Source organism: Suncus etruscus, chromosome 17 (assembly GCF_024139225.1).
Source record: "Suncus etruscus isolate mSunEtr1 chromosome 17, mSunEtr1.pri.cur, whole genome shotgun sequence".
Classification (NCBI taxonomy): Eukaryota; Metazoa; Chordata; class Mammalia; order Eulipotyphla; family Soricidae; genus Suncus; species Suncus etruscus.
The window spans coordinates 56,596,832-56,668,920 of NC_064864.1; the positions used below are offsets into that span (position 1 = coordinate 56,596,832).

The window sequence follows — 72,089 nt, forward strand, 5'->3', positions numbered from 1 at the left end:
CATGTTAGTAACAAAAAACAATCAATTAATGTACACATTAGTCACTCTGCAAATCCAAGAACTGTGCAATATACCTCGAAGGGCTACCAGTTCAGCCTTTATGAAATCCACGTGAAATAAGACAAAAAGCAGGTGAAAACACACAAGATGACAGAAATCTGTGATTCCTGAGCTCAGAGCCAGTAATAAGCTCTGAGCATCATTGGGTGGGCCTCAAAACAAGACAAAACAGAAAAGGACCTAAAATAATCCAAAAGTGTGAAGCCCTAAAATAACCAAAAGGAATCAAGGCCTCTTTGTGGACACAGGCAGGGAGACCAGTAACTAGCTGGAACAAACACTGGACAAAAGAAGGCCAAACCTGCCTAGGAGAGATGCTCTCGTAGAAACAAAAGGCTGAGATAGAACATCAAGGTAGTAGAACTCAGGCCCTGAAGAGGCTCTTACCTCCTTTGCTCCCCACTGTTCCCACCTAAAATATTCCCTAATATCATTTGAACAGTCATTGTTGTTGTTGTTTGTTTATGGGTCACACTCAGTGGTACTCAGGTTTATTCCTGGCACCATGCTAAGGATCACTCCTGGGAGGCCTGAGGGGAACTTATGGAGTGTAGGGAATCACACTTGAGTTGGCCACATACAGGGCAAGCACTGTACCCACTTTACTATCTGTCTGGCCCCAGGAGTCCTTAATCATCTGATGACTGAAAAGAATAAGATGCTAATGACATCATGTTTCTCAGACCTAGGAAGGAGGAAGTGACAAATGTTCTGAGAACCCTCATGAAGTCCATAAATGACTGACAGCATAACAAAATTATTTTGAACCCCAGAAACCCCAGAAACCTGGGTTTCTGAAATCTCTTAGCTATGTAAAAGCAGAGTATCCTAGGAAAGTTCAAAAAGACTTAATTCCTCTAAGTCCCCACTTTGGAACATTCAGGAAAATAGATCTTTCTCATTGAGGTATAGAGACTCCACAAGACATCTAAAGTCACAAAAATTACTGCCCATTGTGGACCTGTTTATCTTCCCTAAAAGTCATTTATTTATTTTTTCCTTAAGTCCCTGAGTCCCTGTCTTTTGATGTCCTTTTTTTTTTTTTTTTTTTTGAGCAAAGCCCGCTGCCCGGCAGCCTGGGCGCCCCCAGAGGAGAAACTCAAGAGACACGGGAGCCATGACTGAGTAGACACTACCACAGGGCCTGCCCAGCAGGGATGCAAGGAGAGGCAGAAGTGCAGGAGAGGCAGAGTGAGAAGAGGGGTGTAGGAAAGGCAGGGATGCAGAAGAGGCAGGGAGAGGAGGCAAAAGTGAGGAAAGGCAGGGTGCAGGGAAAGTTGATGTCCCTTCTAATGTTATTTTAAACATCCTTCCTCCTCTTTTAAAATAATATGGAGGCTGAAGTGACAGTATTGGGGTTGACACATGGCTGACCCAAGTTTCAATGCCCGGCATTCCATATGGTCCTCCATGCCTGACAGGAGTAATTTCTGAGAGCAGAGCCAGAAGTAACCTGAGGGCTGCTGGTGGTATGATTTCAAAACAAAATAAAACAAAACAAAATAAAAAATGATATGGAACCCCCAGATTCTATTTCCCTATTTGAGTCACAGAGCTCTGTGTCTATCCAAATGTGTGATTGAAATCTGTTTCATGTCTTGCTAACTTCAATTTCAGTTTGATTCAAAGGTCCCCAATTGGGGCCGGGCGGTGGCGCTCGAGGTAAGGTGCCTGCCTTACCTGCGCTAGCCTAGGAGACGGACCGCGGTTCGATCCCCCGGCGTCCCATATGGTCCCCCAAGCCAGGAGCGACTTCTGAGCGCATAGCCAGGAGTAACCCCTGAGCGTCACCGGGTGTGGCCCAAAAACCAAAAAAAAAAAAAAAAGGTCCCCAATTACTTAATCTGAGAGGATAGAGAAGGTTTTGTTCTATTCATGCCCAATATGCTCAGTACTATCTGTTGAATGATAATTATGATGGGTCACTGAAATTTGGGTCAAGTTCCCTCATTTAGCCATTTGCTGTCTTTTCTTGGAGATTTCTTAAATACACAGTTTGTTACAAGCTATTAATAAAATTTATCTTGGGGCTCTGTACAATGGGTAGGGTAGGTTTGCCTTGCATATGGCTGACTGGGATTAAATCCACTACATATGAGTCCCTAAACTCAACAGGAATGATCCCTGCATACAGAGCCTGGAATAAGCCCTAAGCCAGATATGCCCCCAACACACCAGGAAAAATCCCAAACAAGTAGCATTCTGTAGGTAAAATAACAGAGACAGTGAGAGGTTCATCTTCCCCAGGGCACAGACAAGGGGTATGACAAGCACTCCCTCCAAACCCTCAGCCTTGGCGGGCAGTACTCCTTGCCAGGCGGACCTGTCTGCATCTCTGCTGCTCGAAAGGACTGTCTTTGCTTACAGACAAACTGAGATCATGTAATAAAATGTGCTACCAAGTCATGAATTTGGAAAGCTGGAATCCACAGACCTTTCCTCACCGTCTGGGGGTTTAGTCCAACCCTTAGTCAGAGCCTTTCTCATGTCATCCTCAAGAGGTCAGGGAGCCAGTTCACTTTGCTACTTAATAAAAGGAACTGTGACTGCTGTGTGCCTAAATTTCAGATAGTAAAGAGATTCCATTCTTAAAGAGCTTTTATGATCACTGCCTTCCTCCTTCCTGCCACCACCCCCTTCATGTTCTACCAAGTGGAGGTGACATTGAGGGAGAAATATAAAAATACTGAAAGTCAGGCTATGTGTTATTAATGAGGGTGTTCTGTTTTTCTGGGCCACACCCGTTTGATGCTCAGGGGTTACTCCTGGCTAAGTGCTCAGAAATTGCCCCTGGCTTGTGGGGACCATATGGGATGCCGGGGGGGGGGGGGGATCGAACCGCGGTCCTTCTTTGGCTAGTACTTGCAAGGCAGACACCTTACCTCTAGCGCCACCTCACCGGCCCCAATGAGGGTGTTCTGACGTAAAAGGCTGTGATGGTTCTCAATAACTGGACTATTAGCAAGGCTTTTTTTTTTTTTTTGGAAGCGGTGTTATTTGGAAACTTCTGGAACCTCCAGTAAGACAGTATGCCCGTTTGGTGAACAATTCCTCTGTGCCAATTCTGGCCGTGCCAACTACCTCCTGGGAAAAAAATGACCCTTTGTGAGGGCAGAGGGTACTTAAGGGGTCAGCAAAAGCCTTTAAAATAGCAATAGCTGGTGGAGTGGAGAATGCTGAAAGGCTCAGAACACCTGCCTTGCAGAGGTTGCAGTTTTTAACCTGCCCCCATTATCTGCTTCCAGAAAGGATTGTGAACCTGCCTGGCACCTCTGATGTCTGTGGCAGGCAGCTTTTCGTGTTCCTTAGTGCTGGACTAAAATCCAATGCATGTGACCACAACTGAAAGGATGATGTCTGATGAGCATACTTAAAAGATCTGCTGACACCACAGCCAAGGAGGGCGTCCCCTGTCGAGCAGTGAGTGCAGCACCCCACAAGCATCAGCACCTGAGAGGTGTGAACTTTCATAACTAAGGAGCGTCACCCGCTGTGGGCAAGCGCCAAGGCCAAGTGTGTGCCATGTACCCTGCAGATAACAAAGGCGAGGGGAGGGGAAGAAAAACATTGGCTATAGATGGGGACATAAGCCACAAGTTTCGTTATTTATATTTTGCTTTTGGGGGGTGGGGCACAGCAGCCGTGCTCTGCACTCAAAGATCTGGAGAAGCATATGGGGTTCTGAGGATCAAACCCGGGTCAGCCGCCAACACTGCAAGCTCTACTCCTCTTCCAGCCCCTCTAAAATGCTTGGGGCTGGATAGGATTTTACCTGGTCTTCAGATAGGAATTAGTCAACCCCCAAACTAGCCCGGGGTAGAACCGTCCCTCCACCCGTACCCCGGGCAGCTGTGGGAACTGAGAACCAAGCCACTTGAGCTCTACTGGAAAAGCTGGCCACACCCCGAGATCTTTTATTTTGTTTTATCATTTAGGTTTTTACTTATTTATTATTTTATTTACTTATTTATTTAGGTTTTCGGGCCACACCGGCAATGCTCCGGAACTACTCCTAGCTAGCGTTGCGCGAAGTGGACGGGGCTGCCCAGGACGCAACCCGGGCTCGGCCTAGTGCAGGGCCAGCGCTCTGCCCACTGGACTCTCTCCCCGGCCCCTCCTGGAGGCCAATTTCGGGGCAGAACCGAGCAGCTCAGTCCACGAGGGGCGCGAACACCCCCATTCCTTTACGTATTCGGCTTTTTAAAAAACCTCCTCTCGAGGGGCAGGAGAGATAGCATGCAGGTGGGGCGTTTGCCTTGATGCAGAAGGACGGCGGTTCGAATCCCGGCATCCCATAGGGTCCCCCCCCTTGAGCCTGCTGGGAGCGATTTCTGAGCGTAGAGTCAGGAGGAACCCCTAATTGACCCAAAACCACACCCCCAAGAAAACAAAACTCAAAAAACAAAAAAACCAGAAAAACTCCCCTCCAGACTATGCGCGGCCAATGGTCCAGAGAGAATGAAGTCTTTCGACCGTGGGAGTGAATTGCGATCCCGAACCGGGGGTGGGGTGGGGTGGGGACTTCGGGCCTCAGCGCCTCGGGCTCCTCGAATCACCTCAGGCAGAAGCAGTCAACGGGGCCGCGGGGATTCCGGGTCGGGTCTGAGGAGACCACGTGGCCACGCCGGACGCCCGGCCCGGCCCGGCCCCTCCGCCCCTCGCTCCCTCTCTCCCGCTCCCTCTCCGTCCCACTCCCTCTCAGCTTTGGCGCCGAACCTTTCCCCTTTGGTGGACGCGACCATCGGCGCCGCAGCCTGGGGGGGAGCTGCATAGCCGTAGCGACCCGGCTTTCTCCGCGGGAGGCGAGCCGCTGACCTTGGGGCCGCGGCGGCTTAAGAACTCGACGTCGAACAGAAGCGAGCCGGCAGGGCGGCTCGAGGCGCCTCGCGTTCTGGAAAGAACGAGCCGAGCGTTCTGGGGCCCCCCACGCGGTGAGGGGAGCGCGGCGAATGGTTCGGTCCGCGCGCCGGCCCCGCCTCCCGCGCTCCGCCATCTTGTCGGGCTGCAGGGCGGCGAGCGGTCCGGGGGAGGGTCCGGGCGCGCGGAGCGAACCGAGCCGAGCCGAGCCGAGTCGAGCCGAGCCGACCTGACCGGGCCGCGGCTGCGACTCCCGGGGGCGGCGTGGCCCCGAGCGGAGCCGCGCCACCATGTACATCAAGCAGGTACGGCCGGCCCGTCCCGGTCTTGCCGCCTCCCGGGCCCGCGCGGCTGCTCCCCAGGCCCGAGGGAGCCCCGGCCGCCTCTGCGCCTGGGGTGCTCGTGCGGGCGGGCGCGGCCTGCCCGGGCGCGAGGGGGCCTGGGCGGAGGGGGGAGCCCGGCCCGGGGCCTGGGCGGGCATTCGGGGAGCGGGCCCGGGGACCCCCTCGCGCCTCGGGGTGGCGCCCTCCTGCGCTTCGCCCCTCGCTCCGCCTGTCAAAGGGGCGCCTGCGCCTTTTGCGGAGGCCGCGAGGTGAGGGAGGCGAGGTGTGGGGCGCCGGCTAAGGGCCCACGGAAGCCAAGGGGCGCGTTCGCGTCGGACCCTCCGGGGTTCTCGCCCCCCGGCCTCGCGCCCCGACTGACGTGTCGCCCAGTGCGGCTTTTGGGGTCTTCCCGTCAGACACCCCCACACGCCATCTCCCACACAGAGGAGCCTTTGCGGCCCAGGCCCGCGGAAGCCCGCCCCGCCGGGCGTGGGAAGGGTGGGGAGAAGGGGTGCCCCCCCAAGCCTCCCCGGGCCGCGGTTCACGCCGAGCTGAGCTTGAGCCGGGCTCCCGGGCAGGTGATCATCCAGGGCTTCCGAAGCTACCGGGACCAGACCATCGTGGACCCCTTCAGCTCCAAGCACAACGTCATCGGTGAGTGCAGCGCCTCCGACCCCTTTTCTCCCCTGAACGAGTTGCGTTTTTATTTACGGCTGTGATCGGCCTCACTGATGGGTCAATCGCTCCCAAGACCTCACGGTAGGAAAAGCAGTGGAGAAGGAACAACAGTCCCGCCTCTCAGTCCTAGGAACTGTCAGTCCCGCCTTGGCACTCCTGGCGCCTTGTGAGTGGCCAGTGTTGCCATTCACTTCTAAGCTTCCGTCTGCTGAAGGACCCGCAACAGCATTTAGCGAACTTTTTTCCTGCTACTAGGATGTCACTTGCTAAAAATGACAGCGCTCACTGTTCATTTCAGAGATGCCCCACTCTCTAGTCACTCCTCGCTCCTCCTCCTGCTGCACCAATCTCCCCTTGTGTTTATTTAGTTTTTTGGTTTTGGGGTCACATCCGGCATTGCTCAGGGTTTCCTCCTGGCTTTACACTCAAAAGTCACTCCTGGAAGCTTGGGGGACCGTATATACGGGATGCCGGGATTCGAACCGCCGTTCTTCTGCATGCAAGGCTCCATGCTGTTTCTCTGGCCCCTATCTTCCCTTTTAACGTCTAAGGACAGATTACACAGCTTGATGGGAAGAACTTTGGGGGACAGCAGAATGGGCGTCAGATCCTAGATTTGGCAACTACTTTTTAAAACTTTACCCTCAGAGGGGCTTCAGATTTCTCTCTCCTTTTTTGGAGGGGGGGAGGTGACGCTCTGGGATCGCTCCTGGCTTGGGGACCATATGGGACGTTGGGGGAATTGAACCAAGGTCCATCCTGGGTCAGTCCTGTGCAGAGTAAACTCCCTATCGCTGCGCCACCGCTCCGGCCCCAGATTTCTTATTTTTGTAAAATGGCGAAGAGATGATTGTTTTTCAGGGCTGTTGGGCACCATTAACTGAGTAATGTTGGATCACTCAGTAGCACAATATTCAGTCCATAGACTCTTCAGATCAAAATGTTCATTTTGCTGATAGAGCCAGCAAAAGTATTCTATTTTGGTTTTTTTAATATTTTTTAATTTAAGAAACATGATTATAGTTGGGTTACAATCGCTATTGTTTGCATAGGTCCAGAAAAATATGGGGAAAACAGAAAAAAATCCTTGGCCTGATTACCACAGAAGTTTATTGGCATAAGACCGACTCTGGGTTCCAGGCATACCACTCTGTCCAACCCGAGTCATTCTCCGTGGTCCCGGTGAAACTTTTTCACACTTTAGCTGTTGTTAGTATCAGGTTCTTATATTTAAAGATTCTGGATTCTGTGCATTTCTTTCATCGATGTCAGGCTGATGTGGAGCATCCTCTAGTTTCAACATACCATTAAATGCGGAGCGATCTGCCCTGCAAGCAAGCCAGCAAAAGTATTCTCCAACATTCTGTGGAATTGTTATGTTCTCATTTTCACATACAAGAGGGTAGCTCAGCTCTGCTGCCGAGCTGTAATCCCCAGGCTCTTTATTGGTATTAAAGGTGAGCAGAATGGCTCCAGCATGACCAGACTTTGCAGACCACCATCCCTGTCATGCTCATGTGACAGACTTCTTTGTCCTATATATGTACTAACCTTTTTATGAAGACCCATTCTTGTGATCTTGTCTTATCTATCTAACCCTGATTATTTTTAAAAAGGCCCAATTCCCCAAATAACATATTGGATGGAGTTTAGGCAGCAACATGACTTTGAAGGAAACAATTCTGACTATATTGGAAAAACATACATTTTCTTAAATAAGGAATAAAAATGAGGGCCAGAAAAAATCCTGCCCCGAGTACTCAATTTTCCCCATGAAGAATGAATGAGTTCCTTGAATTGGGTGTGTCATGAGGTAGCTTGGTGGTTCTGGGATTTAATTACAAGTACTTCTGATTTTTATCACCTAGAAAATCCTAGACCAGGAAAAAAATATTAGAAGTTTTTATTTTAGGGCCTGGAGAGATAGTACAGCGGCGTTTGCCTTGCAAGCAGCCAATCCAAGACCAAAGGTGTTGATTTGAATCCCGGTGACCCATATGGTCCACGGTGCCTGCCAGGAGCTATTTCTGAGCAGACAGCCAGGAGTAACCCCTGAGAACCGCCGGGTGTGACCCAAAAAAAACAAAAACAAGAAAAAAAAGTTTTTATTTTAGTTTTTTGGGTGCCCACATACAACTGTGCTTAGGCATTACTCCTAACCCAAAACTCAGGGGTTACTCCTGGAGGGTTCCTGGAACCATATGGGATGGGATGCCAGAAATTTAATACAGGCCAGCCTTATGCTAGGCAAGCACTTTATCTGTTGTGCTATCATTACAGCCTCAAGTTATATGTCTTTAACTTAAATGTGTAGGAGACTGGAGCAGTGTTGAGTGTGCAAGGCCAAGTGTATCACCCAAGTTGGTTTTTAAAAATGACTTAGAGGAAACTTTTTTTTGGGTCACACCCGGCAGCGCTCAAGGGTTACTCCTGGCTCTAAGCTCAGAAATTGCCCCTGGCAGGCACGAGGGAACCATATGGGATGCCGGGATTCGAACCACCGTCTTTTTGCATGGAAGGCAAACACCTTACCTCCATGCTATCTCGCCAGTCCCATAGAGGATTTTTTTTTTAAAGAGGAATTCTGCTTAGACGCTCTATGCTAGGGGAGGCTTCTTACTCTTTCCCCCTCTTTTCTCTTCTTTTATGTAAAATCTTGTCTTATTTCAGAAAAGCAGGGAAGTGACTGAATTGTTTTATACCTCTGTGATTCTATGAGTTTTTGTACATGTATAGAATTGATCATAAAACATTTACTATTTGAATAGTTTGAATTTTGGGGGGGTGGTTTTGGGCCACACCTGGAGGTGCTCCGGGGTTACTCCTGGCTATCTGCTCAGAAATAGCTTCTGGCAGGCACGGTGGACCATATGGGACACCGGAATTCGAACCAACCACCTTAGGTCCTGGATCGGCTGCTTGCAAGGCAAACACCGCTGTGCTATCTCTCTGGGCCCGAATAGTTTGAAATTTTAAATGGTTTATAATTTATAATATAAATGAGTATTTTATTTATAATATAAATAAGTATTTTAGAATTGTATCAGTTTGTAAATCATTAAAATGCTTTATTTTATGCAGTTAAAACTCTTGGGAAATGAATTAGATAGTTTAAAAATAGGTTTGTGAGGTATATAGAACATTGTGTTAATTTGTTGATTATGGCTGTTTACTGTTTCTTTGATACATTGTTTTTATAAATTTTAGAGTACTTATGTGGGAGCAGTTTCTTGGTATTTGCAAAATGTTAGCTTTTAAATGCAAAATAACATGTGCTTTCTAAAATTTTCTAGTGGGCAGAAATGGATCTGGAAAAAGTAATTTTTTTTATGGTAGGTATTTTTTTAAATTCTAAATATATTGCAGTCTCGATAACCTAAGGTATCCTAATAAAAATTGTTTTTCTCAGATTATGTCCTCTTGAAATCTTAGAAATGCTTCCTTATACAGAGTTGTAGTAAAGTGTTAAAGGTTTAGACTAAGTTTTGCTCCATATTTAGTGGTTATGAATCATGTAAGACTGGACAAAATACTTAACCATTCAAATTACTCTTCATTTGAAAATAGAAATATTTGCCCTATATATTTAAGCTTCAGTGGGTATGTTATGTAACATGTAAGGGCTGTAAATGAATTTATATGAATGCAGTGGTATAGTATTGCTTTAGAAAAGGCTGCTTTTGATATAGGATGTTGGGGTGACATTTTGCAGTGCAGTGCTCAAGGTTTTCCTAGTGGAACTTGGGGAACCTTGTAAGGTACTATTATATAGTTGCTCTGGTCCAATAAATTGTATTTTTGTTTCATCTTCTTTTTTTTTATTATTATTATTTTTTTTTAATTTGTTTTTGGGTCACACCTGGCAGTGCTCAGGGGTTACTCCTGGCTCTATGCTCAGAAATTGCTCCTGGCAGGCTCGAGGGATCAGATGGGATGCTGGGATTCGAACCACTGTCCTTCTGCATGCGAGCCAAACGCCTTATCTCCATACTATCTCTCTGGCCCCTTTGCTTCATCATCTTTTTTTTTTTTTTTTTTTTTTTGGGCCACACCCGGTAACGCTCAGGGGTTACTCCTGGCTATGCGCTCAGAAGTCCCTCCTGGCTTGGACCATATGGGACGCCGGGAGTGCTGGTAAGGCAGACACCTTACCTCTAGCGCCACTACGCCGGCCCCTTTGTTTCATCTTCTAAAAATGTTTTATAAGCCTGTCATTTTTGTAAAGACCAAGGGGTATAAAAACTTTATAGACTCATCTGGGAGGTAGTACAGTGGTTAGGGCAAATACTAGGCCTGAGTGCAGTTCCCAAGACCACATGGTTTCCTAAGCATCACTGGATAACTGAAGCCCTAGAGGACCTCAGCACCCCCACCAGCCAGGTTCACCCAGTTACTTGCAGCATCACAGGGCCTGAGTAGCCTCACATCTTCAGACCACTGCACAGAACCACTAGCCCAGTACCAAGAATAGCTATTGGGGTCCCTGGGCCTCCTGACCTCTGCTTGGGTCTTCCATTCTCTATAGACAGTTTCAATTTTGAAATAATCCTTTGAATGAAGATACAATACACTTGAGTAGGAGGTCAGTGCCTCTGTTATCCATTTCTTTAGAATGAAAAGGACATTTTAAGAATATTGAATTGCCCAAGGAGTAGTTTGGCTTTCTCAGAAATTTAAATCTCTTAAAAGTGCTTGAGGCAAAGTGAAATTTAGTTAAGAGCAAATGTTCTGTCCCTTTTTTGTTCACAAGCTTAAAAATGTGCTCTATAACCTGGTAATGATTATAGTTTGGTGATGGTGGGAGAGAATAATTGGATTGGAAGTGAGTGTTTCATATTCTGCACAGGGATGAGTGAGTAGTTTGAATTTATCCCTCAAGTGATTATGCAGACTGCAACTTTTCCTCTGCTGCCACGTAATACTCCTTTTGAACGTCAGGTTTTTTGGTGCTATGGGAACAGAACTATTGCATAAAGAATTCAATTCTGGGGCAGGGTGGTTCATTTCATTGCTGTACAAATTTAGGAATGGTTTGCAGTGTAGTCAGCATAGCACAAGACAGGAATCAAACAAATCTTTTCTTGTTTTTCTTACTGCTTTTTGTTTTGACCAAGTATCCAAATGGATAGTTTTGGATAGTATATTCACATATATTAGTTTGGATAGTTAGTTTTGGATAAGTATCTCCTATTTTGTTAATTATCTTATTTACTGGGTAAAAGCAAATACAGTGTGAATTTGCCGTATTACTGATGAAGAGGTAGGCCTTAGTTCATTTTGTGTTTGTATAATTTAGTGTTTTCTTTCCTTCAGTGCTTCCATTACATTGGGGGGGAGGGCTTATCTAGCAGTGCTCATGTGTATGTGGTGCTCTGATAGAAAACTGCCTCCTGCTCACAAAGTATGCTCTTTAGCTCCTTGAGCTGTCTCTGGTGCCCTCGAAAATGTCTTAGTATTTTCCTTAATGTTATTATTTCCTAGCTGAGTATAGCTGTGTGTAGAACTAGATGGTATCATGTTGAGTGAAGTCAGAAGGACAGGGACAGAAACAGAATGATCTCATCTTTCTCAGATGTGGGATAAGGGATATAAAGAAACAGTAATGGCCAAAGGCGACTTGAGAATTGTTCTGCAAAACTGAGTTTACCTTGGCAGAAGAAGGTGGAGGGAGGCTTGCTGTGGCTGAGAATGGTGGAGGGAAAAGTGGTGTTGAAACATATGCTTGAGACCTCATCATTAACAGTATTGTAAATTGCTCTGCCACAGAAGATTTTAATTAAAAAGTTAGATTAGGGGCCGGAGAGATAGTATGGAGGTATTTACCTTTCATGCAGAAGGTCATTGGTTCGAATTCTGGCATCCCATATGGACCCCCGAGCCTGCCAGGAGCGATTTCTGAGTGTGCAGCCAGGAATAACCCCTGAGTGCTGCTGGGTGTGACCCAAAAACAAAAAAACAAAACAAAACAAAAAAGTTAGGTTACATTTTCTGCTTTTATTTGGTCTGTATGCGATAGGTAATCTGCTTTATTTATTTGATTACCTGGATATATTTAGGAGGCATGGAAAATTAGGAGCAAGATCTAAATCCTGTATTAGATTCCTAATAGTAATGTTTTTTATAATTCTAGCAATTCAGTTTGTTCTCAGTGATGAGTTTAGTCATCTTCGACCAGAACAGAGATTGGCTTTGTTGCACGTGAGTAAGAACCGTCAGTTCAAGTTTTAGATCCTTTGTAAACATGAAATGTCTTATCTCTTATTGTTGTTACCCAGCTATGAATTAGGCCTATTGCTAGATAAAGGCTGAATTTTTAAGACCATAGGATTTTTCCATAGAGAATCTGAATTCCACATAAATTATTAAGCCTCTGATTTGATAATATTCTGGTGGTAGGTTTGCCGAAGGTGTTTGACATTGGGAATTGGAACTTTGAAATTCAGAACCAGAAATCAAAATCGAAAGCATAGCCATTACAAATGAAAGCATATAGAATGTTACTTTTAACCTTTGAAAATCATATTGTAATTGAAAGCATATATTTGTAGTTTTTTATTAAATAAGTCATTTTAGGATAGATTATTAAAGATTATAATAAAATGCAACTTACTCACTGGTTTGAATATGAATTGTAGTTTATTTTAACAACAGCAAGTGACTTTTCTCTGTATTGCAGGGGTGGCGAACAAGTTCGACCAAAGCTAAAATTTTAAACTGTGAGAGTCAGAGAGCCACACCACGCAATGACCTGCCAAAACAGACAAACACTCCCACAAAAGCATATAATTTTAACAATAATCTATTAAACACCTATAGCATTTTGCCATTTTGAGTGAGGGTCAAAATCCTGCAGTGATGGTGAGGGTGTGCTGCGTCCTCCACACTAAGAACTAATGGCCAGATGTGACCCAAAATGTGCCACACGCTGGCCCGTGCAGTTGTTTCCGAGGGATGGGAGACGGGAGGACGCAGCCTGGGGGCGGGACTCCGAGCTCAGAGATCTCTCCTCAGAGGTCCCTCCTCAGAAGCAGCAGAACGAAATCCAAACTTGGCAAAGAGCCACAGTATACAAAATAATGAGAAGAAGCAAAGAGCTGCATTCATTTTGGCCGGGAGCCGTGTGTTCGCCACCCCTGCTGGATTGAAATAGTTTCTCACATTTTTCCTCTTCTAAATTTTAGTTTTTAGCCCTGTAATGATTTCTTATGAAAAATTTTTAGTAATCTCTTTTGATTGTTAATCAGTCATTCTTTATTGTGTTGATTTTCCACATGACATTCTAGAATCTGGAAACTACTTAGACATTCTATATACGTGCAAGGTTTTAAAATGGCTGAAATGTACTGTATATTAATGCACATTTTCATAGATCAAGATTATATAGAACATCTCAACTGTTAAAAGTTTCAATAATTATGATTCCTTTCTTTTTATTAAGTAAAAGCCTCAGTATTTTAGATGTTAATAAATGGAATAATTAGTAGGATCTTGCATTTTAATAAAGGGATTTGCATGCAAAACAAGACTTAAATACATTAAACTGTCATCCCTTGCATGATTTTCAATTTTTATTCAGACTAGAAAGCCATTTTCTTGATAAGTAGCATAGTTATCCTAATTCAAGTGTCTGTTGTTTAGCTAAGAGGAATATATACTACTTGATAGGAATTTTTCTCTCTTATGAATCAGGCTAAACTACAAAGCTTTAAAAAAGAATATAAAAACACCACTGATTTTTCTCATATTTTAGGAGGGTACTGGTCCTCGTGTTATTTCTGCTTTTGTGGAGATTATTTTTGACAATTCGGACAATAGGTTGCCTGTGAGTAACTTTTTCATTGTTAACGTTTAGAATTATATTCATCACAACTGTTTTTTCATGCTTTGAAATGAAATGTTTGTGTAGTTTTACTTAAGCTTTCATAATTTTAGTTTACCTACTTTCCTTTTTGTTCCCCCAATTTTTTTTATTGAAGTATCATTTTCAGTAGTATTAAAGTTTCAGTCTTACGTTGTTACTGCCTCACTTCACCTCCTAGTTCAATATTTCTCCACTGCTGTTTTACTTCCTTCCTTTTTTCCTTCTTCACTCCCTCTTTGCATCAAACTCATATAATCCTTGTCCTACACTCACCCATTGTTTCATCCAGCTTCTTTGTGTTGGCAGTATCTAAATGTTGGTTTTCATTAGCTATCATCTCCTTTGCTTTATTTCTTCTTTTTTTTTTTTGGTTTTTGGTTTTTGGGTCACACCCGGCGGTGCTCAGGGGTTACTCCTGGCTGTCTGCTCAGAAATAGCTCCTGGCAGGCACGGGGGACCATATGGGACACCGGGATTTGAACCAACCACCTTTGGTCCTGGATCGGCTGCTTGCAAGGCAAACGCCGCTGTGCTATCTCTCCAGGCCCTGCTTTATTTCTTTATATTCCACATATGAGTTTGATTGTCCCAATATTTGTCATTCTCATTCTGATTCAGCTTTGCTTAGATGAAAGCTCTAGTTTTATCCATGTTGTAGGGAAATGCAGGATTTCATCTTTTCTTATAGCTGTATACATATTCTCTCTTGAAATAGAACATTCTGCTAAGCAAATAGATTAGTAGGCTACTGTGAAAATGGAATCTTGTTATAAGGATTGAGTATCTGTCTTTCATGGACCATTATCATTTTAAAATAATTTTTAAGTTTGGGACTCTAAAATGACGACTAAAAGATAATTTATTGTTGGGCTGGAGAGATAGCATAGCAGTAGGGCATTTGCCTTGCACATGGCCGACCCAGGACAGATCCGAGTTCCATTCCCAGCATCCCATATGGTCCCCTGATCCTTTCTGGAGTGATTTCTGAGCATAGAGCCAGGAGTAAATGCTGAGTGCTGCCAAGGGTGGCCCAAAACAAACCAACAAACACAAAATACTTTGTTAAATTAACTTCACTTTTCCATTTTTTAGATTGATAAAGAAGAAGTTTCACTTCGAAGAGTTATTGGTGCCAAAAAGGACCAATATTTCTTGGATAAGAAAATGGTCACGTAAGCATTTTCTTTGTATTTTCATTTCTTTACTAAAGAGTATAAATAATTCCATGTTGAAGTATATTTGATTCATTTTCAATAAATCAGTTTGAAAAAAATACAGAATCAAGAAATTGAATATTAGATGGTTCAATAACCATCATGCTACTTAACCCAAGGAGTTAATCTTTTTTTGTTTATAGTTTAATTACTGGATCTAAAGAATTTTTCAATGTTTATCAACAGGAAAAATGATGTGATGAACCTCCTCGAAAGTGCTGGTTTTTCTAGAAGTAATCCTTATTATATTGTTAAACAAGGAAAGGTAAAATTTTATCTTCCTTTTTTTTTGTTTTTGGGCCACATCTGGTGGCACTTAGTCATTAGCTCAGAAATCACTCCTGGCAGACTCTGGGACCATATGGAATGCTGGGGATTGAACCCTGGTTGGCCATGTGCAAGTCAAATGCTCCACTTGTTGTGCTATCACTTTGGTCCCTTATCTTCTTTTTAATAGGGTGTTTTTCTTCCCCTGAGGGTCTTGAGCATTAGATGCTGATGGTGGTTTGATGTGGTACTGAGGGTCTTAGACATTACTTGCCAGAGCACGTTCATCCCATATGAAGGTTGACCATGTCCTCAGTCTTGCAAGGCTGGCCTTTTTAATGTATGTGTTCCTAACATATATTACTGTGCTGGGGGTAGTTTTTGGTTTGTGGACGTTAAGAAAATCATATTGTAGGCATACTTGAATATTATAATGTCTAAGGAAATTGCATTTGAAAAATGGTTTTTGGTGGAGGGTCACCCCCAGAAATGCTCACACTCAAGTCAGCCATGTGCAAAGCAATCACTCTATCCACTGTAATATGACACTGGTCCCTGAAAATAATTTCTAAAATTAATACTTTTTACTTAAGTATTTCACAATTAAAATGTTTACATTATTATCAGAAGAAAGTTTTCATCCACCATGCTACATCCCTTAAATGGTTTATATTTATAGTTGTTAATAGATTGTTATTTCCTCCTTCATAGAACTTAACTTACTAATGTTGGGGGGGGTTCCATCATATTGTGTGTGTGTGTGTGTGTGTGTGTGTGTGTGTGTGTGTCTGCAAGGGGGAAACTTTTAGAATACCCATTTAATTTCACAATATATTTTTTTAGGGTACATGCTGGAAAGTTAGAATTTGGTGACTCAGAAGAATATAGTTTGATTTCTTGGGAGAGGGATCCACACTTAGTGATGATCCATAGGGCTTATTCCTGGTTCTGGACTTTCTTCTGGTTCTGCATTCAGGGGTACAATATGGGGTACATGATTATAAACATATATAAACATAAGTATGTGAAATTCATTCTTATGCTATAAAGTTGCCCAGCACTTAGGTTGTACCAATCTGCATTGTGTATTTTCTGTTTGATTTTGGTAGTTCTGGGAATCAAACCCAGAGCCTAATACATGCAAGTCAGTAAATTCAGGAATTCTCACCTTTGATGTGTATTTCTTATACATTTTAAAATGAGATTTTCGAGGGTTTTGTGTGATTTTTTTTTTTTTTGGCTTATATATTGTATTGGCTAAGAAAGTAGTGGCAGTTATAATTACTTTGATAGTAATTTATAAAGAGTCAGAATCATAAATTAGACTTAATCATAAAATGCCTTGCTATAGTATCACTCTGGCCTCTTGGATTTTTATGTGTTTAAAGTTCAGGTAAGTCAAGAAAATAGGCATGTGGAAAGAATTTTTTTCAATATATAGGTAGAAATTAATAGCATTAGAATAAAAATAAACTTGGAGAATACATTTCATGAATTCATGCTCTGCTAAAAAGCAGTCATATAAATATAGTCTAATGTAAGAATTTTTAAAACCAGACAAATATCTCAAAGGGATGGTAAACATTCCTGGCATGTACCAGGCTGTGGGTTCAATCCCTAGCATGATCCTCTAAGCACCAATTGATAGAGCTACAGAGGTCACCCAAACAGACCACTTAGGGAGGACCCAAGGAAAATAAAGAAAAACCAGAGAGTTATTAAAGAACAATCCTGAGTTGGGGCCAGAGAGATTGTACTGTGGGAAGGGTTCTTGCCATGAACATAGCCAGCCTGGGTTCGATTCCTGGCTTACCATATAGCCCTTCACACACTGTGAGGTATACTTCCTGAGTCCAGAGCCAGGAGGAACTCCTTATTATTGACTGGTGGCTCAAAAAGAAAATTCAGTTTTATGTTAACTTTCTAAAAATTGTAGATCAACCAAATGGCAACAGCACCAGATTCACAGAGACTAAAGCTATTAAGAGAAGTAGCTGGTACTAGAGTATATGATGAGCGAAAAGAAGAGAGCATCTCTTTAATGAAGGAAACAGGTAAGATCATTCTGTATTAATATTTTTGTTGTGAATTAATTTTCATTGTATTATGATAGTTGAAGTTGTATCTGTCAGGAGTACATTGTGTGGCAATTCACGGATGGTAAGAAAAGTAGTTTAAGTTAATTAAGGTTTGGCATCTTCGATAACTGATTTGAATTTTGAAATTTGAAAAGAAGAGCTACTACTGTGAGATAGTAGTACTTTTGTAGGTCAGCTCTTCTGTGCTTGAGTACCCTTCTTATTGCTGGTGAAAATAGCTAATTCTGATGTGTTCCTTAAAATAGTATTTGTTGAAATATCAGTTAACATTGGGTTCTTTGAATTTCTACTAGTATACTTACTATGGAACCCCTACATCATTTTTCACGTATTTTTTTATCGTGAAAAAAATAAATAAAAGCTTCCTCTACATACATCATTTTTCACGTATTTTTTTATCGTGAAAATAAAAGCTTCCTCTACGTCATTTTTCACGTATTTTTTTATCGTGAAAAAAAAATAAAATAAAAGCTTCCTCTTCTGTAAGCTCTTTTTTGATCATAGCTTTTTTTTTATTATTATAGTTGATCAGAGTAGAGGAGCATTCAATATGTTGCAGATGGGATAATAATAAAAATTAAGAATCAGTGCCACCAGGGGGCCGGAGAGATAGCATGGAGGTAAAGCATTTGCCTTGCATGCAGAAGGTTGGTGGTTTGAATCCTGGCATCCCATATGGTCCCCTGAGTCTGTCAGGAACGACTTCTGAGCATAGAGCCAGGAGTAACCCCTGAGCGCTGCCGGATGTGACTCCCCCCAAAAAAATAAAGAATCAGTGCCACCAATATGATTAATAGAGCTTTTATTGTTGTACATTTACTCCAGCTCTGCACATTACTTTTAAAAGAAAGTGAGCAAAAGACCCTAGAACATATGTTAAAATAGTGCAAGGCAAACTCCTGTCCCTTTCTGATCCCCAAAGAAATAATGCTATAGTTCTTTTTTTTGTAGATGTTAATGATAATTTTATGTAAGCACCATGGTTACAAACATGTTCTTAGTTGGGTTTCAGTCATAGAATGTACACCCCCTTTCACAAACAGTGCCATGCGTTAATGTTTTTCTTGTGTCTGTTTCACTTCTAATTTCAGTGCATTATGTTCTGAGAAGGTAGTTCGTACAATTTCTATTTTCTTGATTTTATAGAAGATATGTTTTATGGGTTAGCATGTGTTCTATCCTCGAGAATGACCTGTGTTCATTGCAGAAGAATGTATCTCAGTTTTATGGGGATGGAGAGCCATATATATATATAATCTGTTAAACTGCTCTCTTCCATTTCTTTCTTCAGAGCCAGTATCTTCTTGTTAGTTTTTAGCCTGATTGACTGATTAAGAGGTGGCAAAGTGATGTTGAAGTCTACTATTATTGTGTTGCTATTGATTCTTTCTTCAAATTTGTCAGCAATTGTTTGAAATATGTTTCTGGTCCCTCATTGGGTGCATATATGTTTAGGAGTGTGAGTTCTTCCAGTTGCACATATTCCTTGATTAATAAAAAATGATCATCGCTGTTCCTTATAACCTTTTGTTTTGTTTTGTTTTGGGTCACACCCAGCAGCATTCAGGGGTTTACTTACTCCTGGCTCAGAAATCGTTCCTGGCAGGCTTGGGGGACCATATGGGATGCCAGGATTCGAACCACTGTCCGTCCTGGATTGGCTGCGTGCAAGGCAAAATCCCCACCGCTGTGCTATATCTCTGGCCCCAGGATGTCTTTTGTTTTTGGTTTTTGGGTCACACCCGGCAATACTCAGAGGTTCCTCCTGACTCTATGCTCAGAAATTGCTCCTGACAGGCTTGGGGGACCATATGGGGTGCCGGGATTCGAACCACCTTCCTTCTGCATGCAAGGCAAACGCTCTACCTCCATTCTATCTCTGGCCCCTCCTAATAACCTTTTTAAGTCTAAAGCCTGTGTCATCTGATGTTAGTATGGCCACATCAGGCTTTTTGTTTTGTTTTGTTTTGTTTTTAATTTTGTTTTGTTTTGCGCTCAGAAGTCACTCCTGGCTTGGGGGACCATATGGGATGTCAGGGATCGAACCGCGGACACCTTACCTCTAGCGCCACCAGCTGGCCCTTGTTTTTGATTTTGGACCATGGGTGCCGCTCAGGGGTTACTTCTGGCTATGTGCTCAGAAATCACCCCTGGCTTGGGGGACCATATGGGACACTGGAGGATTGCCTGCAAATCAAACACCTTACTACTTGCACCACCACTCTGGCCCCACACCAGGCTTTTTAAGGGTGTTGCTTGCTTCAGTGATTGTTCTCCAACCTTTGGCTTTGAATCTATATTTGTTCTGACTATTCAGATATGTTTCAGTCCATTGATGTTGAGAAAGATAATTGTCTTGGTATTTAGTGTCATCTTTTTGTAGGAGTTTAGTGTGTCTGTTGGTCTGTCTTGTCTATCAAGTAGACCTTTCAGTTCATCTTTTAAGGTTGGTTTTAAGTCTGTAAAGTTTCTGAAGTGTTGTTTTTCTGTGAAGCTGTATATCAGTGGTCCTCAAACTATGGTCCATGGGCCACATATTGTATTTGTATCTGTTTTGTTTCTTCATTGCAAAATAAGATATATGCAGTGTGCATAAGAATTCGTTCATAAGTTTTGTTTTTACTATAGTCAGACCCTCCAATGGTCTGAGGGACAGTGAACTGGCCCCCTGTTTAAAAAGTTTGAGGACCCCTGCTGTATATCCTTCCTTCAAACCTCAATGAAAATCTGGCTGGATAAAGTACTCTTGGTGAAGCATCCATTTAGTTGAGTTTTGTCACTGCCTTTGTTTTTGTTTTTGCTTTTTTTTTTTTGGGCGGGGGCACACCTGGTGATGCTCAGGGTTTACTCCTGGCTATGCGCTCAGAAATAGCTCCTGGCTTGGGGGACCATATGGGACGCCAGGGGATCTAACCGCAGTTCAGTTCGTCCTAGGCTAGCATGGGCAAGGCAGAAGCCTTACCACTTGCTCCACCGCTTCAGCTCCTTGTCATGCCTTTGGGCCTTGAGGGTTGCTTAAGACAATCTGCTATAAGTCTCTAAGGAATATGCTCCTTTGTATGTACTTTCCTTTTTGATCTTGCTTCCTTCAATATTCTATCTCTGTCTGTGGTATTCATCATTGTGACTTGGATGTGTGTTGGGGTGATTTTCTTTGGATCTCTTTTGGCTGATATTCTTTGGGCATGCAGAATTTGGTTGCATGCACTCTTTAGCTCTGGGAGTTTCTCTGCAATGATGTCCGTGACTGTTGATTTTTCATGGAGATTTTCTTTCTGGGTCTCTGGGACTCCAGTAATTCTCAATGTTTCTGTTGAGTTTATTAAAGACTTCTTTGTTGTCCAGTCACATTCTTTGAGGATTTTTTTCCATTGTCTGATCATTTGTTCTTTCCCAATTTCTTCTGTTATGTGGATTGTTACGCATCTCATCTTCCAGTTCACTGATTCTGTCTTCAACCATTGTTACTCTGTTGGAGAGGCTTTCCAATGAGGTTTTCATTTCGCCTACAAAGCTTTTTAGTTCTGTTATTTTAGTTTGAAGATTTCTCATTTCTACATTCATATCCTCTTGATTCTTATTTGTGGTTGTTTGGTTTGTTCCATGGTTCATTTGAGTTCTTTGAACATTATCTAGATTTCCTCTCTAAAGTCTATTGGAGAGGTTATGTATGTGGTCTGCACTTGCTGGACATACAGAGCTACCATCATCATTCTCTAAGCCTGTGATGTTCTGTGTTGTTTTCACATTGTGTCCTTTGCAGTATAGTGTTTTCTATGTGTTGTGCTAGGGTTCATTAACTCAGAAATAATGCTATAGTTCTTAAGTTCAACTCTTAGGTATTTTAGAAGTGATTTTATGATATGAAAATTGTATTTAGCTCCCTCCTTTTCTTTTTTTTCTTAAAGAGGGCAAACGGGAAAAAATTAATGAGTTATTAAAATATATTGAAGAGCGATTACATACTTTAGAGGAAGAAAAGGAAGAACTAGCTCAATATCAAAAGTGGGATAAAATGAGACGAGCTCTTGAATATACCATTTACAATCAGGAACTTAATGAGACTCGTGCTAAACTTGATGAGGTAAAATAATTGACTTTTGTTACTTAAAATCTTATTTTTCATTTGTGAATGTTAAAATCATGCTGCATTTATATTTTGAATAATTTTCAATGCTTTTAAAAAATGAAATCTAAATTTTAAAGATCTTAATAAATTAGAAATTTTCTTTTGATTACTTAAAAATATTGCCCGGATTCGTGTGCTTCTATAGATGTGTCTGAAATATAAATAGGTGATGTGGTGCCAGCCTGACCAAGATGAGATGAAAGGCACTGATAAGTTTCCTATTTTATCGTTAATATTGCTAAACATTTTGTATAAAATTTTGTTTTTAATATTGCATAAAACTAAAGACTTAATGTAAACCATGAAACTTTTGTAAGAACTTAAATGACATAGCAGACATTAAAAAACCTTCCCTAAATGTTTTGGATATTAAATACAAATTGTGTTAGGAATCATAGTTTGTTTCTCTTTTCAGCTGTCAGCTAAGCGAGAGACTAGTGGAGAAAAATCCAGACAATTAAGAGATGCCCAGCAGGATGCAAGAGATAAAATGGAGGTAATGTTACAAAGTCTAGGTTTAGGCTGATACTTTTTTTTAACCACAGTAAACTCTTTTGTAACAGAATTATGCAATGGTCACTCCAACAAGGTGCCACTGTAATTGAGTATTAAAAAGAGAGCAGTATTGAAATTGTAAATGAAGGACAGACAACATTAATAGCCTCAGAACTCTCCTCTTGTACTTAAAACTGCTTGACTAATTTCTTTGTTATTTCTTGAAAATAGGATATTGAACGCCAAGTCAGAGAACTGAAAACAAAAATTTCCGCTATGAAAGAAGAGAAAGAGCAGCTCAGTGCTGAAAGACAAGAACAAATTAAGCAGAGGACTAAGCTAGAGCTAAAAGCCAAGGATTTACAGGATGAATTGGCAGGCAATAGTGAACAAAGGGTAAGTTTAAACTGCTGAAAAATAACAGTACAAGTGAGAAGAAACTACAAAAAGATAGTTCTATTACTAGGATGCATGCTTGAATTTGGAGTGTTTAGGAAGGGTTCTCTCCACCGATACTGAGGCCCATCAAGGCTATATCCATCGGTGCTTAGGCCATGTGGTTTCAAGGATTAAACTGGGGCCTGTCCAGGCCTGCCATATAGTCCAGTATGTTGAGCTGCTGTCCAGAAATTTTTTGTAATTTGATACTTCAAAATAATTTACTCTCAGTATGCCCAGAGGCAGTAGAGGGGGTAAGGTGCTTGCCTTGCATTCCTGCAACTCTGATTCTGATCCCCCAGTATTGTTCATATGTTCCCATGACGACAGTTGTAGGTTGACCAAAAGGACTCTTCCCAAATAATAATTTGCAGTCAAGGAATAATTCTTCGTTTTCTGTTTTGCATTACAGATTTATTTATTTATTTTTGGTTTTTGGGTCACACCCAGCAGCACTCAGGGGCTACTCCTGGCTCTGTGCTCAGAAATCACCACCAGCAGGCTTGGGGGACCATATGGGATGCTGGGGTTCGAACCACCGTCCTTCTGTATGCAAGGCAAACACTTTATCTCCATGCTATCTCTCCAGCCCCATTACAGATTTATTTTTCCATTAACGATTTTATGCTGTTTTTGTCAACTAAAGCAAAAATTACACGTTGTATTTTACATGCTTTATTTTATTTATTTATTTATTGTTATATTTACAGAAACGTCTATTAAAAGAGAGGCAAAAACTGCTTGAAAAAATAGAAGAAAAGCAGAAAGAACTGGCAGAAACAGAACCTAAATTCAACAGTGTGAAAGAAAAAGAAGAGCGAGGAATTGCTAGGTTTGAAAATTTTCCACAAGAATTTCACTTTCAAATTTATACATTGTTTCTATATAGCAGCATTTTTCAACTGTATGATCCCCAGTGGGCCCCTAGGATAGTCCAAGAGAGCCACAGGTGAAAATCATTTATGTAAATGGGGGACAATCATAAAGACAGAAAGAGGTCCAGAAAAGATTGAGAAGGCATATTGAGAGTATAGCGATGTATCATCTGTATGGTCCCAAGCACTGCCTTCAGTGACCCTGTTAGCCCCAAATGCCACAAGGTAGTAGTACATCATCTCCCAAAGTCTCCTATCTTTCCCCCAACTCTTGGGTATAGCCCCTGTGAAAAAGAAAGTTAAAAGAGAGCTAGTATAGGGGTAAAAGTGTTTGTCTTACAGGGCTCCAGTCTTTAAGACATTTAATCTCCATCACCAATATGGTCTCTTAACACTTCTAGGTATAGTCCCTGAATACCACTAGATGTGCCCCCCCAAAACCAAATTTAATAATTTTTAAATGAGTTAACAAGGCACAATAAGTTCTGAGATTTAAATACTCATTTCAAAGTAAAAACCAATAATTTTAAGCAGCTACTATTGTCTAGGTATAATTATATACATTTTGCTTTTATTTTTATCTACTCAATAAATAACTTATGGAGAGCCGTATTCTTCCCATTTAAATTTGACACATTTGATTTTGTACTAGGTAAAAAAAAAAAAAAAAAAAAACCTTGGTAATATAATAGGTAGATGCTATAGGACAGTGATGACTAACCTTTTTGAGCCCGTGTGCCGCACAAAACCAAAGAATTTCCTTAAAAGTGCCAGCATGTCACTTAAACCTTCATAACAAGATTGTAATGTCTAAAAACTACGTGGCATGTGCCGCATATCTTAATTGCAGACCTTCCCGCATGCCAGCTGCAAGGCTTTCTCGTGCCACCGCTGGCTGCGTGTCATAGGTTCGCCACTGCAGCTATAGGACTTTGTAAACCTTGTATATTTGGTATTTTTTAATTCAATGCCACTTCAACATGTACACATTTTAGTATCTGTACATTAGAATTTGCCAGCATTTGACAATTTTCTGAGACAATATGTTATGTTTTATGTCATGAATCATCATTTACTCATTTATTTTTTTGGGTTTTTTTGGCCTCACTAAGTGGCGCTCATGGATTACTCCTGGTTCTGCACTCAGAATTTGCTCCTGGCTCGGAGGGGACCATATGAAATGCTGGGAACTGAACCTGGGTCTGTCTCAGGTTGGCCTCATGCAACACACACTCCCTGCCAGTGTGCTGTCACTCTGGCCCCATCATTTGCTCATTTAAAAGATTTTTTTTTTTTTGTATTATGGAATCATTTATGAATTCTGGGTTTTAATATTGATAGTATATATTGTAAATATTTTATTTCTTTTGCCTTCTAGTGTTTATAGTATATTATAAGGATTTTAACGTGTGTAGGTAAAGGTAATTGGAATATTTTTGAGAATTTAAATTGGTTACTAGAACTATCTTGATTTACAGACAATTTGAGCTCTGTAGTGAACATGTGTGCCTAAAATCCTTAGGTATGGGCTGATTCACTTGACTTGAACTCTCATTATAAGGTTAGTTAGAACAGTTATGCAGGGGTCCTCAAACTTTTTAAACAGGGGCCAGTTCACTGTCCTTCAGACTGTTGGAGGGCCAGATTATAGTAAAAACAAAGATTATGAACAAATTTCTATGCACACTGCATATATCTTATTTAGAAGTGAAGAAACAAAATGGGAATAAATACAATATGTGGCCCACGGGCCATAGTTTGAAGACCCCTGGAAAAGTGGGTAGGGTGCTTGTCTTGCACTTGGCCCACCCAGTTTCAATCCCAGGATCCAATATGGTCCCTGACCTTGCTGCCGGGAGGAGTGATTCCTGAGAGCAGAACCAGGAGTAACCCCTGAATATCATTAGTGTGGTTCAACCCTACCCCCTTTAAAAAAATTTACAAATTTAAGTGAATATTACAATAAACCAATTCAAGGTACTCTGCAGTTAAAAGAGTTCTGTTTTTGTTTTTTATTTTACAGAATTTTGTTGTATCTATTCTTCATTGTGTCTATTCTTGATGCATTGATTATAGTAATCGTGATTATTTACTATTCATTTCAATATGCTGTTTGGTGTAGATTGGCTCAAGCTACCCAAGAAAGAACAGACCTTTATGCCAAACAAGGTCGTGGAAGCCAGTTTACTTCAAAAGAAGAAAGGGATAAGTGGATTAAAAAGGAACTGAAGTCTTTAGATCAGGCTATTAATGACAAGAAAAGACAGATTGCTGCTATACATAAGGATTTGGAAGACACTGAAGCAAATAAAGAAAAAAATCTGGAACAGTACAATGTAAGACCTTTAGTTTATTTGAGATTGAACTACACCCAGCAGTACTCAGTTTCCTCCTATCTCTGTGCTCAGGTGTTGCTCTTAGGGGTGCTCTGGGCGCCATAGCATGCAGTAGTGAGCACTGAACCAAGGTCAGCTGCGTACAGTGCAGGCTCCTTATCCCCTGTGACATACCCCCAATTACTTTTTTTTTTGGTTTTTGGGTAACACCCGGCAGTGCTCAGGGGTTACTCCTGGCTCTATGCTCAGAAATCTCCTGGCAGGCTCGGGGGACCATATGGGATGTCGGAATTTGAACCACCGTCTTTCTGCATGCAAGGCAAATGCCCTACCTCCATGCTATCTCTCCAGCCTCCTCAATTACTTTTTTACATAAGAACTTTTCTATAGCTGCTTTGTTTAAATCTCAAAAATTGTTAACATAGTTTGTTGATGTGTGAAGTTTTATTTTTAGCCAGTTTACATGCCACTCTTAAAATACGAAAGGTGAGAACTTATTTAGAAAGGCCTATTACAACATAATATTGTATGATAGTTCTTCCTCTTTACGGGTATTTTTATATTCTGGAAAATGTAGTTAAAATTTTTTTAAGTATTTTTATGAATTGGTAGTATGCATGTGAACTATTTGTTAATCTTTGGGGTTTTGGGCCATAACTGGCATATTCTTGACAGGACTTGGGGATTGAGCCAGGGTTGGCCACATTCCAGGCAGTGCCTAACCTCCTCCTGTACTATATTCCTGGCCTCAACCCTTAATGTTAGTATGGTACATCATATGTATGTATGATGGTACTACATCATAGTAGAACATAATTTTATAAATATTTTTTCTTCCTTGTATTTAACATTTTGTCTGTATCATTGCAAATATAACTTATTACTTGAAACAAGTGACATGTGAAGGCCAGGGAGATAGCTCAAAGGACTAGAACATTTTTCAGATGAATTAAACATTATTCTTATACATGTCTAAGCTGTATTTTGTTTGTTTTTTTGGCCACACCCAGTGGCACTGTGATTACTCCTGGCAGGTTTGGGGGACCATATGGGATGCTGGGGATCTCACCTGGGTCAGCTTCATGCAAGGCTAACTCCTTACCCACTGTACTGCCCCTAAGCTGTATTTCTTTAAAAATTCACAAATAATTGTGTTTACTCATTCTGGGGGTGCCTCACCCGAGATGGTGCCTGTTCTCCATCTTGGGAATTTGCTGCTCTACTTGAAATGTGTATATGGTGAGTTCTCTGCCTGGAGGAGCTCAAACTCTTGAATGCAGAACTTATTTTCACTCATTTTCCAAATAAACTTTTTTTTTTGGAGGCTGTGCCCAGAGTACTCAAGGTTTACTCCTGATTCTGTGCTCAGGAATAACTTCTGGTAGGCCTTTGGATCATATAGGGTACTGGGGATCAAACCCAGATTGGTTGTTTACAAGGCAATCTCCCTGTCTGCTGTACTGAAGCTGAGGCTTTACCTTTGGCATCAAAATGGGTTCTGAAGGTGAAACTGCTTCTTTAGAGTCAAAAGAGATTTTATAATTCTAATTGTATTATGCAAAAAATTATACTTCTTTGTGTATCCTGAATGCCTTATATACATGTCTGTAGGAAATATGAAAATTATTCACTACAATTTTTTGAAGATTTATAAATATTTTCTTTTATAGAAATACTAAGATTTTGATCATTTTGAGTAAGCTTGATTTTTGGGGTTTTTCCTGGCTCCATGCTCAGAAATTGCTCCTGGCAGGCACGGGGGACCATATGGGACTCAGGGATTCGAACCAATGACCTGTGCTCAGGAATAATGAAAGGTAAACGCCTTACCTCCATGCTATCTCTCCGGCCCGGGAGCTTGATTTTTATCAGCGGTTCAAAAGCACTGAAATTTTTTGAGTTAGCTTTTTTTTTTTTTTAACTTTAATTTTTGTAGTAACCAGGGATTAAGCACTTTTATGTAATAGTCACATACACCAGGGAAATTGCATGTTTGGATTAGTGTCAGGGATTATAGTGGCAGGACTTCTAGTATTACTTAGCATGTGGGGTAGTGCCAGGAATTGGCACCACATGGCAGTTCAGCACTGAGACACATCTTCTGGCTCCCAAGAGTAACTCAGCAGAATTGAGATAGGCCTGCGGGACTGTGGCCGGCCTTCAAATATCGCAGTATTTGTGATTATTCGCTTACTGAATAATCGCAATAAAAATTGCATTAGTAAGAAAAAAATAACATTAAACATTCGCATACCCCCAGCAGTTTCGTTTCCGGTATGCAAATGTTTAATGCAATTTTTTTCTTACTAATGCAATTTTTTATTGCAAATATCCAGTAAGCGAATAATCGTGAATACTTTGCGCCTAGCACAGACGTCATTTCCACTGCTCCTGCCCACTGTCCCTTGCATTATCGGAGGCCTAAGGGAGAGAAGGGAGAGAAGTTTGTTACAGAATTAGATTTCGTTATACCTTCATCATGACTTCATCAAAGCCTACAGTGAAGAGAAAGATTGATGACCAGCACAGACAATTTCAGGAAAAGTGGGAGACGCAGTATTTCTTTGTTGAGCACAGGGGCATCCCCACATGTCTTATTTGCTCAGAGAAAGTTGCAGTGCACAAGGAATACAACTTGAAACGCCATTATTCAACTAAATATGCTGAGGAATGTGCAAAATATCAAGGAAATGAGAGAGCCAAGCGGGTTGCCAGTCTTAAAGCATGTTTAATGAGGCAACAAGATTTCTTCAAGAAAGCAACCAAAGAGAATGTTGCATCAGTCGAAGCTAGTTACATGGTTAGTGAGATGATTGCTGAGGCAGGGAAACTATTCACAGAAGGAGAGTTTGTTAAAAAATACATGTTACAGGCTGCAAGTATTATCTGTCCGGAAAAGAAAGGTCAGTTTAGCAAAATCAGCCTTTCTGCCAACACTGGCAGAGCGCATTTCTGACATGTCAGGTGACATTTATTATCAGTTGTATGAGAAAGCCAAATGTTTTGATGCATACTCAGTTGCTCTTGACGAGGGCACAGATATAACACACTGTGCAGCTCACAATTGATGTCTGTGGTGTTGATTGCAATTTTGAATTGCCAGAGGAGCTGCTCACAATAATTCCAATGCATGGTCAGACCACCGCTAATGAGATATTTCGGCATCTGTGTGATGCCATTGAGAATGCAGGTTTGCCATGGAAGAGGTTTGTTGGAATAATAACCGACGGAACGCCATAGATTAGGGAGGAAAAATGGACCGGTGGCACTTGTTCAAAAAAAAACTTGAAGAGGAGGGTGAAGAGAAGGCCATTGCTCTTCACTGCATTATTCATCAGCAGGCCCTTTGCAGTAAATACCTGCCGTGTGACAATGTGATGTCTGTTGTTGTGAAATGCATCAACTAAATCAGATTCAGGGGCTTAAAGCACAGAAGGTTCCATGCTTTTTTAGAGGAAATGGAGCCTGACTATGGAGATGTGCTCTATTTCACCGAAGTACATTGGCTCATCAGGGGAAATGTCCTGAAAAGATTTTTTGAGTTGAGAGAAGTGAAAGCCTTCATGGAGAAGGATGGGAATGCTGTTTCTGAGTTGAGTGATCCCAAATGGCTCATGGACTTAGCTTTTCTTGTTGACATCACAAATTAGCTGAATGTACTAAAAAGATGTTACAAGGCCCGGGGTAGCTTATCAGTGCTGCCTATGACAACGTGAACACATTCTCCACAAAACTTGTGTTATGGAAATTCTAGCTCTCTCAGACAAACCTTTGCCATTTCCTAACGTGCAAGGAACTTGTGGATGCAGGCATACCATTCAGTGGTGAGAAATATGTTGATGCTATTTTTAAACTAGAGAAGGAATTTGATCACAGATTTGCAGATTTCAAAAAGCACAGAGCCACTTTCCAAATTTTTGTGGACACCTTTTCCTTTGATGTGCAAGATGCCCCTCCTGTGCTTCAAATGGAGCTCATTGACCTGCAATGCAACTCTGATCTCAAAGCCAAGTTCAGGGAGATTAGTGGAAAAGCAGACATGCATGGACAATTTTTGAGAGAATTGCCCCCCAGCTTCCCTGAGCTTTCCCGAATGTTCAAGCACACCTTGTGCCTTTTTGGGAGCACATATTTGTGTGAAAAGTTACTCTTCACATTGAACTTTAATAAGTCAAAGTACAGGTCTAGACTTAATGATGATCATCTTTAAGCCATACTGAGATTCTCAACTGCTTCCTCTCTAAAGCCAAATGTGGTTCAGATTTGTGAGAAGAAGCGCTGTCAAGTCTCTGGCAGCAAGGAATAGGCAAAAGATGTCATGTTCAGAAGAACTGTTCATGATCTTCACTCAATGTTCTATTCATGTTCAGAAGAAATAATTAAAACTGTTAATGACGTTTGACGACTTATTTTTTTGTGAAATCCCGTATGCTGCCCTGCCTCACCCCGACTTTGCCTCCTGCGGCCCCCAGGTAAATTGAGTTTGAGACCTCTGAGATAGACCCTGAGTTTGGTTCTGACATAGCATGTTCCCATCCTCAGCATCAGTGATAGTGGTTCAGTCCTGAGTACCCCAGATCAGGTCACAGGCCAAACTTCCTGGATATGAAAGTAACTTGTTTTATGGTGTTTTCTAATGATTTACTTTGAGATTACAGCTTTATTATTTTTAACTGAATTTGAATGCTTTTGTTTTTGCTTTTTGGGTTACACCCGGTGATGCTCGGGTTACTTCTGGTTATGCGCTCAGAAATTGCCCCTGGCTTGGGTGGGTGGACCATATGGGATGCTGGGGAATTCAACCGTGGTCTGACCTAGGTTAGCACATGCAAGGCAAATGCCCTATCACTTGTGACACTGCTTCTGTCCCAGAATTTGAATGTTTTAATAGCAGCATTGAGATATAATTGACATACATGAAATAATACTTAAAAGCTATCATTTGACATGTGTACATGTACAGCAAGACCATCACCAAAAGCCTAATGTTCCCATACCTTTTGGCAATTTCTACCCTTTTGTCCCCATTTCCCATCCTAAGGTAATAGCTACTCTGCTTCTTCCTGTTACTATGGATTTGTTTGCATGAAACTTGGATTTCTTCATTTGAATTACTTTGCTTTTTATAGAAATTGGATCAGGATCTTAATGAAGTCAAAGCTCGAGTAGAGGAACTGGACAGAAAATACTATGAAGTAAAAAACAAGAAAGATGAATTACAGAGTGAAAGGAAGTTAGTAAAGTTTAAATTAATCTCTTTCTTTTTTATCTCTTCTTTTTTAAGTAATATTTTTATTTAAGCACCATGATTACAAACATAATTGTAGTTGATTTCAGTCATATTTATCTTTTTTAGATTAAAATAATCTTTATCTTTTAAAATTAATACTTAGCACCAGCTACTAAATGATGTGTTCAAATTAGTTTTTTTATTGTCATTTTCTTTTATTTTTTATTTTTTTAATATATTTTTTTATTTTAAGAATTTATTCAAGACAAAATTGATTAACATAATGTAGTTTTTAAGTTTTTTGTTTGTTTTGGAGCCATCCTGGCGGTTGTCAGGGCTGACTCCTGGCTCTGCTTACAGAGATTGTTCCTAGTGGGCTTGGGGAACCTTAAGAGGTGCCAAGGATCAACCGTGGGTCAGCCACACGCAAGGCAAATGCCCTAACCCAGTGATGGGCAACCTTTTTTTCCAACTGAGCCAAATCTCGCCAAAACCACGATTGAAATTTATTTTGAGAGACACATTTTTAAAACCGAAAATACATAGGATGGTACACTGTCGGGAGAAAAGTCACACAGAAAGTCATGCCCCCCCCCCCCCCCCATACCACATGACTCCACTGGAGCTGTGTGGAGCCAGCCGCTGGCACTGCACACAAGGCATGCACTGACAGAGGCTAGGAGCAGAGTCCTGATTCCTGGAGCAGCCACCCAGCACACAGAAGAGCCGCATGTGGCTCTCGAGCCGCTTGTCAACCACTGCTAACCCACTCACTGTACTATCATTATGGCTTCTATTTTAAGTTTTTCTACTCTGCTAATGCATTATCTTACTGCTTTAAAAATTAAAATACTGTAATTTTCATTGATTAGCTACTTGTGGAGGGAAGAAAACGCAGAACAGCAGGCCCTTGCTGCTAAAAGAGAAGACCTGGAAAAGAAACAGCAACTTCTTAGAGCAGCCACTGGAAAGGTAGGCTTAACTTTTCTTCACATCGTTTTACAAGTAGTCAACTATTACTACACCAGAATTTATTTGCTTTTAAGCACTAGGTGATAAATCAGTTGTGCTATAAATATGACATGAGTGGTGTTAAGAAGCCTTGCTACCATCTATGTTATTAATAATAGCACTTTATTTATTTATTTTGTTTTTTTATCGCCATACCAAGTGACACCCAGTCGTTACTCCTGGCCATTTGCTCAGACATCCCCTAGCACGGGGGACCATATGGGATGGGGGAGGGGAGGTTTCGAACCAAGGTCTGTCCTAGGTCAGGTGCTTACAAGGCAAAGGCCTTACTGCTACACCACCCTCAGGCCCCAATTAGCACTATTGATTCTTAGATAAGAATGTTAGTTTTGGGGCCGGGCGGTGGCGCTAATGGTAAGGTGCCTGCCTTGCCTGCTCTAGCCTCGGACGGACCGCGGTTCGATCCCCCGGCGTCCCATATGGTCCCCCAAGCCAGGAGCGACTTCTGAGCGCATAGCCAGGAGTAACCCCTGAGCATCACCGGGTGTGGCCCAAAAACCAAAAAAAAAAAAAAAAAAAAAAAGAATGTTAGTTTTAAAGTTATTCAGTATATAGTGTATAATATTAACTTGTATAAAGTTGGTGTGTTTTAAGGGTTTAACTTTTTGGAAGGAAATTTCATTTATGGTATATATTTTTAATAATATAGAGTCTTTGAGCAGTTGCCAGTGTGAGCACAATTGGTGATGGTATCTTTAACTACTTTTTTTTTTTGGTTTTTGGGTCATATCTGGCAGCGCTCAAGGGTTACTCCTGGCTCTTCGCTCAGAAATCACTCCTGGCAGGCTTGGGGGACCACATGGGGTGCTGGGATTCAAACCACCATCCTTCTGCATGCAAGGCAAATGCCCTACCTCCATACTATCTCTCCGGTCCCATCTTAACTTTTTTATTTTTTTTTTTGGTTTTTGGGCCACACCCGGCGGTGCTCAGGGGTTACTCCTGGCTGTGTGCTCAGAAATAGCTCCTGGCAGGCACGGGGGACCATATGGGACACCGGGATTCGAACCAACCACCTTTGGTCCTGGATCGGCTGCTTGCAAGGCAAACGCCACTGTGCTATCTCTCCGGGCCCCCATCTTAACTATTTTTTAACGCTTAACAATTTACTAGGCCATTTTGAATGGAATTGACAGCATAAACAAGGTATTAGACCACTTTCGTCGAAAAGGAATAAATCAGCATGTTCAAAATGGCTATCATGGCATTGTGATGAACAACTTCGAATGCGAGCCTGCTTTCTACACGTGTGTGGAGGTCACTGCTGGGAACAGGTGAGTTTCATTTGCTTTATAGTTTGAGAGAGAGCATGTGTGTAGAGTTTTATTTGCTTTATAGTCTTTTTTTTTTTTTTCCTTAGGGAGAGCAGGGGGCACTTTTGGGCCACACTTGCTGGGGCTGAGGAGTTACTCCTGGCAAGCTTGAAACTGTTTGCAATCTTGGGCTGTGTGCAAGGCAAGCACCCTGCCTGCTGTGCTATGACTTTGGCCCCTTAATTTTCTTTTTTTTTTTTTAATTAGAATCATTAATATGGGGGGGTCTCTCCCAAGCATGGGGTTGAGGGAGCCCTGGGGCCACTTTTTACATATTAGTTGTGGGATACAGATAACTCATTGCACAGGCCTACTTATACCTAATGGTTTTAGATCCAGAGGTGTTGTGAGCCACCAGTAAAGAATGCTCAGGACTCTAAACAGTGCTCCCCAGGCCCTATGTATCTTTTGAACGCAACACCTTGAGCATGTCAATTATGCCCTCTAGCCTTGGAGCCCATTTCCTAGCTCTCTTTACTGTTGTTTAAATAAAGCTGAGATGCTAATTATTTTTGCTAATTACAGATGCTAGAACTTTTTTCCTTTCGGACCTTTCCCACAGTGTTAAAATGTCCTAGGTAGTTGTGGCTGGAGCAATCTGGGCACTTGGCTTGCATGCAGCCAACCCAAGTTTGGTCCCTGGCATTCTATATGGACCCCTGAGCCCACCAGAATTGATACCTGAGTGCAGAGCCCTGAGCACCTGGGTGTGGCCCAGAATTAAAAAAAAATTCATAGATTGTCATCTCATCCCCCAATGCAAATAGGTTTTCATAGGAAAATTTGATTTATTTTGCTTAAACATTTATATCACGAAATTTTTTGAATAGATTTCAAAATACAGCAATAAAGATGTTTTTTTAAAACTTTATTGATTGATTGTTTTTTGGGCCACACCCAGCTGTGTTTAGGTGTCACTCCTGGCTCTGCACTCAGAAATCGCCCCTGGCAGGCTGGGGGACCATATGAGATGCTAGGAATTGAACTGGGTCCCTCCCAGGTTGACCGCATGCAAGGCAAACACCCTGCTGCTGTGCTATTTCTCTGGCCCTTAAAGATATGTTTTATTCTGTTTCTCTGTAGGTTATTTTATCATATTGTTGATTCAGATGAAGTCAGTACGAAGATTTTGATGGAGTTTAATAAAATGAATCTTCCTGGAGAGGTCACATTTTTGCCTCTTAACAAGTTAGATGTCAGGGATACAGCCTATCCTGAAACCAATGTGAGTTTAAGGTTAAAGCCTATGATTTCCTTTATTGGGTTAATTGTTCTATTGTTCCACACACCACACACCCCTCACTAGTTCACAGACACACAGTTAGGATTCATAGGTTTGTGAGATTATGCCTTTGTTTTGAAACAAATTATTGCAAATGTACTTACTAGGAAATAACAGAATACTTAGAGAAGGTAAGAAATAAGGTTAGGAGGGAAGAATTTGGAAGAACTAGTTTAAGTCTTAGAAAGTGTTTTTAATTTACTTTTTAAAACTGAGCCTCTGAAAGTATAATGGTTTGATATTTGTCTGAATATAATTTTCAAATAACAAAATATCTAGCAAAGTAATAGACTGAAAGCATATGTTACTTTTGTTACTAATAGTATTTCTAGTATTTACGTTAGTGTTTTTATTTCGTAGTTTAGGTGACTTGTTCTTGATATTTGGGTCCTGCTCTGCGGTGTCAGGGCTTACTCCCAACTCTGCTCAAGGATCTCTGCTGGCAGGTCTTGGAAACCTATATTGGGTACTGAGGATTGCTGCTAAGTTATCTGAGGTAGAGCAGGCTCTTCTCTGCTGTACCATTGCTCCAGCTACTGTTTCTGAGTATTTTTGTTTGTTTGTTTGTTTTTGGTTTATGGGTCACACCCGGCAATGCTCAGGGTTTCCTCCTGGCTCTACGCTCAGAAATCACCCCTGGTAGGCACGGGGGACCATATGGGATGCCGGGATTCGAACCACCGTCCTTCTGCATGCAAGGCAAACCACCTTACCTCCAATGCTATCTCACCGGTCTCATGTTTCTGAGTATTTTTTAATGGCTAAGGGTATTTGGCATATATTACCATGTCATCTGCAAACTGTAATAATAGCTTGGCTTCTTTTCCAATTTGGATGCCTGGCTTTACTTTATCTTTCCTGTTTGCTATCATGAGGATTTCCATATTGATAATAGAGAAAGTCAGCATCCCTGCCTTGTACCTGATCTCAGGAGTAGGATTAAAATTATTTCTCAGGACTGGAGCAGTAGACAGGTTTGGATACTGGCCTTGATGCAACAGATCCAAGTTTGATCCCCAGCACTCCATGTGATCATCTGGAGTGGTCCATCCCTAATGGCAGAGCATAAGAGTTTTGAACAGTGCCAATATGATACACAAACATTAACACAAAAAATATTCCTTAGAGACTCTTCTCAAAAAATGTAATTGCTTTGAGGTATTTGCCTTTGGGATACTAATGATAGTAGCAAACTCTTTTACTGTCCCTATATGATTGAAGTGGAAATCCTTTGAGAGTGATCAACTATATTTATTAATCTTAAAAGCCTTTTCTTTTTTTTTTTCCCTCAAGTGTCACTGCTTAGGACACCATATGGTAAGGGATTGAGTCCAAGCCTTTTGCATACAATCCAGCACATGTACTCATACCTGGTTTAACTCTTTAATTGCACTCTCCACTTTTTAAGTCTATTTTATTTTTGTTTTTTTTTGTTTGTTTGTTTTTTGTTTTTTGGCCCACTCCCGGCGGTGCTCAGGGGTTACTCCTGGCTGTCTGCTCAGAAATAGCTCCTGGCAGGCACGGGGGACCATATGGGACACTGGGATTTGAACCAACCACCTTTGGTCCTGGATCGGCTGCTTGCAAGGCAAACGCCGCTGTGCTATCTCTCCGGGCCCATACTCTCTACTTTTTAAAAATCTACAAATTACCTTGGAAAAAAGTCTCACAGATGAAGCTAGACCTAAGTGAATGCACATTGTATGATTTATTTTTTATATACTTAGAACTAGAAAGAAATGTATAATAGAATAACCCTTGAACACAGCTGGACCTGGGTTTGATCCCCTGTACCACATAGCCATTCCAAGCTTTCCAGGAGTTGATCTTTAAGTGCAGAGCCAGGAATAAGCCCTGAGCACTGCTGGGTGTGACCCCAAAACAACAACAAAAGTAACCTTCTGCAGGGGATTAAGAAAGGGATACACATGGCTTGTGGGGTCCAGCAATGTTCTGGTATTTTTTTTTTTTTTTTTTTTGGTTTTTGGGCCACACCCGGCGGTGCTCAGGGGTTACTCCTGGCTGTGTGCTCAGAAATAGCTCCTGGTAGGCACGGGGGACCATATGGGACACCGGGATTCAAACCAACCACCTTTGGTCCTGGATCGGCTGCTTGCAAGGCAAATGCCGCTGTGCTATCTCTCCGGGCCCCGCCATCGTAATTTTTTTATGTATTCACTCATCTAGTCTTTTTTTGGTTTCTGGACCACATCTAGTATCGCTCAGGGGCTATTCCTGGCTCTGACAGGCTCTGGGGCACCATATAGGATGCTCTACCCACTGTACTATCACTTTGACCCCACAGTCATCTAGTCTTAATTTTATCAGGAAGATACCATTAATACAGTATGTGTAGGAAGAAACTATTGAAAAGTTAAACATCTTCTCCCAGGGGCTGGAGAGATAGCATGGAGGTAAGGCGTTTGCTAATTCATATTTGACTTATGGTCTCTTTGCTGACTAAATTTTGTTATTTTTTTTTTTTAAGGATGCTATTCCTATGATAAGTAAATTGAGGTACAATCCCAGATTTGACAAAGCTTTCAAACATGTGTTTGGAAAAACACTTATTTGCCGTAGCATGGAAGTTTCAACCCAGCTGGCTCGTGCTTTCACTATGGACTGCATTACTCTGGAAGGTTTGTGGTGATAATTTTTAGCTTTAGTAAGCAGTTTCCAAATTAGTTTTATAGTATTTGAAAAACTCACTTTCAATTTTTTTTTTTTTTTTTGTTCAGTTTAGAGTCCTTTCATGGAGCCACATTTTATCTTGATAGCCAGTTTGGTTTTCTAGTGATTCATAATTATTTTTGCATCATGAACTCCTTTGCCTCCCTTGAAACTAGTAAACCCTTTCTTAAAATGTTTTTAAATGCCTGAAGTACTTTGGATCACAAAATAAACCAATTATATTGACATGTTTATTATAATACAAAGTAGTTTTTATATTTTGTTTTGTTTTTGTCCACCTCAACAGTGTTTAGGGCTTATTCCTGAACAACTTTCCCATCCTTAGGTTCAGGTTTAACAAACAATCTTGCCATAAATGAGAACTTGGGGCAAGGAGGTATGCGTACATGCGCCGTGCTCAGGGCCTACTCCTGACTCATTGCTCCACGTGCCTTGCAGTACCTAGAAATTAACACTGGGCTTTTTTGTGTGCAAAGCATACATTCCAGTCCTTTCATCTGCTTCCTCAGCCTTCTGTGGGTTTTTGTTGTTATTTAATTGTGTCACAATATAAAATATAACCCACTGTTTGTTGTGTTGCTTTAACTGCTATCAAATCTCTGTTGTAAAGGTGGTACCCTTTGTTTTTTAAGTTAAAGCATTTTATGTGGAGGTACTGAGGATGAGGAGGGAGATGATAAGAAAGGGAGAGGTGTAGTGTATTCAAAGGAGAATGCAGGCTTCTCCAAAGGCACAGAGAGCTCTGTACACATCTCAAAAGGGATATGCAGGCAACATGTATTCAGGCCCCGTATACCCAGGCAACACATGTGCACACCCTGTATGTGGTATTCTGTAAGAATGCTTGAATAGCAGGTTTTCTACAGCTTCTTTTTGATAGAAAATTTCAATTGTTTTTAGTTTATAGTTACATTTTGGGGAGGCTATTCCTGGCTCATTACTCAGCAAAACAAAAGTGGTGCTGGAAATTGAAGTAGGATCAACCATCGTGGTCTTTTGCACAACAGGTGCCTTACTTCCTGTGTTATCTCTCTGGTCCTCCCAACAACTTTTTAGACAATGGTTAGCACCTTTGACACACTTAATTGGCTTGGTATTATACTGGTTTGTTTGTTTTTATGGTTACCATTGGTCCTATATTATTAGTTGTCACTTCTGATGATGACAAACTTTCACTATTTTCATGGAGTTTTTTATGGAGAGGGTCATTGTGTTACTACATTGGTGTTAGTGTTATATGTTCACATATCCCTAAATGGAGAGTTCAAACTAAGCTCTGTTGGCATGTCCACATTCGTTTTTTTTATCTTTTTATTCCTGATAGTAACTTGGTAGGTTTTAAGATTTAATATTAAAATGAAAAATGGCGGGCCCGGAGAGATAGCACAGCGGCGTTTGCCTTGCAAGCAGCCGATCCAGGACCAAAGGTGGTTGGTTCGAATCCTGGTGTCCCATATGGTCCCCTGTACCTGCCAGGAGCTATTTCTGAGCAGATAGCCAGGAGTAACCCCTGAGCAACGCCGGGTGTGCCCCCCCCCCCAAAAAAAAAAACACAAAAAACGAAAAATGGCTTATATTCTTTTTTGGTTGGTTGTTTGGTTTTGTTTTGAGGCCACTCCCTGCAGTGCTCAGGGCTTACTCTAGGTTCAACACTCAACTGTCACTCCTAGCAGATTCAAAGTACCGGATGTTGTGGGTTAGACCTGAGTCTGTCATATGCAAAACAAGCCCCATACCCACTATATATTTTCTCTCTGGACCCAGTGGCTTAGATTCTAACTCTTTGAAATTTTCATTAAATGGGTAAATCCTTTAGGTTACTTTGGTTTTTGTCTGTTTATTATTGAATAAAGTCGTTAACACAGAATTCCTTATATTTTGTTTTAAGGTGATCAAGTCAGTCATCGGGGTGCTCTAACTGGAGGTTATTATGACACAAGGAAATCTAGGCTTGAATTACAAAAAGATGTTAGGAAAGCAGAAGAAGAACTAGGGGAGCTTGAAGCAAAGCTTAATGAAAACCTGCGCAGAAATATTGAAAATATCCTTTTGCCTTGTGTGTTGTTAACTGTTTTGTTGGAGTATGTAATATTTTGCTTAGTGGTTCATAAATACACACTGTGGGGGGATTTACTTTAGTTTATTTAAGCACAGGAACATATATTTTCTATTTGATAACAGAAAGGTTCTTATTTTTGGAGAGGGGGTTTGGCCACAACATGTGACGCTCGGGTTACTCCTGGCTATGTGCTCAGAAATTGCTCCTGGCTTGGGGGACCATATAGGACGCCAGGGCAATGAACCATGGTCTGTCCTAGGTTAGTGCGTGCAAAGCAAACGCCCCACCGCTTGCGCCACCACTCTGGCCCCAACAGAAAGGTTCTTATTAATAGCTATGTATTTACTGAGAAAATTAAAGAAGACTAAAGTTGAAAACTATATAGAGAACTCAGAAGGATTAGTTAGAGAACTTTCTGTTGAAAGAAATGTTGAAAAGTATATAAAGTTGTCTTAGTTTCCGTAAGGGTTTAAGAATTGGTGGTATAGAGGCCGGAGAGATAGCATGGAGGCAGGGTGTTTGCCTTGCGTGCAGAAGGACGATGGTTTGAATCCCAGCATCAGATATGGTCCCCTGAGCCTGCCAGGAGTGATTTCTGAGTGTAGAGCCAGGAGTAACCCCTGAGCGCTGCTGGATGTGACCCAAAAACCAAAAACAATAAAAGAGAGAATTGGTGGTATGAACATATAGTTCTTAGTAAAATGGGCATATTTTGAGAGTGAAATAGCAAGTAAAGTGTTTAAACTGAAGAGAATCTAGAATATAGGAAATATTTACCACTTGAAAAGTATTTTCCTTAGCCTTGTATATGGATTAATAATGAAATTGATCAGTTGATGAACCAAATGCAGCAAATAGAGACACAGCAAAGGAAATTTAAAGCATCTCGAGATAGCATATTGTCAGAAATGAAGATGCTAAAGGAAAAGAGGCAGCAATCTGAGAAAACCTTCATGCCCAAAGTTCGTAAATATGCCTTTTGATGGAGAATTGGTTTTTTTTTTTTTCATTATACAGAACTCTAGAGGTTTGTCTATTTTGCCACATGGCAGGATTTGAGGGATCATATACAGGTGCCGGGAATTGAATTTAGGTCAGCTGCCAGAAAGGCAAGTGCCTTACATTCACTATTATCCCTCCTGGCCCCTAATTAAATAGAATTGGGATAAGTATATTCTATAGGTTTTTTTGAATATGTTCTGGTTTTTATTTAGAACTTTTGACTATACCAGTGGTTCTCAAACTTGTCTACTGCCTCTTTTTAGAAAACAAAACAAACCAAACAAAAATAGATAACTTAGCACACTCTCCTGGAGATCTATTTTTTTGTTTTGTTTTTGTTTTTGTTGTTTGGGTCACACCCAGCGGTGCTCAGGCGTTACTCCTGGCTGTCTGCTCAGAAATAGCTCCTGGCAGGCACGGGGGACCATATGGGACATCGGGATTCAAACCCAACCACCTTTGGTCCTGGATCAGCTGCTTGCAAGGCAAACGCCGCTGTGCTATCTCTCCAGGCCCTGGAGATCTATTTTTAAGTGAACCAGAAAAGGGATAAAGAAAATATTCCCATTGTACCCAAGATTACTTTTGTACCCCCACCATGTTGGTGTAGTGTTAGGGCAACACTACTCATATTACACATCCAAAGGTATTCAAAGGCTCCTTTATAAACCTGCATTCAGCACTTCCAAATTCATTAACGCAATAATTGTTTTGATCTATGTACTAATAGTTTTGATAGTAATTAGATCATACCTTTTTTGTTAGTAAAGCCCTATTTATGAAGGTTTTTTTTTTTTTTTTTACTATTTTATCCAGATTGCTTTTAAAATGTGCTGCTATTATAAGTAATAATACATTTGTTTATCACAAACTAAAGTTTTGGTTAAGAAACTGTTAGAATGACTGAAGTAAAAACAACAGACTTTAATTGTCTAATTATACTCTAATAGTCTAATAACTATCCTTTGTGATCCAAAAACATGCTGAAGATTTGAACATGAAACTTGGTATTTTGTATATATCATAATATCATGTAATAAATTTCTTATTACATAGTTTCTAGTTACATTTAACAATGATTAATATTTTTTTTAAAAATAATTGAATCATCGTGAGATACACAGTTACAAAATTGTTCGTGATTGGGTTTCAGTCATACAATGTACAACTTCCTTCACCAGTACACATTTCCTGCCACCAATGTCCTGTTACCTTCTCTCTCCCCTGCTTGCCTCTGGCAGACATTTTTCGTCTCTGTCTCCCCCCCAATATTTTAACTGATATTACTTAATTCACCTTAATATCAAGATAGAATTTTAATTTGGGGCCACATCCAGCAGTGATCAGAGCTTCTTTCTGTCTCTGAGTTCTGGGATACTCCTGGAAAGCTCGGGAGATCATATGAGGTGTCCAGGATCAAACCAGGTCATTACATGCAAAGCAACCACTCTACCTACTATACTATCTCTCCAGCTCCCAAATTAGATTTTTTAAAATTTGTCACTATTAAAAGTAGTATAGTGACTAGTATGTTTATTAATAAATGCATAATCCATTTTATAGCAACGTAGTTTGCAAAGTTTGGAGGCAAGTTTGCATGCAATGGAGTCTACCAGGGAATCATTGAAAGCAGAACTGGGAACAGATTTACTCTCTCAGCTTAGTCTGGAAGATCAGAAGAGAGTAGATGCACTGAATGATGAAATTCGCCAACTTCAGCAGGTAAGTATAATTGAAACCAAAGTACAGTGCCTGAAAAGCATCTGTCTTGCTAATAAAAGCAAAAAAAATTAAGAAAATATAAAAATGAGCCTTGAGGGAATGAATGTGGGTCAAGTGGTAGAACTCACTTTAAAATATTAGTTTTAATGAAAATTAAGAAGTTTATTTATTTATTTATTTTTTGGTCTTTTGGTTTTTTGGGCCACACCCGGCATTGCTCAGGGGTTACTCCTGGCTGTCTGCTCAGAAATAGCTCCTGGCAGGCACGGGGGACCATATGGGACACTGGGATTCGAACCAACCACCTTAGGTCCTGGATCGGCTGCTTGCAAGGCAAACGCCGCTGTGCTACCTCTCCGGGCCCTCCTCTTTTTATTGTTAATATGTCATGACTATTGGTTGCACACTTTCTTGACTGGTACACATGGGCTTGCACTCCTTAGTTGTACTTGCACATATGCATACTGGGGTGAGTAAACTTGGTTGAAGTGAGCACACCAGTTATGGTTATGGTGCTTGCAAGGGTCACTAGGGTGATTACCAAAAATCACTTCCTGGGATATTGTCTGCACGTATGTTTAGTTCCTCTGATCACGAGATTGCACAGCCCTTGCTGTGTTGCTAAAAATCATGGCATCGGGGCTTGCAGACCAAAGAGCTGCCGGGATCACACTAGATATAAGTAAAACATTGGGTTTTTTTTTTTTTTTTTTTTTTTGTCCCCCAATTCACAATACATACCCGGCAAGGGGCCTGTGTTGAGGTGTATATGGGGTGCCTTTACTGTACCTCCTCTTTCTATACAGCCAGTGTAAAGAACACAGCCTGTGGTAAGATTTGGGAGGCCTGGGCCCGGAGAGATAGCACAGCGGCATTTGCCTTGCAAGCAGCTGATCCAGGACCAAAGGTGGTTGGTTCGAATCCCGGTGTCCCATATGGTCCCCCGTGCCTGCCAGGAGCTATTTCTGAGCAGACAGCCAGGAGTAACCCCTGAGCACCGCCGGGTGTGACCCAAAAACCAAAAACCAAAAACCAAAAAAAAAAAAAAAAAAAAAAAAAAAGATTTGGGAGGCCTTATCTGTTATTTATTGGGGTTATTACATTGGGGTTTTTTAACTCAGTATTATATACTTGGAAAGCAGATACTCTAAACCCTGCACTATTTCTCTGGACTGTAGAACATATATCTTGGAATACTTTGAGATTGATCCTTGCCAATGGGTTAGCAACCTCCAGCACCTCCAAATGATTCTAGCTCACTATAGGGAGAGGCCTCATCTACTTCAGAGGTCACTTCTGGTGATACAGGTTACCATGTGGTGCTGAGAAGTTCATTTGCCCTTTGAGCTGTCTCCCTAACCCAACATTTAATACAGAGATGTGAACAGTGAATACTAAGCCCCAAAAAGTGAAAAGAAAATTTCTCTTAGCTGCATGTGTTAGTAAAAAATAACAGCATATGGGGCCGGCGAGGTGGCGCTAGAGGTAAGGTGTCTGCCTTGCAAGCGCGCTAGCCAAGGAAAGATCGCAACCACGGTTCGATCCCCCGGCGTCCCATATGGTCCCCCCAAGCCAGGGGCAATTTCTGAGTGCTTAGCCAGGAGTAACCCCTGAACATCAAACGGGTGTGGCCTGAAAAACCAAAAAAAAAAAAAAATAACATAAATTCTAAATAGATGAGGGGGAAATGAAAGTACAAGATTTGTAAAGTTCCTTTTCTGTTCACTTGAATTTAAATAATAAAGAGGACAACAGATTAACAGCATTTCTGTTTGAAATGTGCCCACTTATGTGTACATAAAATTTTTTTTCTTCTAGGAAAACAGACAGTTGCTGAATGAAAGAATTAAATTAGAAGGCATTATTACTCGAGTAGAGACGTACCTCAATGAAAATTTGAGAAAACGCTTGGACCAAGTAGAACAGGTATACTTTGACCACAGAATTTCTATATAAAAAAGTTTTATAGTTTATTGAGGGTATGAGTTTTGGAATTAGAATTAATGGTTTGGTCATTTGCTCTGGGTAAAAATTCTGCCTCTCCCCACCCCTCCCAGTTTATGATACTGAGTTGTCATTGGAATATGCCTGAGCTTCAGTTTCCATCTATGTAAAATAAATGTAGTGACAATGCTTGTTTTTATTTGATTTGTCCTGGCGTTTTCTAGGTGTTTCATAAATTTAGTTATTAATATTTTCTCAGCAATAATGGGAGCTGAAAAGGAATCTAGTGGTATCATTTCAGTGATCCCCTTTGATGGTTTTTTAATTAATATAAAAAGTTTTGGTATTCTTATAAGCTTAAATGTAATGTATCAAATGGACAGTCATAACATTTTTTAAGTAACAATATTTATTTTACAGTTAAATGTTCAAAAGTTCCTTTTGTTTTCTAGGAACTTAATGAACTGAGAGAGACAGAAGGAGGTACAGTTCTCACTGCCACAACCTCTGAACTTGAAGCCATTAATAAAAGAGTAAAAGATACTATGGCAAGATCAGAAGGTGAATTTTATTTTGTAAACATTCCTCTTGCACTTAATTTAATTTTAGCACATTTGTTTTATAAAGCTGTTTACTACAAAATAAAAGGTCAAATGGATCAAAGCAAGTGCTAATGATTTTGTTTTCGGTTAAAATAGATTTACAGTGAGTAGAGCTTACTCAGTTGATTATCACCACTGATCTTTGATTTGTTGAAATATTAGTAATTAATAATTTTATGAGCCCTAAAGGATGAACTTTGGAGACAAAATATGAAATTCCTAGACCAGGTTTCTTTTATCTTTTTGATGTTTGGGTCACCACCTATGGTGCGCCAGGGCTACTCCTAGCTAGAACCATATTGTGCTAGACATCAAACAGGCCTCCTGTCTGTGATGCTTTCATTCTGGCCTTGGATTAGGTTTCTTAACACATAATTACTGAGTTGTTTGGGTTTTTTTTTTGGGGGGGGGGATAAGTATTAATGAAACTATATTTACTTGAATGACTCACGTATACTCTTAATTTTTCTGGAATTGCTTTATTAGTTTTCATAGAAATATTTAAAAACATTGAAAATATTGTTTGATAGATGTGAGCATTAAAATAAAATTTTTTGTTAAATAAATACATGCTTAAAAACATCCCCACTTTATTTTAGATTTGGATAACTCCATTGATAAAACAGAAGCTGGTATTAAGGAGCTTCAGAAGAGTATGGAACGCTGGAAAAATATGGAAAAAGAACACATGGATGCTATTAATCATGATACTAAAGAACTAGAGAAGATGACAAACCGGCAAGGCATGCTGCTGAAGAAGAAAGAAGAGTGTATGAAAAAAATTCGAGAACTTGGATCACTTCCTCAAGAAGCTTTTGAGAAATACCAGACACTGAGCCTCAAACAGGTATGTCTGCTGAATTTAATTTTTTTTTTTTTTTTTTTTTGGGTCACATCCGGCTGCGCACAGGGGTTACTCCTGGCTCTGTGCTCAGTAGTTGCTCCTGGCAGGCTCAGGGAACCATATGGGTCGCTGGGATTCGAACCACCAACCTTCTGCATGCAAGGCAAACACTTTACCTCCATGCTGTCTCTCCGGCCCCCTGCTGGATTTAAATTTGAAATGCTATTGCAAAAATTTCTGTACATGAATTTATTTATATATATTTTTTACCTTTATAGTTGTTTAGAAAACTTGAACAGTGCAACACAGAATTGAAGAAATACAGCCATGTTAATAAAAAAGCTTTAGATCAGTTTGTAAACTTCTCTGAGCAGAAGGAAAAATTAATAAAACGGCAAGAAGAGTTGGATAGGGGCTACAAATCCATCATGGAACTGATGAATGTACTTGAACTTCGAAAATATGAAGCTATTCAGTTAACATTTAAACAGGTTTGTTTCTCTTCGTGATTATGGCACTTGGGACAAAAGCTTTAGCTATGAATTCAGTTTATAGTAAAGCTTTTCCTTTCCCCTTACTGGTTCCCCTTACTGTGTCGTAATCTGTATATATATAATATCAAGTATATATACAGATTACGACACATAATAGTTATATTTGGAGTAGGGGAATGGAGTTGATTCACAACTGGCGGTGTTTGGGTCCTATTCCTGGCTCTGTTCAGGAGTGACCTTGGTGGTGCTTGGGGTACTGTAAATAGTGCCAGGGATCAAACCAGATGCATGCAAGACAGCACCTTACCTCTTATTTTCTTCAGCTCAGTAACTAGATTTTTTTTTTTTTTTTTTTTTTTTTTTTGGTTTTTGGTTTTTGGTTTTTGGTTTTTGGTCACACCCGGTGACGCTCAGGGGTTACTCCTCGCTCTTTGCTCAGAAATCACTCCTGGCTTGGGTGACCATATGGGACTCCGAGGATTGAAACCAGATCGTCCTGGGTCAGTCGTCTGCAATGCAAATACCCTACTGCTGTGCTGTTACTCTGGCCCAGTAACTAGAAATTTTTTTCGTTTTGTTGTTTGGCTCATCCTCTTGGCTCTGAACTCAGGAATCACTCTTGGAGAACTATGTGGGATGCTGGCAGAATTGAGCCAGATGGGTTGTGTGCACCCTACCCACTGTACGACCTAACCAGCCCCCAATGACTAGAATATTTTACACCAATGATTTTCAATCCACTCTAACTGGTGGCAGAAAACTGCTATTTCTCACAGTTCAGAGGATATAATGTCTTAACCTAGAGGATATAATCTGTTGATCTTAAAATACTTCTAATTGTTCTAAAATATTCTTTTTTTTCTTTTTTTTTTTGGTTTTTGGGCCACACCCAGTAACACTCAGGGGTTACTCCTGGCTATGTGCTCAGAAGTTGCTCCTGGCTTGGGGGACCATATGGGACACCGGGGGATCGAACCTCGGTCAGTCCAAGGCTAGCGCAGGCAAGGCAGGCACCTTACCTTTAGCGCCACCGCCCGGCCCCTCTAAAATATTCTTAATGATAGCAAAATACATATTAGGATGTGACGTCTACTTTGCTATATTCATTCATTACTTTATTTTAAGGTGTCCAAGAACTTCAGTGAGGTGTTCCAGAAGCTAGTGCCTGGAGGGAAAGCAACTTTAGTGATGAAAAAAGGAGACGTGGAGGGCAGCCAGTCTCAGGATGAAGGAGAAGGAAGTGTCGAAAATGAGAAGGGATCTGGGTCACAGAGCAGCGTCCCATCAGTGGACCAGTTCACTGGAGTTGGAATTAGGGTAAAATACCCATTTTCTTCAGAGCTTTATTACCACAGTAGAATTTGTTACCTATTTTACATACCTAAATTAGTGATGGTGGTTCTTTTACCCCTTTAATATATTAATTTCTGTGTTTCCTTAGGTGTCATTTACAGGAAAACAAGGTGAAATGAGAGAAATGCAACAGCTTTCAGGGGGACAGAAATCCTTGGTAGCTCTTGCTCTGATATTTGCCATTCAGAAATGTGATCCTGCTCCCTTTTACTTGTTTGATGAAATTGACCAAGCTCTGGATGCTCAGCACAGAAAGGCCGTGTCAGGTACCTGGTGGTGGGCATGCCTACCATGACAACTCACTAAAAGTCTTAACATCCTACAGGGATTCTTAGTGTCTGAAATGCAATGGGAATCCCAGTGTCCCATATGGTCCCCCGTGCCTGCCAGGAGCTATTTCTGAGCAGACAGCCAGGAGTAACCCCTGAGCAATGCCGGGTGTGGCCCAAAAACCAAAAATAAAAACCAAACAAATAAAAAATTGTAATGTCATTTACTTTAGTTCTTTGAAAAAAGCAATGCAGTTCTTTGGATCAGTTGAAAACTACTTCAGTGAAGTTTTTGTGCAAAACTTTTCTATTTTGAAACTTGTTTTTCTCAATGTTTAAAGGGCTCATGTCAAATAGTATTGATTTGGTGCTTCAAGGAGCTATCTGATAGTGCAGTGGGTAGGGCATTTGCCTTGCATACAGCTGACCTGGGATTGTTCCTTAGCATCCCATATGATCTCCTGAGCACAGCCAACAGTAAATCCTGAGTGCAGAGTTAGAAGTAACCTTAGCACTGCCTGGTGTGGCTCAAAAACAAAACAAAACAAAAAAGAGCTGTCCTAGGTGGAGGGTAGAGGTCAAAGGTTTGGGATGCTGGGATGTATCAGGCCCTGAGTTTGATCCCAGACACTACATGTGTCTCCCACACCCACCCGAATCCCAGCACCATTGGTTGTGTAGCTATGGTGGCACTTAATCTTTCCCTAAGTATGTAACTGGTAGGTGTGATTAGCTTCCCAGGACCAATGTTATTGGGGGGTAGCCACTGGGTTCCTGACCATGGTTGGGGAGTTGTGAGTCTATTCCCTACCCCCAGAAGAACTTTTTTTTTTTTTTTTTTTTTTTTTGGTTTTTGGGCCACACCCGGTACCGCTCAGGGGTTACTCCTGGCTGTCTGCTCAGAAATAGCTCCTGGCAGGCACGGGGGACCATATGGGACACCGGGATTCGAACCAACCACCTTTGGTCCTGGATCGGCTGCTTGCAAGGCAAACACCACTGTGCTATCTCTCCGGGCCTGGAAGAACTTTTTAATAGGTTCACTCAAAGGGTTTTTGGAAGAGAAGAGGGTAGATGTTTCCTAGAGAAAATTTATTTGCTGTGACATCTCTGTTACTGCTTTTACTCTGTAGTTTTGAAGATAGTGGGGGTTTAAAGATATATCTATTTAAGAAATCAAGTTGGTTGTTTTTCGCTGTATGCACGGAAAATAAGTAATACTGTTTTGAATTTTACATTGCTTTAAAATTTCTCAATTTCTTAATTGTTTTTATTGATGCTTTTATTGAAGTACTTAATTCTTTTACAGATATGATTATGGAACTTGCTGTACATGCTCAGTTTATTACAACTACTTTTAGGCCTGAACTGCTAGAATCAGCGGATAAATTCTATGGTGTAAAGTTCAGAAATAAGGTAATTTTTTAAAACATAATCCATAAGTGTTTAATTCCACATAAACAGTCTTTCTTACGTTTTTTTTTTTACAACTTTATTGATTGGTTTTTGGGCCACACCCAGTGGTTACTCTTGGCTCTATTCTCAGAAATCTCCCCCTGCAGGCTTGGGGGCCATATAGGATGCCGGGAATCGAACCAGGACCCTTCTGGGTCAGCTGCATGCAAGGCAAATGCCCCACCGCTGTGCTATCTCTCTGGTCCCATAAACAATCTTTTATTACTTACATATGTGTGTAAACTCAAATTGAACAATCACAAAGAATTGATTCTTTTCTAGATTCATTTGACTTTCTGTATAAAATTAATATGTGGTTGGCTTTTTATTTAATTTTATATTTTTGTTTTTGTTTTTGGTCCACACCTGGCGGCACTCAGGTGTTCCTCCTGACTCTGTGCTCAGAAATTGCTCCTGGCATGCATGGGGGACCATATTGAATGCCACGGATTGAACCCGGGTCAGCTGTATGCCAAGCAAACACCCTATCACTGTGCTATTGCTACGGCCCCGGCCCCGGCTCCTTATTTTAAATGATCCTCTCTGGTGGGAACAAGGACATAAATATTTTATTAAGATTTAACAGATAGTGCTTTTAACATTTTTGTCCCTCAGGTCAGTCATATTGATGTGATCACTGCAGAGATGGCCAAAGACTTTGTCGAAGATGATACCACTCATGGTTAATTGGAACATACTGCGCACTGGTTTAGAAGATGTAAATAATAAAATAATTATCATACCCAGGAACTGTAAATTTATACTTAGTATCTGGTCATTTTTGTTAGTTGTGAGACTTAGAGCAGGCACAGCCCTTTTGTATTTCTGTCTTATATTTTATAAGATACTCTGTAATGTTACATTTCTACTTCTAGTTAAGAATTTTATTTCTCACAACTTTTTGTAAAGTGTCCTCCTATTTTAAATCTTTGGAAACTTGCTAAATAGTCTTTCCTAATTATTTTGTCAATTTTATTGCCTCTTTTTATAACTACAATTAAATAATCGAATGACGAATTTTTGACTTATTTAATGTATTGATGGGGGTGGGTTCTAAAATATCTTCTTACCTAAGGAAAGCTATTTCTTTATTGAAAATATTTTAAAGTGGGGCCGGAGAGATAGCATGGAGGTAAGGCGTTTGCCTTTCATGCAGGAGGTCATCGGTTCGAATCCCGGCGCCCCATATGGTCCCCTGTGCCTGCCAGGAGCAATTTCTGAGCCTGGAGCCAGGAATAACCCCTGAGCACTGCCAGGTGTGACCCAAAAACCAAAAAAAAAAAGAAAATATTTTAAAGTATGATTTTATATTCTAGTTTTCTCTCCCCTTCCCTTCTCTTTCCTCCCCTCCTCTCCCCCTCTCCCTACCCCTGCCCTCCCTTCTCCCCTCTCCCTTTCCTTCCCCTCCACTCCCCCTTCCTTCCTCTCCCCTCCCCTGTAGACCCCTCTCAACTCCTCTCCTCTCTCCTCCTCTCCTCTCTCTTCTTCTACCCTACCCTCCCTTCACTCCTATTTCCTCCCCTCCTCCCTTTCTCTCTCCTCCCCTTCCCTCCCTCTCCTCACCTCTCCTCTCCGGAAAGCGGTTTGTTTGGGCCACACTAGTAATACTCATGATTTACTCCTGACTCTGAGCTCAGGAGACCATACTTTGGTACTAGAGATCAAAACCGGGTCAGCCACATGCAAGCAAATACTTTTTGACTCCAGTACTGCTTCTATATTCTGGTTTGTTTTGTTGGTTGATTTTTGGGCCACACCCAGCAGTATTTAGGATTACTTCTGGCAGTTTTCAGGACCATATGTGGTGCCAGAGATTGAACTCTGCCTAACTGTATGCAAAGAGGCACCCTACGTACTGTACTACTTCTCTAGACCCTGGGCCTTACTAGACAGTGTTTAGGGCAGTAATGGCTAACCTTTTTGAGCCCAAGTGCCCAAACTGCCGCACAGTGCCTGGTCCTCCCAATGGCCTGTCTGGCCTCGTTGCCAGTGAGCTGCAAAGCAGACACTAGCACACCTCCCGCCGAGCTGCATATCTTGATTGTGGACCCCTTCCTATGTGCCAGCTGCAAGGCCTTTGCGTGCCACTGATTCGCCATCATGGGTTTAGGGTTTATTTATGACTAATATGTAATCACTCCTAGTGCTACTTAAAGGGCCATATACAGTGGGGTAAAATCAAGTTGATCACATGAAAGGCAATTATATAAGCCCCTGTATCTTTCTGGCTCTTGGTTTCTTGTATTCATTTCATCAGAAGTTCCTCTGTTCTATGTACTTAATCTGTGGGAAGATTTTAAAAATCCTAAAGTTTTTCCCTAAGCCAGATGATTTAAAATCATCTTGGTTATTACTGACTCCAAACTTCTTCCAGATAATTATGACTTTCAGGTTTAAAACTCAATTTTGGGGCCATGGAGTTAGCACAGAGGTAAGGTATTTGCCTTGCACGTGGCTGACCAGTACGGAAGACCCGGGTTTGATTCTCGGCATCCCATAGGTGCCCTGAGCCTGCCAGGAGCAATTTCTGAGCGTAGAGCCAGGATCCCTGAACTGCACCACTGGGTGTGGCTCTAAAATGATATAAACAAACATGAAACTCCTAATTTGGAGCCGGAGAGTTAGTACAGTGGGTAAGGCACTTACCTTGTACACAATTGACCTGGGTTCAGTCCCAGGCATCCCATTAAAATGCCTATTACTTTCTAGGTTGTATTTATCTTGTTTCATTATTTGTTTCCATTATGGATATTCTCCATGAATGAGCAGAATCATCTGGTCTTTGACTTTCTGACTCATTTCACTTATCATAATACCCTCTAATTCCATTTAAATTGCAGCAATCTGCAGAATTTCATCTTTTCTCATACTTGGCTGGGGTAGTAGATCATTGTGTATATATGTAATTATCCACTCATCTGTTGTATAGCACTGGACTGTTTTCAGATCTTGGCTGTTGTAAATAGTGCTGTGATGGACATAGGTATACCTATATCAGATTAATGTTTTTGTGTTCTTGGGTAGATTCCAAGAAGTGCGATCACAGGGCCCTGTGGAAGTTCTATTAGTTTGTTTTGAGGTATCAGCCATTTTCCAGAGATCTGACCTCTATCTTATGCAGTAATCCCAGCAGCAGTAAAGGAGAGTTTCTTTTTCACTGCATGCTCCAACACTTTGGTTTCTAGTCTTGTCAGAGACCATTCTCACTGATACCTCCTTGTCATTTTGGTTTGCATTTCCCTGATCATCAGTGATGAACACTCTTTCACATACCTGTTTGCCATCTTTATATATCCTCTTCAAGGAACTATCTCCTCTCCCCCATTTTTTTTTGTTTGTTTGTTTGTTTGGGGTCACACAGGCAGCGCTCAGGGGTTACTCCTGACTCTACGCTCAGAAATCACTCCTGGCAGGACCATATGGGATGCCAGGATTCAAACCACCATCTTCCTGCATGCAAGGCAAACACTGTGCTTCCATGCTATCTCTCCGGCCCCTCTCCTTCGTTTTTAGATGGTTTTGTTTTAATATTGAGATTTGAGAGTGTTTTATTGATTTGGAAAATTAGCCCCTTAGTCTGCTGTGTGGTGTGCAGATGTTTTGTCCATATTAGTGGACCTCTTTTTATCTTTTGCAGTGCAGAAGCTCTTCAGTTTGATGCACTCATTTGTTTCTTTTTATTTTCATTGCCAGTATTTTATTTATTTTATATTTAAGCCTCCAGATTTGAAGGTTTCTGTCTGTTTTTCTTAGTATATTTTATTGAGACAAATTTGATATTTAGGTCTAGAAACTATTTTGAATTGACCTTTTTATAGCATTTCAGTGGGGGAGGGCAATTGAGTGATCAGAATAAGCCACGCCCTTATAATTTGGGAGTTATACTCTACCACTGTGCTATCTTTATTTGCGGGGGGCGGTAGAGGGGAATCCAGCACCTATTAACATTTATTTTATATTGCTCCCCTCATCCCTTGGCAACCACAAATTTACTTGATGATATTGCTTGTTCTGGAAATACATAAATGGAATCATCTGAGACCTGTTTTATTTGTCTATATACATACACAAACACATGTACAAGAGCTTCTTTTACTGTTTATTTTTTCCTCCTGAATATTTTATCCCAGAGTTTATAGTTAAGTATAGGTTGGTTTATTCACATAAGTGGGACCAGGCATCCTAAAAATGTAAAAAATGTAAAATTAAAAAATGTAAAAAAAATGAGGAAATAGCATTGTAACTTGATGGTGCAGAGGAGGTTTTGGGGCCACACCTAGAACATTGCTCAGGAGCTATTCTCATCCCTTAGTCAGGGGACCATGTAATACTAGAGATAGACTTCAAGGCTCTGAGTTTGCTCAGCCTGTTGAGCTCTCCGAATCTTGATTCTTTTTTTTTTTTTTTTTTTTTTTGGTTTTTGGTTTTTGGGTCACACCAATAGCACTCAGGGGTTCCTCCTGGCTCTACACTCAGAAATTACTTCCAGCACACTCGGGGGACTTCTGCATTCAAGGCAAATGCCCTACCTCCATGCTATCTCTCTAGCCCCATACCTTGATTCATTTTTAAACAATTTCTAATAGCTTTCTAGATAAAGAGCATGGTTATTCCACTTCTTGTAATAGTAGTTTACCTAGAGTATATTAAGATTTTACTTCAGGGGCCCAGAGAGATAGCACAGCGGCGTTTGCCTTGCAAGCAGCCGATCCAGGACCAAAGGTGGTTGGTTCGAATCACCGGTGTCCCATATGGTCCCCTGTGCCTGCCAGGAGCAATTTCTGAGCAGACAACCAGGAGTCACCCCTGAGCAACACCGGGTATGGCCCCCCCCCCAAAAAAAGATTTTACTTCAGAGAACTTGATTGACACTGGGGTGCTTAGCACAGAGGTGTACTTGGCACTAAGATTTGTATTTAAATCCAGAGATAAAAAGATTTTAATTATTTTTTTAAACTTGAATGATTGATTGGTTGATTTTTGGGCCTCACTCAACTTCTCTCAAGGGCCACTCCTGGCTCTGCACTCAGAAATCGCTCCTAGCGGGCTGGGGGACCATATGGGATGCCGGGAATCAAACTGGGTCTCTCCGGGGTTGGCTGCATGCAAGGCAAATGCCCTACCTGTGCTATCTCTGGCCATGGAGATAGAGAGATTTTAAAAGGCATTTTAGCCTTTGATGAAGCCAAGTAACTCTAAGGTTAAGAAATTATCACAGGGGCTGGGGAGATAGCACAGCGGTAAAGGCATTTGCCTTGCATGCAGAAGGACGGTGGTTCAAATCCCGGCATCCCATATGGACCCCTGAGGCTGCCGGGGGCGATTTCTGAGCATAGAGCCAGGAGTAACCCCTGAGCGCTGCTGGGTGTGACCCAAAAAACAAACAAAAAAATAAAAATAATTTCTCACAGTAGAAATACTTGATCTATCCTTACGTTTTACTCAGGACTGTCTACTTTTAAAATTTGATCCAGAGTTTATGTATTTATGCTTTTTTAATTGGTTAAGCAGGAGAAGAATAAAACAAGATACATTTATTCAGTTAAAATTGGTGACAGGTATTACCAAGTTGCCTAGGTAATCTCCCTAGGGTTATTATATTATCTGCTTTGGGGACTGAAGATACTGTACAGTTTTTTTTTGTTTGTTTTTTGTTTTTCTTTTTGTTTTTGGGTCACACCTGGCAGCAGTGCTCAGGGGTTACTCCTGTTAGGAATGGGGGACTATCTGGGATGCCGGGATTTGAACTGCCATTCTGCATGCAAGGCAAACTCACCTCCATGCTATCTCTCCGCCCCCCCACCTCGTTTTTGTTTATTTTTTTTGATACTGTACAGTTTCTTAATAATCTTTGCACAGGCTGACTCCAGTTCAATCCCCAGTACCTTTAGGAGTGTCCCTGAGCACAGATCCAAGAGTAAGCCCTGATCACTGCCAGGTGTGGCTCAAGCCCTCCCTGCAACCCTCCAGTATTTTTTTAAACTGATTTAATGTGAATATAGAGAACCCTTGTTCCTTAGGTTTCTCTGAGAAAAAAATAAATTTATGTCAGTCACCCAGAAGTATGTTATGACCTTAATTATCACTTTATATCTTTTTTTTTTTTTTTTTTTTGGTTTTTGGGCCACACCCAGCAGTGCTCAGGGGTTACTCCTGGCTGTGTGCTCAGAAATAGCTCCTGGCAGGCACGGGGGGCCATATGGGACACCGGGACTCGAACCAAACACCTTTGGTCCTGGATCGGCTGCTTGCAAGGCAAACACCTCTGCTATCTCTCCGGGCCCGTCACTTTATATCTTGATAACGTTTCTAGGGAGGAATATTAGTTTGGTAGAAGCTCACTTCATACAGCATTTCCTTTTATTCAGTATAGTTTTTTCTGCCCATTTCTGCAAGCTAAAAATATCAGGAAGATATATTTAGACCCAGAGAACCATGATCTTTTAGTTAAATATTTTGTTAAGCAAATGTGGAACCCAGATGAACACCAGGTAAACAACTAAATGACTGAGGGACTCAGTAACTGAGAGGGTCATAACCAATCATGGTTCTCCTGCTTTGAATCGAGTAGACTTTAAATAATTGGCTCTTTATTCTTGTTAAGTATAAAATAGGGGTGCAGTGGGATGCTGTCATATTTGTTGATTGTGATTGATTTTGTTTTCCTGTGTAACGTTTGGAGGACATGAGTTTCCACCTTTAGTTTCGTCTCCTCCCCCACTCTTTCTCTGTAGACATTACCGTTTATGTACACTGTGGTCACTTGTCTCAGTGTCATAGGGGGACTGGGTTACTTCTGGCTGCCAGTCTTCTGCATGGAAGATGCCAGTGTTGCTCCATAAATCTGCCACCATGTGGCACTCTGTCCTCCCTTCCTAGAGACAGAGTCTCCTGGGTGTAAGAGCCTTTGTGGCAGCCAGTAACTGCACAGGGATCCGAGGCAGCACAGGGATGAGGTTTGCAAGAAGGTGAACCCAAGTATTTCAGCACATTAATGTTTAAATGGGACCTTTTGTGGACCCTGTGGTTCATATCAGTGGCTGGCATCTTGATTATATAGTACCGAAATATTCCATGATACAATATTCCATGATATTCTGCTTGAGAATTGTGGCATGTAGTTATTCAGCTATGGGCCAAAGAGTATAGGGGTTGAAGCACATTCCTTCTCTACTGTCCACCCTGGTGATTCCCCAGCATCACACAGTTCTCCCCAGCACTGCTAGGGGTCAGTCCTGAACATAGAGAATTAGCTCCTGAGTATCTTTAGTTATGATCCTGAAACAACAACAAAAAAGAAGAAAAAAATATCAGCCATCGACAGTAAAGATTCCCAACATGTAATAAAGATGAGTATGGGGAAGAAAATCAAACTTGACAGACATGAGATTAAGACCCAGTCATTTAAGACTAAAATTACAGAGACGTTTAACATACGACTCATGTTCTTGATTTTTCAATTTAGGGCCAAACCCGGGATCACTCCTGGCAGTGCATGAGGTGCCATATTAGATTCCTGGGATTGAACCCAATTTGACCCAAGGCAGTGCCCTACCCGCTTTATTACCTCTCCAGCCCCAGGACTGACACTTCTAATGCTGAAACTTGCTAGGAGGAATTTTTCACACTGAATCTCATTTCATCTCAAACGAGCAAAGGTTGGTAATATGGTTTCTGCCTTATCTGCTGCTTTTTCCCAATATCCTAAATCTTTTATCAAGTAGTTTCACTCACCTCCACTAGGGGGAGCCCTCAGCATGTACCATCAGCTTGCCAGTCTAATTTTCAAGCTAGTTTCCTCTCAATTCCTCATCAGCAGAGATCCAGGAGCAGTGAGAAGGTTGAAGTGTGTCATTCTTTAGACTTTTCTATTACAGGAGTAAAGGTACTAAATAAATTTTATTTTACCCGTTAAGTCATTCCCTGATGGAGATGGAGTCCAAAATAAGGTTACTTGCATTCATTCACAGAATGGTAGGATTTATTTCTTTAGACAGTTTCATTAGAACCGCTGTAGCATTGGGAAAGAACTATCTTCCAAGATCACTTTAGAGGCCCCACTTCTGTCCTGCAAGAATGTAGGAACAGTTGCCCCATTGGTGAGCAGCAGTGTGTAGGGCAGGTGTGGACATGGCATTGGTCAACTTTTTGCTTTGTTTTGGTTTTGGACCATATCCAGTAGCGCTCAGGTGTTACTCCTGGCTTTGCACTCAGAAAGTGCTCCTGGAAGGCTCAGACAATCACATGGTGGGATGCCAGGGATTGAACCCATGTTGGTTCAAACGGTGATCAAGCAAGCATATTCAACTGGCATTTAATGCACAAGTACATAAATGAACAGTATAAGTTTCAGTTAGGGATTAAGAGTTTTTCATCTCAATTATAAGATGAAAGCTCCTAAGAAATCTGAAAAGGAGAAAATCCTGAATCTGGATGCTAGAGGCTTCTGTGACCAACCTGCTCACTGCCCTGGAATGGGCAGAAGGGAAAGAGATCTTGATTTCAGGTGGTTATCTTAGCTCCTGGGGTAGAAGCCATAATAACGAGTCTTTCAGAGATGCTATTTGTGCTCTTTGGTTACCCTGACATTAGTTATTAAGTCCCAGACTTCCTCCCCCCCTTTTAATCTCTTAAAGGAAACTACTGAAGTTAAACCAATCTGCAGAAGAAATTGAATTGCTAAGAGGGTGAAGTAACTTGCTTCCCAATTATTGTTGGCTAGAGTTGGATATTGTAAGGATAAGGTGATAAAGCAACCAGTCCTGGCTTGCTCGGGCTCCTTGTGACCTTCTAAAAATTTAAAATGAATTTGGAGCCAATCGATGTTGAGAACCTCTAGAAGGATTCTGCCCATTTTCGGGGTATTAGACCCTTACCCCAGTTTATTTACTTTCTCTTTTTCAGGCAAAACCACGCAACTTGAACTAGCTAGCCCTGCCCCCACTTACAGGGGGAAATAAGGGAGGCACCAAGACCAAACTGATGCAAGACTACTAAGTAGTAGGTTAGATACAGACGGGACCACATATTCTAGCCGCCCTGAGGGTGAGGGAAGAGGAAATGGGAGGTAGGACAAAAACGGAGGGGTAGGGAGGACAATTTGGGGATGGGAAGCCCCCCTGATTTTATGTAAATATGTACCTAAAATATTATTGTCAACAATATGTAAGCCACTATGATCAAAATAAAAATTATATTAAAAAAATGAATTTGGAGTCAACACCTTCAAGTTAGCCACAACACAGGGTGAGGAAGGGCTTCTGGGGGTCACAGCTGGCAATGCCCAGGGTTCTCCAGGGCTATACCCATTGCTCAGGCCTAAACACTACGTGTTCATCTTTTTTTTTTTTTGGTTTTTGGGTCACACCCGGCAGTGCTCTACGCTCAGAAATTGCTCCTGGCAAGCTCAGGGGACCCTATGGGATGCCGGAATTCGAACCTCCATCCTTCTTCATGCAAGGCAAATGCTATACCTCCATGCTATCTCTCCGGCCCCTAGTCTTCATCTTTAAAGCATGGGGCCTACCCCAGTCCAATCCCTGGTACCACATGGTCTCCCAAGCATTGCTCAATGTATACCCTGAGGCCTCCAGCTGCTGTGTGTGGCTTCAGAGGCCCCAAGTACCAGCTGCGTTGCCCAAGTACTGGGAATCACAGTACCTGAGCAGCACCACGGCCTCAGGTCTCCACTGAACCAATAGTCCAACTAGTGGAGAATCACCGGGAGGGGCCCCCTGTCTCTTAAACATCACTTGATAGAGAGCCCCTCTAGGAGTGATCCCAGAGCATAGAGTCACAAGTAAGCTCTAGGCACTGCCAGGTGTGGGCCCAAAAACAAAATAGAATAGAAATTTGTTTTGTTTGGAGGCCATACCTAGCTGTACACAGGGATTAATTCCTGACTTGGGGGACCATGTGGGATGCTGGGGATCAAACCTGGGTCAGTCTTTCAAGGTAAATGCCCTACTCACTGCCATTGTTTCAGGCAGTAGTAATTTTTTAATTTTTTTTTTTTTTGGTTTTTGGGCCACACCGGGTAACGCTCAGGGGTTACTCCTGGCTATGTGCTCAGAAGTTGCTCCTGGCTTGGGGGACCATATGGGACACCGGGGGATCGAACCGCGGTCCGTCCAAGGTTAGCACAGGCAAGGCAGGCACCTTACCTTTAGCGCCACCGCCCGGCCCTCAGGCAGTAGTAATTTTTAAAATGTTTTATTCTCTCTGTGTTCTTCCTGTCCCTTGATGCGATATTGTTCTGGTTATGGAACATATATTTGTGGTTGTGGTGCCAAGGACCCCAACACAGCTGCCAGCCAGGAATTGGACTCACAGCCTCAGGAGTTCAGTGAGGCTCTACCACTGAACTTGAGCTCCCAACTCTCTTCACACTTCGCAGTGCTCAGGGCTTTTCTCCTGGCTCTGCACTCAGGGGTCACTCCTGGCAGGAGTGACTATATCAGGGACTATATTCAGGGTGCTGTTCATTGAACTGGGTTGGCAAGAGCCCTACCTCTCCAAGATAAATAAGATGGGACAGCCCAGACCAAATCCCCTACTTAGACATTTCTTCCAAGATTTTTTTTTCTTTTTTGGTTTTTGGGTCACACCCAACGGTACTTAGGAGTTACTCCTGGCTCTGTGCTCAGAAATTTCTCCTGGCAGGCTCAAGGACCACATGGGATGATGGGAATCAAACCCAGTTCATCCTAGGTCGTCCACCGTACTGCTGTGCTATCACTCCACCCACCCAAGATTTTTAAGAAATTATTCTTTAGAGGCCAGAGATAGCATAGAGGAAGGGCATTTGCCTTGCATGCAGAAGGACGGTGGTTCGAATCCCGGCATCCCATATGGTCCCTTGAGTCTGCCAAGAGCAATTTCTGAGCGTAGAGCCAGAAGTAACCCCTGACTGCACCCGGGTGTGACCCAAAAACCTAACCCCTCCCTCCAAAAAAGAAATTATTCTTTTGAATGCCACTTCCCTTCTGTTACTTGGTGTGATGACCAGAAAGGTGTCATGGAAACGCTTGCTCTTCTCTAATGTGTTTAGCAGTACTCACAGAGGTGAGCTTTTAGGGTGAGCACCCTTAGGGGAATCACAGCTATGGTATGAGTGTTTGCTGGGGGTCACAGCAGCCCTCTGTCTTCCTGACTGGCACTGAAACACACATCTTTTTAATGATGGTATTTACTAGAGTTTGCACCTATTTTTGGTTTGTTTTAGGGCCACACTTGGCAGTGCTGGGGGCTATGCCTAGTTCTGGGCTCAGCGCTCACTGATGGTGCAGGGGGACCATATGATGGTGCCAGGGTTCAAATTCCACATGTGCACTAGCCTGTTGGAGCTTTCTTCCTAGACTGCACCCTTTTTTGACTGCAATGTAGCTGGAAATCATTGTCTATGTGGACCACAGATAACAGAATGACCAGGATTGTGCATGGGGCATGGGATCTGAACATGTGACCCTCCACTTGCAAGGCTGGTGGTCTTCACCCTGCATGTCTTCTCTGGATCCCTCTCAGGGACTTTGCCTACAAGCTCCTCCTGACTGCAGTTGTCTGAACTAGCTTCTCCAATGAGAATGGGGAAGTGGGTGTCAGAGAGAAGTTGCTTTTTATGAGTCCACTTTGCTTCATCCTCAGGATGAACCCTAGGTGGGGTAAGTTTTTCATCACTGAGCCAGATATCTGACTGGAAATGTATACAGACCCCATATGCACCTCATTCACAAGGATAAAAGAGGACTTTTTTTTTTTTTTTTTTTTTTTTTTACCAATAGCAACATTCCTTGAGCCTTGCCTTGTCATCAGGTTCACTTGTAGTAGCTGATGATGAGTTTCTGGGTGCTTTTCTGCCCCCTCAGTACTGCCAATCCACAGTTTGAGGCCACAGACAATACCTGTTTACTCAGGAAACCTATTAAATGGTGGTCTCACACTAGTTGAAACCTTGAAGCAAAGATGGTCTGTGAACCTGGTTGAAATGTCTTCTGAGGCATTGATGTGAAGGAAAATACAAGACATGCAGTTTTGTTTCTGTTCAAAGAGGAAAGTGATTGTTTTCTTCTGAAACTAACATAAACAGTGGATTGGCGGGAGTGGAATACAGTTGTCAGAATGGTTTAGAAAGCTCCCCACCCCAAGTGAGAGGGCTGGAGTCTAGCAAAAGTAGAGCAGTTATTTCCCTCCATATTTACTTGAGGCTTTCAGCTTGTTCTTTATTTTAAAAAATTTTTTTTAATTTATTTACTTTACTTAAACACCATAGTGTTTTTATAGTAGTTTATTTTTACAGATAAAGTTATTCATGAATATTATTCATTGAATTTCAGTCATACAACATATAATACCCTTCATCAGTACACACTTCACCTATGGTCCCAGTTTCCCTCCTGCCTCCCCCACCCTGCCTTCCCCCTTCTGCCTCTTGGACATTTTTCTACTTTCTTCCTTTCCCATATTTTTTTAATTTTAGACACAGGTTTGCAATATTGTTACTGAAAGGGCATCATGAATATCACTCTATCTTCCAGCATCCAGTTCTTGTCCAGAGTGATCAGTTCTAATTATCATGATCATAGTGGCCCCTGCTCTACCCTACCTGCACTTTTCAGCTATTTGTAGCAAGCTTCCTAGCATGGACTGGTCCTCCTAGCCCTCATCCCTATTGTCTCTGGATATTATTACCATACTATATATCCCATAAATGATCATTCTGTCTCTCCCCTCTGGCTCATTCCACTCAGCATAATACTCCATATCCATTCATGTATATTTCAGCTTGTGCTTAAATATAGGGCAACACAGTTTTGTCTTATTTTTATTTGGATTTTAGGGTTACACTCAGTGGTGCTCACCTAGTTCTGCACTCAGGAGTTACTCCTGGTGAGCTCAGGGGTGCAGGGATCAAGCCTGAGTCTGCCATGTGCAAGGCACACACCCTCCCTTGGACTATGGCCCTGGCCCATGGGTCATTAATGCAGTTTTAGACTGGCCTGCCTTGCTCATAGGACTCTTTCAGAGAATGACCTGAAGACTCGGCTGAGGGTCTCTGCCTGTTGGCAATGCTGCGGGTGGGATGCAGAAAACTGGACCTAGACAGCTGCTCCCTGCTTCCCTGACCCCTTCATTCTGGCTTCTGGGGAGCTTGTATTCAAAGCCCATATAGCCAGGACTCCAGGTGGACTCAGCATCTCAGGGGTTTGCTTCTCTAACTCAGTCATGGGATGAGAGCACCAAGAAAATCCCCCATAGCTGAGAATCCAAGCCTGCAGTTTCCTTTTCTGGCCTTTGGATTCCTACCAGCCTTGTCCATGAGGCAGCCTCAGGCCTCCTGCCTGTTGAGGTTCTCAGGACTCTACAGCCTTTCCTGGGAAAGATATTCCTGGGCCTGAAGAGAAGGCCCTGAGTGTCTTTCATCTTCCTACTTACCCCAAACCTTATAGATAGCTAGGCCTTCTCACCACCACAACAGTCTCAGTCTCTCTCAACACTTGAAGCATTTTATGCCCTTCTCTCAGCCTTCTCTCAGCCTTCTCTCAGCCTTGTTGGCCATGTGTGGAGAGTCCTCATGGGCCTCTGCCAGTTTAGGAGGAGGGACTATGAGTTCTTGGTTCTCTCGATACAGTCCTGTCTCCCCAACTCTCTGTACATGAGCTTAGCTTACCTCCTCACCTCAGATTCACAGTCTGCTCAGGACTCAGCCCCAGACCCCACCATCCATCCAGTTTTTGATGCCTTCTTCCTGCTTTGGCCCACTGAGGTCTTTCCTTTTTCCTGTTGTTTTTGGGTTTGGGGCCACCCTGGCAGTGCTCAGGGCTTACTCCTTATTCTTTCCAGGAATCCTTCTTGGTAGTGTTTGGGAAACCCTACATAGTGAGGATCAAACCAGGGCTGGCCACATGTTAAGGCCTTTGCTGCTATCTCAGTCCCAAAGAGGAATCTCTCCCTTTCAAATCATGAGGGCTTGATGGAAGCATTTTTTTAAAGCTGATAATATGATTCTCATCTTAGTGTAGTAGTACACAAGTGTCAGACATTCATTTATATCTGTAATGAGAAAAAAAAAGCAGGATGGTACAAGTTCTAGAAACCAGTAAATTTAAACCATTATGGTTGGCTTTAGAGTCTATGAGAACGCATCCCAATTTTACCAATCTGTTTCTATGTAAGTTGGTGTCTTGCTTTAGAGTTTGGACCCTCACAGTAGAAAATGGAGGGGCCAACAGAATGACTTTTCTATTGAGTGTGGTGATCCACAGGGCTGCTCAGGTAGGCTGGTCTTGGGCTTTGACCCATCCACATGAGAGAGTTTTCTAAATACTGGAGGTTTCTCTGCCCATTTGCAGCCACCTCAGAAACAACAGTACCACAGGAAAGTAGTTTATGCACTCTTGAGGTTGAACAGGAAGAGCCCAAGAAAGAGCAGTTTGGGTCAAGCACAGCTGAGTAAAGGGAGATATGGTGGTGGGATAGGAAGGGACGTGTGTGGAAAGTGGGGTCAGGGCTTGGGGAAGAGTCACCCAGCAAGCATTCGATGAGGGTCAGGATAGAAAAGCTTATTATTATGATTTAGCTGCTATGGTGAGCCCATCTTAAAGATGAGAGATGGAAGCAGCTAAGATTAGGAAAAGTCTCTGAGTGACTGACAGCAAAGCCCAGGCCTGGTCTTCTGAGCCTTGTGTGGGAGGCCCTAGCTGGGAGGTGGGAGGTGACTTCCTTCAGCAGCAGGTGCTGGGCCAGGCCTGGCACAATATCACACGTCCCAACAAAGCCAACTGCAGGATTCCACACAACCCCACCAGGGGTTCTGTCCCTCTTCAGCAGCCCAAGACCCCAGGGAATGAGCTCAGAGGCGGGAACACAATAACCATGGCAGCTGGCAGGTTCACTGCCCATGTTGGGCCTCTGCTTCATCATTGCATCATTGCATTCTGGAGGATGGTCTCTGCCATCCTGGGCCCTGGGGCTCTGGGGTCTGTAACTAGAGGGCTGCGAGGGTGACAGCTGTCGCAGGGGACTGGGGAAGAGGCTTGGGCAAGTGGAGCAAGCCAGACTGGGACTGGTTCTCATTCATAACAGTGGAGGCAGCTTTCCTGGTGTGTGGGACCCTCCAGTGTCTAGTCCAGAAACCCCAGAGCCATCAGACAGGCTGTGGAGGTGAGCTGCCTCATCTTTGAGGAGGCCCCAAACAAACCCATTCACAGTGTGGGTCGTGCTTGTAGAGACTGGTGGGATGGAGATGGAGGAGAGATGGGGGAAGGCAATTTGGTTTGAATCCCACTCTTGCTGCTGCTAGGGGTGTGGTCTGTGGTGCTCTTGTCTCCATTTCAGAGACATCTTGACATGATCTTATTAACTGGAAGGAGGTTCTGAAAGAACTGAATGTCTTCACATCAGGGTCACTCCCTGATGTGAAATGTTAGTATTTTGTGCCGGTGGACATCCAAATTATCTCTCTGATACTGGGGACAGGATTGGCTTAAAGAAGAAAGAAATTCACATTTATGAAGTCTGAAATTCCTGCCTGAGAAAGTACAGAGCTGCTATCTGCTGTGCTCTCTGGTGTGTTCAAGAAGCGAAGTTGGTGGACGTGACTGTGGACAGGAGCGATTTCTGAGCGTAGAGCCAGGAGTAACCCCTGAGCACTGCTGGGTGTGACCCAAAAACTAAACCAAACCAAGCCAAACCAAAACAAAAAACAAACAAAAAAATCCCACCTCTCTATTCAAGATTTTGTGGGGCAGGAATTGGGGTTGAGCTTCACTAGGCCGGTTGTTCACTACACATGGCAGCAGTCTTCCCTTAAGTGGATTCAGCTGGTAGATGGGCTGACCTGAGCTCTTGTGGGCCTTCACTTTCCAGTCTTATCCAAGATTATCCATTGAAGAAGCAGATCATCATTTTTACATCCGTTTGTCCTAAACTGCCAAGCTCAGCCTAGGTTCAAGGTAAGGGAAGACTAGATTCATTTAAACTACCATGGCGGGTGAGATAGGGAGAAGGCCAGAGCCATAGTAAAACAGGCAAGACACTTGCTTTTCATGCAGCAACCCTATTCCCTCACATCCCATATGGTCCCCTGAGCAAATGAGTAATTTCTGAGTATCACCGTGTAACACCTCCTCAATAAATATACCACAGTTTATCTTCTGATTCTCAATGTCAACCCATTAAAAATTTTTGTAGGAGCTCCCCACCCCTTAGCATCCTGTGGGAGTAGAAAGCTCTCAGCTGCCCACATACTCTTGAGTCTTGCTGCCATCCCTTTAGGTCCTGCCAGCCTCGAAGCCCTTGTTGTTAATGCTGGAAACATCATAGCCATAGGCAGAAGGACTGAGAATCTCTGGGTTTGAGACCTGAGCCCTGACCTGCTTCTGTGGGTGACCTCCGGCAAGTCCTAACTTTCATCAACCCCACTTTCCTGGTTTATAGAATGTAGAGTTCAGACCTGCTGAATCTTTCTCTTAGAGTCCCATCTCTGCCACCACCACCATTACCATCTTGCACAGCCAACCATTTCCCTGGCTTCCTGCACCACTAAGAGGGTCTGTGGTACCTCTCACCTTTGACTCAGTCACTGCTTTCTAGAGCTCAGTAGGGAGGCAATGTTCAGTCTATAAAATCAACAGGAGCCCTGTTACCTGGACAGCTTGTCCAAAGCTCAAACAGAGCTATAAAATTCTAAAAAAAAAACAACAAAAAGGTTGGAGAGAGAGTACAGTGAGTAGAGGTCTTGCCTTCCATGTGGCTGGCTGACCAGAGTTCAAGCCCCAGCTTCTCATATGGTCCCCTGAGTACAGCCAGGAGTAACCCCTAAGTATGGCCAGGTGTGACCTGAAAAACAGCTAAACATTTTTAAATCAAACTGGAATCCTTGTCCCTTCTCAGCAAAGCTCAGGTCTAAGTGTACCCGCCTGTTCTGTGATCCAGTTAGGAGAGATAAGGGGTGTGCAACTTAGAGCCAAGGTGCAAGGGGGAGACCTTGGCTGCTTATTCTGCTTCAAGACTGATCCCACCTAGACAGATTCTCATAGCAGGCAGAGAGAGGGTGTTTCCAAAGACCAAAAGACCACTGGGGCACAGACTTCCATCCTCAACTCCTCAGAACATTCTGGGGCCCCTGTGCTCTCTGGCCTCCCAGGCTGTGGCATCCCCTGGGCCAGGCCAGCTGGGGAGAGCAGTGCTTTGGCCACCATCGGAGGGGGCCAGGGAGGAGTGGGCCAGGGAGGAGTGGGCATGCAGGTCCTGGCCCCAAGCCAGGGTTTGGGATTTACAGTCGTCCTGGGGCCTGTAAATACTTGGGAGCAGCGTTTGTCTTTGGAGGCTGTGTGTAATTGAGCCAACTCTGCTGTATTCCGCAGCTGGCTCTGCCTCCCACTTGGTTAACACACTTAGTGACACTTGTGTGTGGACATGCACACCTTCAGGGAGAAGCACCGTGTATGGAGATTTGTACTGTGCCAGGCACACCATAGGCCAGCATCTTTTCCTACTTCTATGAGTTCTGCCCATTTGCTAAGTGGCACCGCTGTTCCATCATCTTCAGCTTCTCCTTCCTTCCCATTTCTCACATCCAAACAACAATCACAACTGGTGACTTATTTCCCAAATTTTACTAAATTTTTTGGGTTTGAGGCCACACCCAGTCCTGTCTCTTACCCAGGGATTGGTATCTAGAGAAAGGGCTCAGGGGGGACCATATGGGATGCTGGGGGTTGTACTCTGCATGGCAAGCACTGTACTATCTATCTGGTCCCTATTTCCTGATTTTTAGGACCCTTGCCTCATTCCTTGGCTATTTACCATCTCAATTGAAATTACCCTTGACTATAGATTGCCCAGGCTATAATAGTAGCCTCCTAGCCTTTCCTCAAAATTCTTACTAACTGCAAAGGAGGAAAGTGTCTGGACAGCGGAGAAACTTGAAAGATGCCATCTGAATCAAGGGCTCAGAACTGAGCATCATTAGAATGGGGTGGGGGGAACCAATTCAAAAAGATATTTGCATTTTTATGTTCCTGAAAGCATCCTTCAGAGCCAGTAACCTTCCTAAACACCCACTGGTAGATAACTGAGAACAGCTGTGGTCTCTATACTCAATGAAACACTCATCTGCCATTTAAAAGGATGAAATTGTGTCCTTTGCAACAGAATGATTAGAATTTGAGATGGTGACCTTCAATTAAAAAAGTGGAAGACTATTACTGGATGAATTTGCTCACATGGAATAAAAAAAATAACTAAAGCAGAAACATTGCCAAAACCCAACAAACTGGAGCCAAGACATAGTGCAGGAGAAACACGTGCCCTGCAAGTAACTGACCCCAGGAGATTACCTTGAGAGGAAATTAATGCCATCAAAATTCTAAAATACTGTAATGAATGCTGAATCAATGTCTTAAAAAAGAAGATTAAAAAAAGAATTTTTTGTTTTGTTGTTTTTGGGTCACATCGGCAGTACTCAGGGGTTACTCTTCACTCTGCTCTCAGAAGTCACTCCTGGCAGGCACGGGGGACCGTGTGGGATGCTGGGAATGGAACCAGGATCTGTCCTGTGTTGGCTTCGTGATGGCATGCCCTATCGCTGTGCCATTGCTCCGACCCAAAAAAAGGAACATTTTTGATGCATTTAGTCTTGTTTTCAGGCTACACCAGGCAATGCTCAGGGTTTACCTCCTGTGCTATTTCTTGGACCCAGGAGTATCTTTGTTAACAGGATAACTTGAAACCATGTGCCATTTCATGAGACACAGAAAGAAATATGCAATCTTTTTGGTTCAGTTTTTGGGCCACAATCTGGCAGTGCTCAGGACTGATCCCCGAGTTTGTGCTCAGGGGTCACTACTGGCTGGGTTCTGGGGACCATATGAGATATTGAAGGTCAAACCTGGGTTGCAGCATACAAGACAAGTGTTACCCATTGTACTATCACTCTGGTCCCATGAATGGCAGAGACCTTGGACTCTATTTCCCCAGGATGGGAAGGACATAGGTCTTTCTTGGTCCTTTCTGTAAGTTGTCAGAGTTCCAGTAAAGAGCAGCAGCAGGAAGGCTTTTCCTGCAATCGGATTGGTCACTGTGTCTCCAGCAAGAGCACACATCCCAGCCTCTATTTATTCTGCTTACTTCCCCTGAGGATACAGACAAAAATTGGATTAAAGGATAGCTAGTACTTAATGTAAACAGTCCTATGCACATGGAGCCTTTTGTTTTCAAAGTCCGGCCGCCTCCTTTGCACCTGTTGGCAAAACATCAACTTCCCCCTCCTCGGTTCCTGAAGCTGGGAGAGTCCTGCATAGTTTCAATTACAAAGTCAATGACATTTGGGAAGCACTTTGACCTAATCCTCACAAAAACTCTGCAAAGTAGTATTACAAGGCTTTAAAAAAAAAGTGAATCAAATCTCAAAGAAATCCAGAAAACTAAACAAAATCACAAGATCACACAGCAGAGCTAGAATCAATATTGGGACTAAGACCAGAGAGCCTACTCTTCCGACCACACCAGTTCTAGACATGAATGTTAGACCTTAAAGAGCACTCTACACCTATACTTTAAGGTGGCATCGCTGTTCTTAGCACATTATTCTAAGAATAATAGATATTAAAAAAAAACGTCTAAAGGGCCAGAAAACCACATGTTTAAGCAAATAAAAACATCTAATCCTAAAAAGGAAAGCTAATAAAATCAAACAATAAGGAATTAAGACAGCTTAAAATAATAGAATGTGGGGTCAGAGCAATAACACATTTGCCTTTGCCTTGCATGTGGCTGACCCAAGTTTGATCCCCAGCATAGCACGTGGTCCCCTAAGCCTGCCAGGAATGACTTCTGAGTGCAAAGTCACACTGCTATGTGTTGCCCCCAAACAAAACAAAACAAAACAAAAATAATAGTATTGGCTGGAAAACATTTTTCCTTTTATTTGTAGTGCTTGCATTCCATCTCTTTTTGTTCATTTTCCTTAGAAATAGGTTTTTTTTTTCCTTTGAGGTTTAGAGGATTGAATCTAGACTTCACACAAGCAAGGCAATTTTTTCACACATCTTCAACATGGACAAACCTTTATTAGGGGCTTTCACATCTGCAGTGCTCAGGGGCTGCTCCTAGCCCAGTGCTTTAGGGTCACTCTTGGTGGTGCTTAGGAAACTATGTGGTGCCAGGTATCTAACTCAAGCCACCTGCATGCAAAGCACATGCACTAACCCTTTTGCGCTATCAGGTGTGGCCCCCCTAAAATCAACAAAAAACCCACCAAGAACTATGTGAATATTGTAGTAATTTCTTTTCATTTGATTTTTGTGATGCCACACCTGGCAGGGTATAGGACTTACTCCTGGCTCTGCACTAAGGCATCATTTCTGGCAGGGCTTGGAGGCACTATATGGGTGCAGGGGTGGAACTCAGATTGGCTGTGTGCAAAGCAAGCCCCCTAACCACTGTACTATCACTCTGGGCCCTGTTGTAGAAATTCTAATCTAGTTACTTCAGGAGGTATTTGCCTAATATGGAGGCATCCGACATCTAGAAATGAGTTCCAGATTCATAAATAGAAAAACAGTATGGAACGGGCAAACTTGGCTCTAAAAGTAGCTGCCTGGGAGTAAGGTGAAATCTCTGGGATGTGACATGTCTAGAAGGAAGATGGGGCAGGGCCCAGGACAGGGGGTCCACAGGGCTGGCTCTAGGTCTCCATCTAGGGCAGAGAGATGGCAACTGGGGCTAGCAATGGTGACTTCTGGTGTGGTCCTCTCTCTAGGCTTCCTTTGTAAGAAAATTTGTGTTTTGATCTGCTGGAGTGTCACGTACATTATTTGATACCACTAACATAATCAAAAGCTCTGAGGAAAACACTCCTAAAAGGCATAAAAAGAGATTGGAACCAAGAGGGATTCCAGGGTTACTTGAAGGAATGACAGATCATAAAGCTTGAATTTTCCTCAAGCTACTCTATATATAGTTTTAAAGATATGATCCCAATAAAAATGCCATGTTTGCTAGTTGAGATGCCAGAGGTCACTCCTGAGCACAAAGCCAGGAAGCAGACCCTGGGCACTGCCCAGTGTGATCCCAAAACAAAAGGACACAGCCTGACTATCACTAATGTCACTAATGTGACTTCTTTATTTTTCCTTTGTATATTTACAAATATTTCAGCAAACATTGTTTTGAATGCCTTTATCATGGTCAGACAGCCAGAAATGCACATCATGTTTTTTTATCCTGTTCTCAGTATGCTCTTGCCACACTAAACTCTTCAGCAGGTTTGCATAGTTTCTCGTTCAAGACTGATGTTTCATCAGTCTTGGAGCTCAGTTTCCATTCATTCCTGGCATCGGTGTTTCCCTCCCAGGGAGATCCCAGCCTCCCCAATGTCCAAAATGCAGCTTCAGGTGGGGTTAACATCACACCGACACCAGAGGGAAGCATGAGATTCCAGGTCAGCAAATGAGAAGACCAAATTTGCTGATCATAGATGGGCTTTTTTGACCTATCAGAGCCCAGAAAGGCAATGAGTAATTTGTTTGCATTGTGAGAATACTCACTTCTCTGTTAGACCTGAATATGAAAGGATGTGGTCATGGAATTAGTGAAAGAAATTTTGTCACTTTAAAGACTTCAGAACTTCTGTGGTATTGGCTGAGGTCACCACTGAGACATTATCAACACCCAAATTCTCCTTTTTTTCTTTCCTTTTTCCTTCCCTTCTCTTGTAAGCGTATTGCTCCCAGAACTACCCTTAAATCAAACCCACCCTTGCCCCTGCCCTTGCTTCCCTGAACTTAATTAAGCAAGTATATGCCCGAGCCATCTCAAAGAAAAATGCTGAAGACATAACATGTGCCAAGACCTTGTAAACAACCTATGATCTTTACAGGAAAGGAAAATGAGTCTCAAATAATATTACACAGGAATCAGCCTGGAAAATTCCTTGAGCAGGCAAAATCAGTTTACTCACACAAACAGAGTTTACTCTAGCTTATTTTGTGAGGCCCATTTGACCTGGGACATTTCTCATTGGCACCTCTGGAAACCACAAGCACCATCTAAGCTGCTTCCAGTGTGCTATGGGGGTGATCACTGGCATTACTCTGAGCATACATACAGCCTTTCCCCCAACCTGTAATGGACCTGCCTGTAGCTTGCTGCCCTGTGCATGTGCCTAAAGGCAAATTTTCTGAAGAGACTCATCTTCTGGACAGTTCTGAGCTGTCCTCGGTTCACCTCTTTATGATGTCAATGGTAATAAGTTGGCACAAATGTTAAATAATAGATAAAGTCAATATTTGAACTTAGGACTGTTTTTAAAGCCTATCCGCTGGTGATGTTGCAGGAATATCACTAAAATACCATTGCTAGTAATATTGTCAATGACAATATCTCCAGATTTCCAGAACATTCTTCCCCTCCTCCTTCACCATCTCTGCCAACTCCTGAGTTCAGTTCCCAGCACTGCATGACCCCCAAGCATTGTTGAATATGGTCCCAATTAAAATAATATGCTGCAGAGCCCAGAGGTAGTACAGCAAATAAGGTCCACACGTTGCCTTGCACATAGCTGACCTGGGTTCAATCTCTGGCCCCCATATGGTCCCTTCCCTAAACCTTATGAGGAATAATCCCTAAACATAGAGCATGGAGTACGCCCTGAGCATTGCCAGATATGGACAATAATAATAATAACAATAACACTACTGTAGTAATAAAAAATACTCCATCCTTTATCTAATGATCTACATATGATCACAGAATTATGATCCCAAAGGACTTAACTGACCTTCATTCTCCAGCCAAGGGGAATCTATTGGAAAAGGCTCACTCTGGTCCTATCCAGAGCCTTTCCGACTTTTTGGGAAGACCCACTCTCTCTTCAGTTGCTTCATACAATGAATTTATTCACTGTATATAAGCAGATATAGCTGACTATGTTTTGATTGGTCTTTCTTTTTCCTTGTGAAATATACTAAAGGGAGGTTGATAAACTAAGTTATAGACCCCCCAACCTTGAGGCTGACTGTAAATCATAACCAATACCTTGTTTTCTCTCCTTTCCTAAAACCTATTCAAAAACCCACTTCCTGATGGCAAGCACCCTGGTCAGTGTCTGTCTTGGAGGTTCACTTAGAGATCAGGATCTCCCTTATAGCCCAAGGGAGTTAAAA

At 42.1% G+C, this 72,089-nt stretch overlaps 1 protein-coding gene and 1 non-coding gene across 2 annotated transcripts; one reads left to right on the forward strand and one right to left on the reverse strand.

Moving 5' to 3' along the window:
- Positions 1-5,163: 5,163 nt before the first annotated feature.
- SMC3 (structural maintenance of chromosomes 3) lies at positions 5,164-49,681 on the forward strand. Its single transcript, XM_049790589.1, has 29 exons — positions 5,164-5,222; positions 5,819-5,894; positions 9,212-9,250; positions 12,049-12,116; positions 13,669-13,740; positions 14,872-14,951; positions 15,180-15,258; positions 17,197-17,314; positions 21,268-21,443; positions 21,904-21,984; positions 22,215-22,379; positions 23,132-23,253; positions 25,419-25,632; positions 30,762-30,865; positions 31,735-31,834; positions 33,008-33,168; positions 34,291-34,432; positions 36,978-37,128; positions 39,069-39,238; positions 40,040-40,201; positions 41,805-41,963; positions 43,782-43,889; positions 44,360-44,468; positions 45,109-45,356; positions 45,632-45,844; positions 46,973-47,164; positions 47,289-47,466; positions 48,779-48,885; positions 49,540-49,681. Exons 1-29 carry the CDS (start codon positions 5,208-5,210, stop codon positions 49,609-49,611), a joined length of 3,681 nt encoding a protein of 1,226 aa, XP_049646546.1. The 5' UTR covers positions 5,164-5,207; the 3' UTR covers positions 49,612-49,681.
- LOC125995611 (small nucleolar RNA SNORA51) lies at positions 42,678-42,810 on the reverse strand. Its single transcript, XR_007491106.1, has one exon. It is a non-coding gene; the product is annotated as a small nucleolar RNA SNORA51 (small nucleolar RNA).
- Positions 49,682-72,089: the final 22,408 nt, after the last annotated feature.

Coding starts and splice junctions, on each gene's coding strand:
- SMC3 (XM_049790589.1), top strand. Junction 34,433..36,977: donor CAGCCTATCCTGAAACCAAT/GTGAGTTTAAGG, acceptor TTTTTTTTTAAG/GATGCTATTCCTATGATAAG. Junction 41,964..43,781: donor AAATTCGCCAACTTCAGCAG/GTAAGTATAATT, acceptor TTTTTCTTCTAG/GAAAACAGACAGTTGCTGAA.